The sequence below is a fragment of the Phaeoacremonium minimum genome (genome assembly GCF_000392275.1).
Source record: "Phaeoacremonium minimum UCRPA7 unplaced genomic scaffold PA7_03_scaffold_212, whole genome shotgun sequence".
Lineage (NCBI taxonomy): Eukaryota > Fungi > Ascomycota > Sordariomycetes > Togniniales > Togniniaceae > Phaeoacremonium > Phaeoacremonium minimum.
The window spans coordinates 359,775-421,305 of record NW_006921118.1 but is presented as its reverse complement, the minus strand read 5'-3'; the positions used below and the strand labels follow the sequence as shown (position 1 = coordinate 421,305).

At 51.1% G+C, this 61,531-nt stretch overlaps 9 protein-coding genes across 9 annotated transcripts in view; 5 read left to right on the top strand and 4 right to left on the bottom strand.

Annotated features, from left to right (window-relative positions):
* Positions 1-13,057: 13,057 nt before the first annotated feature.
* On the bottom strand, positions 13,058-14,433 carry UCRPA7_2886 (putative aspartate-semialdehyde dehydrogenase protein; the record flags this gene model as incomplete). The annotated part of the gene is made up of 4 exons (XM_007915401.1): positions 13,058-13,125; positions 13,187-13,955; positions 14,061-14,311; positions 14,409-14,433. 4 exons carry the CDS (start codon positions 14,431-14,433, stop codon positions 13,058-13,060), a joined length of 1,113 nt encoding a protein of 370 aa, XP_007913592.1.
* Positions 14,434-18,544: 4,111 nt separating this feature from the next.
* Positions 18,545-19,520, bottom strand: UCRPA7_2885 (hypothetical protein; the record flags this gene model as incomplete). The annotated part of the gene is made up of 4 exons (XM_007915386.1): positions 18,545-18,561; positions 18,618-18,925; positions 18,983-19,418; positions 19,481-19,520. The coding sequence occupies 4 exons, from the start codon at positions 19,518-19,520 to the stop codon at positions 18,545-18,547; spliced, it is 801 nt and encodes a 266-aa protein (XP_007913577.1).
* A 643-nt stretch (positions 19,521-20,163) lies between these two features.
* Positions 20,164-21,312, top strand: UCRPA7_2884 (putative -dichloro- -cyclohexadiene- -diol dehydrogenase protein; the record flags this gene model as incomplete). The annotated part of the gene is made up of 1 exon (XM_007915438.1): positions 20,164-21,312. One exon carries the CDS (start codon positions 20,164-20,166, stop codon positions 21,310-21,312), a length of 1,149 nt encoding a protein of 382 aa, XP_007913629.1.
* Positions 21,313-23,508: 2,196 nt separating this feature from the next.
* UCRPA7_2883 (putative rho gtpase activator protein) lies at positions 23,509-26,337 on the top strand (the record flags this gene model as incomplete). The annotated part of the gene is made up of 7 exons (XM_007915413.1): positions 23,509-23,727; positions 23,791-23,844; positions 23,932-24,547; positions 24,625-24,810; positions 25,166-25,792; positions 25,851-26,000; positions 26,060-26,337. 7 exons carry the CDS (start codon positions 23,509-23,511, stop codon positions 26,335-26,337), a joined length of 2,130 nt encoding a protein of 709 aa, XP_007913604.1.
* A 7,189-nt stretch (positions 26,338-33,526) lies between these two features.
* Positions 33,527-36,466, top strand: UCRPA7_2882 (putative nonsense-mediated mrna decay protein 1 protein; the record flags this gene model as incomplete). The annotated part of the gene is made up of 1 exon (XM_007915395.1): positions 33,527-36,466. One exon carries the CDS (start codon positions 33,527-33,529, stop codon positions 36,464-36,466), a length of 2,940 nt encoding a protein of 979 aa, XP_007913586.1.
* Positions 36,467-40,012: 3,546 nt separating this feature from the next.
* Positions 40,013-42,261, top strand: UCRPA7_2881 (putative cryptochrome dash protein; the record flags this gene model as incomplete). Its single annotated transcript, XM_007915434.1, has 3 exons — positions 40,013-40,518; positions 40,571-41,627; positions 42,235-42,261. 3 exons carry the CDS (start codon positions 40,013-40,015, stop codon positions 42,259-42,261), a joined length of 1,590 nt encoding a protein of 529 aa, XP_007913625.1.
* Positions 42,262-42,545: 284 nt separating this feature from the next.
* Positions 42,546-43,358, bottom strand: UCRPA7_2880 (putative thioesterase family protein; the record flags this gene model as incomplete). Its single annotated transcript, XM_007915431.1, has 1 exon — positions 42,546-43,358. One exon carries the CDS (start codon positions 43,356-43,358, stop codon positions 42,546-42,548), a length of 813 nt encoding a protein of 270 aa, XP_007913622.1.
* A 7,521-nt stretch (positions 43,359-50,879) lies between these two features.
* Positions 50,880-52,037, bottom strand: UCRPA7_2879 (putative sir2 family protein; the record flags this gene model as incomplete). The annotated part of the gene is made up of 1 exon (XM_007915437.1): positions 50,880-52,037. One exon carries the CDS (start codon positions 52,035-52,037, stop codon positions 50,880-50,882), a length of 1,158 nt encoding a protein of 385 aa, XP_007913628.1.
* Positions 52,038-60,636: 8,599 nt separating this feature from the next.
* The window catches only part of UCRPA7_2878 (putative biotin lipoate a b protein ligase protein), a gene marked incomplete at both ends in the record, with an annotated part of 1,071 nt that continues 176 nt past the window's right edge, over positions 60,637-61,531 (top strand). Inside the window, one exon of the mRNA XM_007915420.1 lies at positions 60,637-61,531. This exon is cut by the window's right edge and continues 176 nt beyond it. Within this exon, the coding sequence (XP_007913611.1) occupies positions 60,637-61,531 (895 nt within the window).

Genomic DNA, 61,531 nt, shown 5'->3' with positions numbered 1-61,531 from the left:
CCCCCCGCTAACGCCTTGGTGGCTTGGTTTGAGAGGCATACGTCAGAAAGAAATGCGTTAACTGTAGCCATCATTGGCCTTCTCTTATCCGTTGTCTCTGGGCTATTGTCATTTATTGTTGGCTTGCTTCAACTTATCTTGGCTTGGGTTGCATACAAGTCCTGCCAGGCTTAGTTTCAAATAGAGAAAGTAAGCACATATGTAAATTAATGGTTGCCTCGAGGGAAAAAACAGGGTGGCAGATGTCAGAGGCTGTTGAGAGGCAAGCCTCGTAGTGTCTTCTTCCAAATAATCTCATACGAGTATTTTCTCTTGTCACATCGTTGTGAGGATAGAGAATATAGTCAACTCTTAATCACCTAAACTTGGCACAATGATGCATAGTTGATCGACGGATAGCAAAATGTTATATTGTACTGTGCCCAGCAAAAAAACTATCGCTAAGCCCAAGTACGCCAGTCCTCGCCGCCCATCTAGTAACGATTACGAGAAGGAAAGTCGTCCCATGTAAGAAAGTATGATAGAAAGCGAGGAAATATAAATGCTTAGATGTCGCACCCAAGGAAAGAATGAGGGACGAAAATAAACAGATCCCGCCATGGATGACCAGATGAATGAACTTATCCTTCACCCTAGAAAAGATTCCTGAGACCCGAATCTTCTTCAAACTCCACGTGTTGGTGGGATAGCGAGGAGGCGTACCTCTGCAAATAGCAACGATGACTTGTGCCGGCCGATGCGAGATCCAATATGAGGGTGCAGACTGCCCCGTATGCTGAATCAAATCAACTAGGGGACCGTCAATATGTGGTCCCCAAAATCCCGTTTTGTTGCAATAGCTCCTTCCCTTTATGTGCCTCCAATCCGGTCTTTTCCCTCCACGCCAAATATGTATCCGTTACATGTGAAGCCAAGCCAAAGCAATACGATTTTCTCTTCCTCTCGCTGTGCGATGTTGGGGGTTTTTTTTTTGGGTCGCTTTTTGATTGCTTTTCTTCTGAGCTTTGTTGCAAGGTGGTAATGCCATACACGAATGGTCTGCCTGATGAGTATTCTTCCCTTTCCAGAGTGTCCCCGTCTGCGGATCAATACCGAAGCATAAACCGTAACTCCGAGGGATCCAAGATGCGTGGCATGCATACTCGTCCTTCGCTATGATGAGTGAATGATCGACGACGCCAATGGCCAATGCCCGACCGACCACCTGCGCGCCCCTGCCTGTCACAATGATTCGTGCCGAGATGATGAAATCAAAAGAGTCCGAGAAGAGAAGAACAATTGCTCCAAATGTGTTTGGAGAGGGAACACCGAAGATGCCTTGCCAATGTTTGGGCGATTACCAGTCTCTGTAAACTCCGTCCTAATCGAATGTTGGGCAAAACGCGAAAGGGGAATCATTCCTCCCAGAAAAAGTAAACCGCTTCATCACTCAACGCTAGATCAACCCACGCCAGTGTTGCAGCACGAAAATGCCAAAATAACCAAATAAAGATACGATGATGATGACGCGAGCACAAGTAAGCCAATATCATCAACCTTGAAAATCCACTAAACGTCATGCTCAAGCTTGTGACAACGACAATCATCCAGAGCCAGAGTCTGAATGATGGCGCTTCTGGCTGTCGTTGAATTGCGGGAAATTCGGCGTCTTTGAAATCACGAACGCCATACCTCAACAAAATGGAGTCGCTATGAATGAAGCCTAGTTCGGCCACATTACCTCCCTGTCATGTACGGCGGGAAGCTTGATGATGCGCTCGTCAGAATGGACGCCGGACCACTAGCCGCCATGCCACTGTGATAGCTATTCCAGGGGCTGTTGGAAGTGCTGGAGAATCCCGATGGCGTATATGGACTACCAGCTCCATTGCCCATTCCAGGGGACGGAGATGCGCCGTATGACACTCGGCCCATACCCAGTCCTGGAGGGGCGGCTAAACCTGGGGGCGGCCCATTGGCTGTTGAGAATCCGTTTGTCGTCCCAGACATGATTCCATTGATCCCTGACATCGCCCCGGTGGCGCCTTGCCCCGGCTGTTGACCCGATCTGACACCCAGAGGGTTCTTGGAGAAACTGAGTCTGATGCCACCTTTGACACTATTATGCAACGGATGCCCGTAGAGCTCATGGAGAGCCTTTGTGGCAAACGAGACATCCTCAAATTCCACGAAGCACATGGGCCCGTTTTGTTTCGTTCGAAAACAGAGCCGTTTATATCCTCGCTGTTTGGAGAACATAGCCTTCAACTCTTCCTCAGACGTATCGATCGGTAGGTTGCCAACGTAAAGCGTGTTGCACGGCGGATTCTGATCTGCGGGATTGACAGGAGGAAAATTGTGTCGCTGAAAGTGCTGATTACCCATCTGGTAGTTCATCGATGGGCCAGAACCGTTCATAACAGTTGGCGACATAGTGCTCGTGTGAGCGGACAGTGAACTCATGCCAGGATGGCCATATGGCGGCATGGAGGAGGGCCCATTCGCAGTGTTTGTATTCAAAGACAAAGACGCCATCCGTGAAATTGGGATCTGAGGCGCTGTTGCGCGACGCTGCGCTGCAAGCGCGCCATTTTCGGCATAGGCGACGGGATCTTTGAGGAGCTCGCCAGTCTCGTCGTCATCAGCGGCGTCGTTTTTGATAAGGGATTTGCCAGAAATGCGCGTTCGCTCCGTCAAGTGATTTCCAATAGGAGACTGGGGCGAGAAGAGACTGGAATAATGGCCATTGGACTCCGCATTACCGATGTCGCTCGTTCCGTACATGCCGCCCATTGGGGGCGAAACTTTCTCGAGGCTCTGGAAACCGCCGTTGAAGCGGGATTGCTGCCTTGAAGAGGCGGAAGATGTGGCTGCTGAAGACGCTGTGCTGGAAGTCGCTGGAATCGATGTCTCACCAGGATACCTCCTGGTTGCCGACACTGGGCTGCCGCCGAGAATCTCGACAATCATGTCGGCGTCGTTGGAGATGTTGGATTTCCCATGCAACATATTCTTCGCCTCGAGGGCACCGGATGGAGACTTGAAGCTGAGGATCGCTGATCGGAAGCCTATATCATCTGACTGATCCATGGGTAACACCTCGACGTCGAGCAATTCCTTGGAGAAGACCACCATCAATCGCAAAGATTCTTCAGACGTATTCAATGGCAGGCGTCGAATGAGGATTGCCGACGTAGCGGCACCGGTGAGTCCGAACGGAGTGCCTACTGGCTTGGGCGCATCGCGATCAAAGGGATGCACAGATGAGAGAGACAGCGGGTAGGACGACTGTGCTGTCACAGAAGGCCGAAATGGCTGGGATTGCGGGAGGAAAGCGGACGTCGCCATCGCATTCTTCGTCGTGATGGTCGTGGGGGGGAAGGGACTGGTGCGACTCGAGGTCAAGGTCGCGAAAGACGACGATGTGGACGGCGCGACTGAGGATGCGCCTGGACTATGCTGGTCCCCGCTCATGGGTCGCGATGCATGCAGGAAGCGGCACTGTGGGTTTGGCGGGCGGCGGGCGACACAGGCGACGATCGCGCAGATCGAATCAGGTCCAGGTCCCAGATGCTGAAATTGTGGAGAGTTGAAGGTTTAGAAGATCGCGAAGAAGCCTCGGGGATTCGCTTATCAGCTGCTGGGCCAAGACGCGCGCCCAAAAATAATCAGAGGACGTGCTGATGCAGAAGGTAGGTGATGACGGTGGGTATTGGTGCCGGCGCGACAAGGCAGCCGGGTGGATGGAATGCAGATTGGGGGTGATATGAGGGCGTGCTGGCGCGTCGCAAATGTGAGGCAGGTACGGCAGGCGGGTGGTAGTAGCGTTAAGTACGCGAGGTGAGGTAAGTTAATTAAGCCGGTCGGTTGGTAGGTAAGTAATGGTCGGTAATTGGCAGGCAGCGCAGCCGTCGGTCGAGTCGAGTCACCACTCAAAATTCGAAGAGTTAAACCTCGAGGAAGGAAAAAAGTTGGGGGGTTGGAGAAGAATTTAGGTGGGATGGGGGGGAAGGAAGGGGGAAAGGGGAAGAAAGTCTAGATGACCGTGGGTGGTGTGTGTGTTGTGTGTGTGTCTGTGTGTGCCTGCGGGTGGGAGTGAGTGAGACTGAGAAAGAGTTGGCTGCTTGGGTGCTGGCTGATTGATCGATTGATTGATTGATGAAATCTGAATGGGCTGCGACGGAGGGAGGAAGGAGCGCTCTTTCCTTTCACACTTACGTCGCAGGTGGGAAGCCGGTTTTGGCTTATTAGGTATGGTACCAATATGGGCATGGGAACCATCAGGTCAGGTAAGGTAAGGAAGGTACGGGGCGGGGGGACTGTGAAGTAGGTATAAGGTAGGTAGGTGTGCTGGTCTAGAGTATGGCGCTGTACGGACGGACAGTCTGGTACGGTACATGTACGGTGTGGTACGGTACGGTACGGGCACGACAAAACTGGAAGAGCGTGGACGGATCGATCGATGGACCAGCAGGAGGAAGAGGGTGGCCTCGGGAGGTAGGTGCGTCCCGGCTGCGTAGGTTCTTTGCGTACGGCAGGTACGTTCGGGAAGAACTAAGAAGGCGGTAGATACCTTAACACTGAAATGAAAGATGGCCCAGATACGTCGTTGCGGTGGGAGAACGATGCAATGCGGTACCCAAGATCAAGGTCAGGCCAAGGTCAAGGTCAAGAAGACGACCCGCACGGTAACTTATGGAGCTGGGGGATGGGGATTGGGACGATGCATAGGGTCAAGCGAGGGTAAGTAAGCTGGCTGGCTGGCTGCCGCAACACACAACTCACACTCACACACACACACCCACGGAAGAAGGCGGGCAACGATACTTTATTAGCGTAGCCAAGGTATCACTCTCTCTTTCACTTCGCCCTCCTCGCTCGCTCGCTCGCTCGTTCGTTCGTTCGCCCGTCCGTCGCGTGTGTGCTCGTCCTGGCTTATCCAAGTATTGTATCGCCGCCGCTATCAAGGGTCACTAACAAGTCGGGTACGGCTAAGATCAAAAGAGGTGCTGTGTGTCTACGCTAGTGGTACCAGTGCCGGGGAATGGTGGGCTGCCCTCCTTGACAGGGAAAACTCGGCGGGCCGGACAAGGCAGGGCAGAAAGACACGGTCCAGTATCAGCAAGGAAAAAGAGGGACACATGCCCCCAAGACGGAGAGAAAGGGGGTTGCGTCCTCACCATGGTAGCGTAGTGGGCAATTCTTTTTTAGTAGTTACCTCTCCTATCTTGTGGACTAAGGTCAGATAAAGTCGACAGACCGGTTGAAGATGTGTTGGATGGTAAAGATTCGGCCATGCGAGGGTGATTTGCTGGGGTCTGGGTGTGCCGCCACCGGTTGATGCTGGATGACAGGTACCAGCAACGCCACGGTCTGCAATGTAATCTACCGTACAGTATGTAGGGTGTGCCCTGTATGCCATGTACATACATACCCTCAAATACGTACATGCAGACACATATGCATGGGTACACACCTGCGCATCCCAGAAGGCACAGCCCTTTCTGATGCATGCACAATACACACAGCGACTTCACTCGAGGAGTCGAATTGGTCCCGACATCTCGATCAGAATAAGTCGCCAGAATATCTTGCCGTACTTGGTCGAAGGACAGATCCATACGTGCGAAAGTTATTAGGTGCATTTCCCATTCTGCTATGAGTGTGGCTATCCATCAGAGCGGTGCAAGGTGTATTCGTCTCTTGGACTTGGCCTGGCGGCGCGGGAATGCGCTGGGATCATGTCATTGCTGCCCGAGGACATTGTGGAAACGGAAGGGATTGAGCCACAGTGGGACACCACTGACCAGGGCCCCAGAAGAAGAAATTGCGGCATCGATTCTGCCTCCGTTGCCTCAGGTCATCACACGATGAATGATAGCTATGCACCTCTCTTGCATCACAGGTCGGCATGTGTGTAATAATGGATAGAGATGAGGGGCCGGGGAGAGGCTTAACATTACAGACGGGCCAGGGCCAGCACGCCACTGCTAAGCTAAAATTGTTGGTGGGATGGCGAGCGATATCTTCGGCGGCGGCAGGTATCTCAGGCCATCAAACTACCTGATACTGCATCACACCCAGAATTGTTGGTACACCTGGGAGAGGAGGATGACGACTTTCAGTGATAGAGGGGCAGCTGTGTGCCCCATAGGTCAGTACAGTAACCCGTTTGGTGCAGAGGAGGAAAGGGGGGAGTGGAGAGTAGACCGCGCCTGATGGAGCAGACGCACAGGAGGAGAGGAACAGCGGCAGGGGTGCCATGGCATACATGGGTCGTCCAGACAGACTTTCTGGCTCAAGTGTTCCATGTGCCTTCAACCCCGGCTCGTCTGCGCTGCTGGCCTGGCGCTACTTATCTTCGTGGTACTGCTATCGTGCCAATGAGAGCCCACCCGGGTATGACACAACGCGTCCCGGTTTGGCGGCGCGGATTTGAACAGAAAAGAAACTTCGGCGCTAGCAAGACCGGTCCGTGCTTGGATCATCCTTTGTTAGGAAAACGGATAGGTCCATCTTGTCTGATAGAGCAAGGTGAGGTAAGGTGAGGTGGGGTGGAGTGAAGTGAAGAGAGTAAGGTGAGGTGCGTTGAGGTGCAAGGGAGTAGGCTCTGCTTCCATTATTCTCCTGCTCTAGGCAATCTAGACCAATTGTCTGTTCCCTGCAAAGTTGCCGCGCTGTCGATCGGACCCAAGCACGCGGGGAGTGCTCTGGGAAACATCCGGAAGTTACGGCGTCTGCAAACGCAGATGCTTAACCCGCCCAGGCGGGAAGAGTGGAAAGCCCAAAATTGATTGAATCAAGTGTCGTGCCTCCCAGGCTCGCCAGGCATTCTATCAAGTTGCAAAAGGGGCCAGATGGCCGGACCTCGAACTGTCATTCGTATTGTTTCATATCGACCAAAATGTCTCTACCGTGGAGGTACAAGAGGGCAAAATGGTTCGATGGATTGTTCTGTCATCCCGTGTGCCAGGACCTGCTGTGTAGGTTTGCATTGCAGCTAGCGCCTTCTCGCGTTTGGACCCCAACCCAGGACGGACCACTTCACAGGCATCCCAGCCCTGCAGTACACTTGTTAGGTGCGGGACCGATACCTCGAAGATTGGCAAAGTGGGGCAGGCACGAGCAACGAGCAGCAACTTGGCTGATCGGGTGTGATGTCCTGCCTCCTCGAGATATTCAGGCCGGGGACAAGTTTGTTAGAGTTCATCGAGATAAGAAGGCCTCGGCTAATGAGGACAGTCATTTCCACAGGAGACCTGCGGCAGTAATCGGCATAAAGCGCCAAAGATGGCCCGGCAAAGGCTGAAGAGGTCGATTGATAAGACTGGGCTGTGCTTCTAGGGGGGTGAAGCCTGTTGGGGCCAAACGGAGAATTTGCCGAGACAAAGCGACTGTTTGGTTAGTGGAGGAAGCATACAGGACCCATTAGAACAAGGAGGACTCGATGAAGACGGATGTGAAGACCGGTGAAAGATGAAGCCAGGGGGCTCCTCACATCGAAACAACGAGCGTCCAACCCTAGCAAAGGCTCTCGGTAAGTGCCATCCCATGACATGCCTTTGTACATTCTTACTTGCTTCTGGGTGGTCAGGCCAACCACTCTCGAAAGACTCGCCGTACTACGCAGCACGCCGACACGTGTAGTAGGGACTTCCCGGGCGCCATGTTCTGGCATCATCCACTCTCGTCTTGTGCATCTCCTCGACGGAGCGTGGGCTCGCAGGTGGGTGTGTCGTCAACGTTGATCGCGATTGAGGACACTGGCTGCCCCTCTTGAAACGGTCTTCTGCATGCATGCTTCTTCCCCGTTGGTGAACCGCAAGTGCATAATTGAAGTTCTTGCTGGATCCGCGAGTAGTGTTCTGGTTCAAGGATGGCCAGCATCGACCGGCTATTCTCATGTGATCATTGTTATGTTGTCAAGTGCATGGAGATCACGGAGGTGCGAGAGTGTATCGAGATGATGGCAGAATCCCCAAGCCATGTACCCACACGCAGTCCCGCTGGCATGGGCATGGAATTGGGCTACCTCGATACGCCTGTGTGCCTACATGTCTGTAGGTACTGCCTTTTGGTGCCGGCAGATAAGAGGATGCCTACCTAAGTAGATAGAACGACGTGTCCTGCTGCTTTCCCTCTCTTGGTGAATATCAAAGTACCGTAGATGGGTTCTTGCCAGAGCCGTGAGGCATCTCAAGGGTAACAAGGTGCAATGACGCTGCTGGGTACCAATTCTCACCATGGAACAAATCAAGAAGGTGCGGCAAGTTACCTGTAGCTTGATGCACCCTCGCACTTTCCTCCATTCCCAACCAAAAATGGATGCCCTTTCAGGAGCATCTCCCGATGACGATGGATGGATGTTTGGATTGTGTCACTTCAGCCTGACTATACCTCACCGGATATGATTCGTATACCTCACTGGATATCAAAGAAGCAGGTAGTCGGCGCCTTTCTGCTATCGCAGTCTGTTAGGGGTGGAGGAGAATGATGGGGAGGTGGCCGTTATTGGACTTTGTCGACTTCGCCTAACTCTCAAACGCTACCTACCTTGACGCCGGCTCCGCCTTGCCTGTTACAACCTCACAGTTCAGCCGTGCTTCAAGTCCGGGACACATTCGCTAACATATCAAACTTACCTTCTTCGCAGCGGCGAAGCATCTTGAGAATGAGATCTATGCTCTGCAAGACCCCCAGCTTCTCGAACCCTGTCACCCACTTAGCGTCAGGCGAATAAGTTATATGGTGGAACATGCTACGAGAGCCCTAGGCTGCGGTGTCTCGGCGCACAACAGGGCTGGACGATCATCCGTTGCGGCTGCTGTCGAGGAGGGTTGTTGTCACTGCATGCATGTGGTTCATGTGCTCCCAGCACCCATTATGACAGAACAATGATGAGAGTCTTCGCTTCAACGAACTGCTTGTACTAGGGCTTGGACTGAGGCTGCTCGCTGCTCCAATCCCCCCTGCTCACCTTGTCAACCCCCCACATCGAGGGGCACCACGGCTTTCACAAATATCTCTTGGCTCTTTTCCATATCGAATACGCGTGGTATAACGGCTAGAATGCATTCTGACACCGTTGCACGAGGTTATAACTAACCCTAGACAGACAAGGGTTTAGGGCATGCAGCTATTTTTACAAAGTGCTTGGGTAAGGGATTCTACTCGTACTACTACGGACCATGAGTTTCGCGAGGTTGAACGAACGCGATAATGGCTCCCGCCTTCCAGCATTAGGGCCTCTTGCGTGGCTTACGCCCCAATCGAAGCCTGGCTCACCCTGTGCAATGGCTGAGCGTTTCCGTTTCATAAACACCGTTTTGCACATTCTTAGCAAAGTACAAAGTCTCCGAGACAGCCCCCAAGTGTGTTGGCACTTCCTAGACTCCATGCGAAAATCTAGGTAGCACAAAAGCCCAAGACAACCGTCGAACTTCCCCGAAGCCTCAAGTACATCTTCCGAAAACCAGTTGACCACGCTACCAATGAGGAATCCGCTAATTTGCGGCTGTGCGACGTATATCTCCTTTTGATATACACATGTTTCTCATCGAAGATAAGATTGCAGGAGAAGGGACGAATTGCCGTGCACATGTTTGATGGACCGTTCCGCTGAAGATGGTGTTATGCACAACCAATATTCTTTTCGAGACGGAGATGGAACACAGATTGGTTTACTTGGTGATCATGATGATTCCCTGTCGGTCTAGGTTGTTCGAAAGCCATTCGATAATTGCAATACACCTCCTCTCGCGAGCACCCTTCTTGAGTCTGAATAGAACCAACATACATCACCTATCTGGTACAGTACCCTCACTAAACACTGGAATCCGACGAGGACAGACCCCCTGAGAGCTTGACAAGTGTCAAAGAAGGATCACAGGCCCCGCTTGAAGAGCGCATTGGTAACTCCAAGCTAAAGCATGTGCACTTGGAGCTATGCGAATGATGCGGGCAGCACCATGCCCTATGCAGCAACCCCATCAAGTGCCATTCCAATCAGACGAGCAGCACTCAACGACAGGATTTTTGTCTAAGTGATCTCTTGACCAGACGATGATGTCTGATTTGTTCGATTGCAAATGTCCAATCTTCCACCACCTCTCCACCAGGAAACCAGTCCAATCCCGACAAGGTCAAGGTTCAAGTCGGCAACGAAAGAACAGATGGAGGGTGCACTGCGGGGATTATTTTATTCGTCGGGACCGCACTTGACCACCTACCACCTGTGTCTGGCGCTACTGCCATGACCCCCCTGTCCAGTCACTTCCGGATGCAGACGCCCTGAAACGGACAAGGGTTTTTTATTGTCTGGGCCTAGACGGTGGTCCGCTAAGACATCCAGCGGGTGGGCGGGCTCGGCGGGGAGGGGCGTGCGTGGTCGTGTGGGTGGCATACCTTACCGTCTCAACCGTCCGCCACTTTACGCGGTACAGTACTGGTCTACGCGCTCCCACTGCAGCCTCTCCTCGCAATTACTTTTTAGATGGCTGTCGCCAACACCTCAATCATAATTTCTCTCTTATCCATCGCGACCTCCGAGAACACACGAGACCGGTCTGGGAAGTTTTCGGCGCTTCGAACCTCATCGCCCCACAGAAATATGTCTTTTCTGGCTTGGGGCCTTACAACTCAATTCGTAGATAGTGATTGTGTGGGGTCCACACAGAAGTACCACTGTCATGGTGATATAGCTGGCCAGAATATATGCGAGGACGCGCTGGAAATTGACACTGTGTCGCTTTGATGAGCGTCACCTCTAGATTCTTACATCTGCAGTTTGGAGAATGTGCCAACAGTGGCTGTGGCTAGTCGCGACTTACTTCCGAACCAATATGGCCAGGGATGGCCCTTGAATGTTGAGCTTGTGAGTGAGCTCTAGATCATTTTCAGGTGAGCGTGTTCTACGGCAAAGCAGCCTGTTGGCTAGAGCGTCTTGAAAGATGGTCAGCATCGTCACATTAACCGATGTCACGAACCATAGCATTGAGCATGACGATGCCGGGCACCCGTGGCAAATGCCGGAGTTCCAGCTTCAAGATATATCATGAAATCTAAAGCGTCGGAAACCGTCTTCTCGCTCGCGCGAGATACATGAGTACGGGCGCAATTTCGATTGTTAAAACCTGGATGGCTCAAAGTGCCCTTAAATCCTGCCGCTGCAACTCTCGCCTCAAGAAATCTCGAAGCAAACGTTAGGAAACATTCATGCCAAGACAAGCCGCCAGTATCGGGCCATATCCAGGTCCTTTTCAGCCTCAATCAAAGCTGAGATCGGTCTCGTCTCTTCAGATCTCATCGATTATACGGTTGGATTTACATGCTCAAACCACAGTCACTCTCGAAGTGTCCCATACGGTCTATTTACACAAGACGCCTTCAAACTTTAGTCCATTGCTTACTGAGCTTGTGGGTCTCCAATCGGAACCTGCATCATCAATCTTGAAGAGCCTCCTTTGGTTGTGGAAGCCGAGGATTCGTTTACCCCTCTTCGACCTCAGCTTTTGGTTCCAAGACCAGACGTGCAAAGTCTCCACCCCGACGGGCGCGTCACAAGACTGCAGATATTGCTTTTTGCCCCTCAGAATCTATAGTGATTGGGGACTAACCATGGTGTCGTATCTGGCCAACTTTCCAGACAATTGACACGGGAAGATGTCGTGGATTCCCTGCAGCTGTCGCCAAAAGGAAATCTATTTATGGGGCTTCGGCAGCATCTCCTTGACGATCTGCGTTTGGTCATCAAACACAAGACCCAACCCTAACATACACTGCGGGCTACCGTGCACTACCGACTCGACTTGGATCGCTCTCCTGACAGCCGCCATGATTGCCGAATGCAGACGGCATTATGAGACTCCAATTGCTTTTCAGGTGCCAAATCTGCTGGTGACTTGTTCCTGTCCTGATGGGCTAGGCCGCGCCTCCAGCTTGGGATTCGCTTCAAAAGCAAAACTGCTAAACCCTTTACTTGGGATTTGTCGGCTTTGCTCCGCCTCCAAGTGTTCCGGAGCAGGATAAGCGTTGGTAGAGAAACTCCACCCAAGCACACAAGCCTTGCATTGTGTGGTGTCCGGGAATTCACTACCTGCATGCCGTCCATCAAATTGTATCACTGGAAACATCCTTGACAAAAGTCTGGAGCAATGCCACACCACCAGAACCACTTTTTGCTGATTTCTCGTCACATATTACATTTTATCTAGGAAGTCCCCAGATGGCAGCACGGACCATGCATTACCAGCCTTACGGGCGACCCAACAGAATCGAGATCACTCACACCTCTACTAAGGTAACCTAAACGGCTTCACCGTCATATGTCGCTGTACACCTCGCCAGCATCTGGCGCCACCGACGATTCCGACTCCCAAGCCCTCTCGTGTGCTCCTGCTATGCAGATGCAGTGAAAGTTTGTGAGTGCATCTGCTCAGGCCCGTAACGCCTGCGCCTTGCAGAGGAGCGGTCAATTGTAATCGCATCGCTCCCCCGCAGAACAAGCTTCTGCAGATCACGGACCTAGCGCACAGTCTGGGTGGTCCCCTTGACGACTCGGACTCGCTGACCGTTGCTTCGCTTGCCCACCTCGGGGCAGACTGCCAATTATGGTGTTTGTTGTTGCGAATCGCTCTTCGTTGGCTGCTTGATGGGTCGATTTGCTGGGTGTTCTACAGTGTGTGTGTGGTTCTGCGCCTTGACTTTGCCCGACCCTGGTGCTTCCCGCTCATCAACCCTGAGATAGCTTGCGTGCATCAGTTCTTGGTCACATGTTTGCGGCTCTGCTGGGGGGGAGTCACAACGTCGACCATGACGCAGTGTCGTAATCAGCTCTACTATCACATCTCAGTCATCGTCTCGATGATCATATTTTGCGTCATGGGACTGTCAATGCCTGGTATGTAACGCAGACATGGTAGACCTGTGGCTTGAAACACTTGCCGGACCTTTGGTGGTGTAAGGAGATAATGGCAAAAACAGCTTTTGTTCACCTTATCTACGATTGCTATGCGGACGTATGTGCAAATAATTCTCATCATCGAAGCCAGTCATGTCTAGACCCTGTAATCCCAATATTTTAGATGAACTTCTGTAGAACGGCCGCTTCGGCGTTCAATATCGAGGAGCCAGCAGCTCCAATCACGGCTGAAACATAGGTTAGCATCCATTTCATTATGATCGGATCAATTGTAGAAATGAGACTTACTGTTATGGCTCAGAGCCACGAACTTGATGTCAAAGATTCCGCTCTCGTCCTCTCTCACCCGGCCCACGCTCACCGTGTATCCCCTCGACAGCTCCCTGTCCAGCCTAGGCTGCGGCCTGTCCGGCTCGTCGAACACTAGGATGCTGGGCTGCGGCGCCGACGGACAGCCCAGCTTTTCCACGTCGCTGACGTAGTTCCTCATCGCCTCCTTGACCTGCTCGGCGCTGGGGGGCGGCCGCTTGGCGAAGCGCAGCGACACGCAGGCCGTGTGGCCGTCGAGGACGGGCACGCGGTTGCAGGCGGCGCTGACGCGCATGCTCTTGAGCTCCTCGAAGGCGGTGGCCTCGGCGTTGATGCCGCCCAGGATCTTCTGCGCCTCCGTCTCGAGCTTGTCCTCCTCGCCGGATATGAAGGGGACGACGTTGTCGATGATGTCCATGCTGCTGACGCCAGAAAAGCCACCGCCGGACACGGCCTGCATAGTGACGACGGAGACGGTGTCGATGGCGCCGAAGACGCGCTGCATCGCGGCGAAGGGGATGACGAGCCCGATGACGGCGCAGTTGCTATTGCAGACGAGGAAACCCTTCTGCAGCTGGTGATGCTTGCGCTGGTGTGGGATCATGGCCAGGTGGTTGAGGTTGACGGTGGGCACGACCAAGGGCACGATCGGGTCGCGACGGTAGTTCTTTGCGTTGGAGAAGACGGCAATATCGGCCTTGAGGAAGTCCATTTCTGCATGACAGATTTGGTCAGCAATAAAGCCTGTCTGGCCGATGATGTGTGCATGTAAATTGGCGGATGGGGGCCACGATAGAGGTGAGGGAATGGGCGATATAGGATGGAGACAGTCCCAATGGCATCACGCACCTACTTCACCAGCTATGCTGGCATCCAGTCCACTGAAGACAATATCGCAATCTTTAAATTCCCCTGATACGCATGTCTTGACCACCAGATCTCCCACCGGCCCCATGGGCTTTGACTGCTTCCACTTGACGGCATCGCGGTACTTCTTGCCAGCCGATTGCGAAGAGGCACCGACAGCGACGAGCTTTAGGAAGGGATGATCTTGTAGTAGCAGGATAAAGCGTTGACCAACGGAGCCCGTCGCACCGAGGACGCCTGTTATCATGAAAGTCAATTATAGATGCTCTTGATATCGAAGCTGATGGTGGGGTGGCGGGGCACATGAGAAGGATGAGGAAGGGTTTTGACGAACCGCACTTGTACTCTCTTGTCGCCATGTTGGAGGTTCAGTAGGAAATCAATTGATAGAGTAGCTCGAGCCCAAGAAAAAAGGAACGAGAAGAGTCGGATTCTCGAGGCGCGAGGTGCAATTGATATGTCTGTGAGTCACTAGCAGCGCCGAGCTTGGAATTGTCGATATGGAAAAAAATTCCCCAATTAAGGTGGCATGTTTGCTGTGTGTAGCCCCCCACCATCCCCCGCCATCGGAGCTGCCGTCACTGTCAGGGATTTTCTATTCATTGGCGCCGTTCTTTGGCGTCCCGAGATCAGACCGCTTAGAGAGCCCGCCGTCGGGAATTGCCATCATCGTCGTCGTAGGGCTGATGAGAGTCGACGGTCTTCGGGGTTCCAAAAGCCGGCGACTGCTTTGACGATTCAGATGCCGGCACCAGTCACACATTTTATTATCTAGCTCTTCACATTGCATCTACGCATGGCGGTCTCTAGCATTTACTAGTAGCCAATGAATTCACACAGGAGTTTCTGATTAATTCACTGGACCCCGAACTTAAATCATGTCCTAGAGTCACCGAGACGTATTCCGTTCAACCATGTTGGACAGCCGTAAACTTTCTTCGGAGGTTCTCCAGCCCTGAGGCTAGTCCTGGGAGTGGTGTTGCTTAGGCCTAACTTTTCTTACTTATACAGTCTATCGAGGAGCTAACATGATGAGCTCTGAGACAGAGATTGTTTGCGTCGTTCTATAAATTTAATCAGGGGTCCAAGCTCGACTTGGATCTAGTGGCTACATGAAAGACACTGTCCATGGATATGACAACTTGGTGTCAGATTGTGAGCGAATTAGTCCCATCTTGAGTACTTCTCCGCCAGGGTAATAATGTTAGCCCAGTAAGTATATCATCAGCTCCTCAACAAGAGGTATCACATCTTTATAGAAACTTATATAGCTATACTTATAATAAGATATTCGAGGCTGTAATGAGCATCATGACATTCATCATTTAGTGCTGTGGCTCTTGAGGAGTTGATGTTTACCCTGGGGAAGGAGTATTTCAACCCACCCTTTCGTCTTGACTCTCGGAAAGGAAAATCCTTGAGGGAGCGTACAGGTGGTGATCAGTTTGTGAGCAGACCTTATAGGTGTTCAAGATAATGCTACCCAAAACGGCCCCACGAGCTTCTCGGTGCGGGAGACCACGCCATGTACTGTGAAAGACCTCTCGCGCAGCTGAGTTATATCGGCCTGAGGATACTTCTCCCTCGCCTCTTCTGCAAGGTTGATTGGCAAGCAGTCGTTCCCTGTATTTGCTAACCACGCCGGAATCTTCTTCCAAAGCTTGGCTACTTCGGTAAGTCCATAGTTTTGGGACGATGTCACCAGCTTTTCCCTCAGAAAACAGATATCCTTTGCACCATTCTCGCGTGGGATCTGCTCATCAGCAATTTCCCATAGATCAAAGAGCTGATCCAGACTCATGTACTGCAAGTTCTTCCATGCATTAAGCAAGGCGAGATGCTCTGGGGAACCCACCGTCGCGGTCATGCGCCGTCGTCCTGCGGGCATTGCATATGAAGATCTGTCCTGACCATCGAAATATATCAATACGGCAATGTTCGTTTCGACCTTGTCTCCGTGACGCAGGGCCTCCGCGAGGATAGCGGCCATGTTCTCCACTGGTCGGACCCAGCCAACGTAACTGGTAGGGTAGAACAGGTCGGAAATTCGAAGGGCGAGTAGTCTTGCTGCAACAACCCATATAGAAACAATATCGCTCACTTGGCGGTGCTTTATGAAGCTCTGGTCCTCACCAGCTTGGTACAGCTTGACCTCAATCTTAGTATTGAGACTGCCCCCTTTAGCAATGATTTTGTAAGCTGCGGTACTTTGACTCTCATAGAAAGCCGTGAGCAGTAAGCTCTTGCTAGGTGTATCGAGCTCCGCGACATGTTTACAAGCATCGACACGGCGAATTACATAGTCGGGGTGCTCTTCGTGACATGCCAGGTGAATAAGAGAGTATCGAGCAGTGAAGTCGCGTTGGCGGTAATGAGTCTCGTTCACACTGCTATGCCCTGCGGTTGGTAATGCAGAGAACTCACCCTGTCCATTGGAATCAAGGAGTTGTTGATAGCATTGTATGACAGGAATCACGCCTTCAAGAGTCTCGTCGCTGACTTGTACTCCTTTTCTAGATATGTGATCAGGGCGATGGCGATTCTGAGCTACTAACCAAGAAAACACCCGGATAATACTGTGAGAAATATGTAAAATGACGGAGTGTTGTTGAAATCCTGGCCTGTGTGCCAGTATAACATGGACGCCGTGCATTTCCACTCGGCCAACATGAGCTTGAAGTAGGTGTCTGGTGTGATGAGCTTTAAGTTGGCCGCATGTGTCTTCTCTGCAAACCAGACTTCAAGTAGAAAGTCTTTGACCGTGCGGTGAAAGGGCTCCACGCAGTACCTGTAGAAAAGATAATTTGCCCTCTTGATATTTGGAGTTCCATGCAAGAATATCTGAGAGCTTATTCTCATTTCAAGAAGTCCAGCAGTTAAGTCACTAAGTTCTCGTCTCACCAGGTCTAGACGAGCTTGTACCTCCTTATCGCTCATGCTTTGCGTCTTCATGGAGCTAGGAAACGTCGCATCATCAATTTCATCTATCCAGGAGTAGACAACTGCATTGAGCGGCTCACTATATGGATTTTGAAGGGCTAGAGCCAGCATCTTATCCCCTCGTTGCCGCTCTGCCTTATCAGCTCGCATTAGCATGCCATCATAAAGGTCATAAAGTCGTCGAGGAGTCTGCTCAAGAAGCCTGGCAAACTGGCCTTTCCTGTAGACACCAACCTTAGTGCCAAGGGATCGAGCGACCAAGATCGCCCAGAGGAAGACACCCTCCGAAAGGTGAACAATTCTCCAAGCCAGGTCCTTGAGCTCATTGCCTGAGATCTGTATGGGACCCGATCTCAATTTTTGTTCATTTTCCAAGAATTGGCGCGTGTGCTCGTAAATATCTCCCTTTGTGTAGTCCTGAATCTGAATTGATTTGCCAGATTGCCTGAAAGTGTCAAGGAACTCGGTGTGAGGTCTCGCACTGCAAAGTATTTTGACATTGGGTTGCTGAGACCACTGTTGCAAGTCTCTTGCGAGATACAGGTGGTCGATAGCGTCGCCTTCGTATTCATCGAGGCCGTCAATAAAGAAACACATACGATACTCAGGCAGGCATTGTGTCGTGACTATGGCTTGCATGGCGCTTTTCAGTTCAGAAAACCTGAAGGGTTGATTTGCCAATGATGATGAAAAAGTACCAGGTGGCCCGATAGGCCAACTTGTCAATCCAAACAGTCGTTCTGTTAGCTCTGGGCATTGACCTAAGATTTGAGAGAGGAGAGCTCGATAAAACCCTTCTAGATTTCGTTGTAGCCGAGAACCAGCACTCCAAAAGTACAGAGAGACAACCACCAGCTTGTGACCTTCAGCCCACTGTTGCAGAGCACCGGTCACGGCCGTGTTGTTTTGAGATCCAAGGAATTCTGTTAGAGATTTAGTCAGAGGATATACTCTGCATATTGAAACTGTTGTAGTGGTTGAGCAAGCCAAATGAACTCACTCATTAACGTTGATTTTCCAGAACCAGCTTTTCCAGTAATAAAGAATGTACCATTGTCCTCTCGTAAAAACTTCAGCAGCTCTTGAGACAGCAGCTTGCGCCGGATGGCCTCCCGGGGAATTTCTCTTTCGGACTGAGGTGACGAGAGTGACTTGGAAACAGAGCCCACAGACACGCCGGTATTAACAGGAGCGAATAGTTTGGGAAGGATGTTATCAACATCATCTTCAGCATTGTTGACCACCTTATGCTCAACCACTGTGGTCTCAGGTTTTGCTCCGGCCGCGGTCTGGGCAAAACTCTCATTTGGGGCTTTTCCTTTCCTTGGTAATGTTTCGGGCATCGTAATACTGGGGGGAAGGTCCATTTCTTTGATCTGTACCGGGCTCCCTGCATTGCTTTGACGCGCGACCCTAGAATTGTACTTGAGATCTTCGTTAGTCCCAGTCTCGCTTTCATTTAACTCCGCTTCGTTACTTCCTGTGTCGCTTCTTCTTGGTCCGTCAGAAACTTTATCCTGGCTAGTCGCATTATTGCTGCTGTTTGTCTTCATGGAGGAATTGTTCCATGTTTGTCTAACGATCCAATGAAAGGTGTGACCACTTGGGTGGACAATTGCGTCTTCGCGAGCGTATAGGTCGGCGAAATACAGTCGCTCAAGTACGCTGTTCTCGGAGACGACCAGCTTTGACATGGTTTTCAGACTCTTCAACTCGTCACGAATCTCTGCCAGCTTATTTGCTTGTTCTGTTTGAGATTGTTCTGTGTCAATGCTTTGAGTTTTTAACTCGGTCAGAACTTCGCCGAGTTTCTTCCTTGTTGCTTCGAGCTTCTTCGAAGTTGCATTCTTGAGTATCTCGCCGTCTTTGGTGATCTTGTCAAGGTGAGCCTTGAGCGGCGAGTTCTGCTCACTGTCTCAAGGTCAGCTCTTCAACTCTAACCTACTTGCAGCGCCCGGATTTGCTCACATCAGAAGCATTTGAAGCCGCAGCATGAGCTCGTCGCGATATTGACTTATTGTCTTTTCCATGTTCTCAATTTTGTCCTTCTTCGTCAGAGTCTTCCATGCTGCCTTGATAGTTTGCCACCGGACATTACCCCGCTGCACTTTGACTGACTTCAACGTCTTCTGTAAGTCTCGAGACAAGACGGCGCACTTGCTCGCGAGCTTAATCAGGTCCTTCTCTTGCTTTGAAGACCCTTTGAAGTCAACCTCTATGGCATCCGTAACATCCTCGAGGTCTTGCATCACCACGCCAATATGCGCATTCTCCTCGGTGACGCCATTTGCTGAGCCTGCCACCTCGTAGATGCCTTTGACCAGCTTCGACGAGAACTCGACGAATGTCAGAATGCTTGACGCGAGTCCAATCGCACTGACGGGATCCATCGCCACCTGCACAGCTACCTTGACATAACTATTGCGCCCCTTCTATCGTCACGAATTTCCTGTGTTGTGAACTCACTTGCTTCGCGGTGAAGCTTTTTGGTTTCCAGATTCTGCATCGTGGATTGGAGCCTAGGGGAGAAATTCACTGTCCAATCTTTTCCCGCAAGCATTCATTGGGCTGTGCCGCCGCATCAGGCACTCGGCTAGGTTCAGCGCACAGCCTCGCTTCAATCAAGTCGCTGTAGAAGACCATCACTTATTGCGTGCCCCCGAGTGTGCAGAACTATCTCCCTTACCTTTCCGCCAGTATGATAAATGTTCTCATGGTACTTATTAATATCTCGAAGACTCTCTTTATTTCTATGGCCTCACCAACTTCTTCAGTAGAGGCAGTAATCCTTCGTTGAAGAGGTGATGCTACCCTTGCTAAACTTACATGTATTGCATGGGCGGAGGAGTATGTACCTGACCCACTGGCGTTACCTACCCTTACAGCGGCTTGAGCGGGTAGGTCCGAGCCAACCCGGTGGCCATGGGCCGCCATTTTCGGCGTGCCAACCACCGACTCGGGACATTTTTGTGGGCTCTTCTCAACAGTTTCATGGTCCGGAGGCAATCAACGGCACGATGCAGCAAGGCTGAAGATATTTGCACCATATTCTCCTTGAAAAAGAAGATTGAAAAGACCTCAGTTCTCTTATCACAAGAATTTGCTCTTTTACAGGTTCCATCCGCTGCTCCGTATAAGGTACCTCAACCATGGCCCCTACAGGGACTGAAGACATCTTCCGTCTGGTTGAGACGATAAGACAGTCCGGCCCGGTTGATGCAACAGCACCGTACGAGGCAGATGGTGTCGCCGGCAAGACAATTGTAATCACGGGAGGCGCCTCGGGATTCGGAGCAGCGTTCGCAAGGCATTGGGCAAAACACGGCGCCTATCTCATATTGGGGGACATCAACGACAAAGGGGGTGAGGAGCTGGTCGCGGAACTCCGCTCAAGCACGGGGTCAGAGAATCACCACTACCATCACTGCGATGTAACAGATTGGAAAAGTCAAGTGGCGTTCTTTCAGGCGGCCGTGAGGCTCAGCGGAACCGGTGGCATCGATGCCGTGGTTGCCAACGCCGGCATCAGGGAGGTGCAGAACGCGGCATCTGGCATGGGCTTCGAGAATCCGACTGAGGACCTTGCCACGGACGCGAGCCCTCCGCCGCCAAACCTGAAGGTCATGGACGTCAACCTCACAGGCGTCCTCTACACAGTGCACCTAGCCCTGTTCTGGCTGCAGAAGAACGGCGCTGGAAAACAGCACGGCGGGCTGGCGACGGAGCCGCCAACGCGCGCCGAGCGGCCCCGGGACCGCCATCTGCTGCTCATCAGCTCCGTGGCTGGCATCGCGGCCTTGCCGGGCCAACCTCTCTACGCGGCGACAAAGCACGCCCTCGTGGGCCTCTTCCGCTCGCTGCGCGGCACCGTCTGGCGGCAGGGCGTGCGCATCAACATGGTCTGTCCGTTCTACGTGGGAACAGACTTCATACCGAACCGGGGCCTGATGATGCTCGCGGGCGGGGGCTCAACGAAGGTGGAGGATGTGGTGGACGCGAGCACGCGGCTGATGGCCGACGAGGGCATCGTGGGCAGATCGCTTGTGGTAGGGCCGAAGCTGGACCTGGTGGATGGCGAGGACGGACAGCCGGAAGTCGTCCCATCCGGGGCCGAGAAGAGGCAGCAGGCCGTTTGGGAAGCCTACGCCCACGACTACGACAGCGTCGACATATTTGTCTACCGGTACACGAAGCTGGTGAACGCAGTCCACAGGATAAGGGGCTGGGTGGGCCTTGTCAAGGACGTCTTGAATATCTACCTCTACCGGAAGGATCCTACGCCCCAAGCGGCTTCATGACTGAGACACACACAATGCAAGACTCGAATTTGAGGCTACGGCAATCATTTGATATGCGATAATTGGCGTGGACGGAGCAAGGAAAAGTGATTTTATGTGGACTTTGGGAGCTTTTGGATGGCCTACTTTGCAACTGGACTCTGCTGATTTCGGATATTCGATGTGAGGTAGAAAGATAATTAGTCTCTCCTTAGTTTTTTTTGGAAGGAGTCGCAAGTGGAATTACGGTGCTTATGTCTCGCGTACGTTGAATTGCAAGAGAGCCTATGACGGCTCATCTGCAAGACTTATAATGGCCCCCACAGGATTCATTTGACGTCAACAGTTATACAGGATTCATGTACGACAACGGCTGAGAGCAATAGCACGATGCACGACGATCCAGCGCAATTAGATTTCCCAAACATCCAGCCGCGTTTGAGTCGTCACGAGTGTATAAATATAGTGTCTGGCCCGCTCGGCTGTGACGATAGCCAGGATCGACCTTCATAAGCTTAAGTGGCCGATGCGATGCGATGCTTCTGTGCAGACGTGAACCAGGGAACCCGACGCGCTGCACAAAAGCTGCGGCAAGGGGCTTTGAGCCTGATACAGGATCACCACGATCCCCGTCAGATCATCCCAAGTCAGCTGCTTCCCTCGGCTGGGGGGCCGAATGTGGAAGAGCCAGGCAACGTTGGCCAGACGCGATGGGATGCAGGGGGGAGAAACAGACGGTGAGAGGCGTTCCGTGATCTCTTCTCAGGGTTCTGAAACGACAAACTTGGAGGTGTGGTAATTATGGGATGGTGATAAGTAAGAGTATGGGCAACAGCTTCCTAGGTGTTGTGAGACTGCTGAAGATAAGCATGGTTTCCGAAACGACATGCTGCGAGAGGAAGAAAAGGAGGCTTTATAATGGTAGGGACTGGAGCATGGCCTTGGGATGCCATGGGACAGCGACATGATGGTGCTTCATGTCTCTGACTTGACACATCTTGGGGTCAGTTAGAGTTGGGAGTTTGGGGGTGGGGCATTGTTGGATTTCCCAGGGACCCTTGAAGACCAGGCCAGCGTAGAATTCTTTGTGTTCGGGTGGCTTTCCAGCAGCCCGGGAGGCAGAGACACTTCACCGTCCAACGGCTGAGACAGCCCAGGGTCTTGTCCATGATCCCTGGTATTTTCTGGACTACAAGACTGAGAGGCGGTATAACGTTAGAGATATCAGCCGTTAATTGAGAAGAGAGCAACTTCAGCTTGAGTTCATTAGTCCAATTGGCTGGCCCTAGTCTAGTTGCTGTTAATCTTGGAATTCTAACTGACCATTGCGTACGGTACACGGTAGGCACTCAGCGACTTTAGCATGTTTATTTCTTTAGTAACAACAGGTGGAGTCTAAGATGGGCTCCATCCTCCTGCGCATTCTCACTCCATTTTTGGGAAAACCCACCCACTACCATGGGTTAATCTGTCAAGTCTTTAGCACTGCAACGGTCGTTGTGGCAGTAAGTCACTCATCAGCGCCAGTGCAAATGCTAGTGCAAGTGCAAATTCCGAGCGGCGCGACGCAATCCATCCATAGTGATACTAGTAATAACGTTACCTAGTAATAGAGAGGGAGAGAGGGAACCTCGTCATCCGCGCCCGAGGATCAACAGCTGAGCCACAATTGCAATTGGGCCCGTCGTCAGCCCTGCCACCACCACCACCACCACCATCATCATCTTCTCCCTCTTCACCTTCGACTTCTTTTTGCGCGCGTGTCCGTTTGCTCAGGTGCATGCGAAAACTTCAGACGGATCGCGAACAACACTGCGCACGCACATACATCGCACATCGCACATCGCGCATCTTGACGGGCGTCTCGGAGTCCTTCCATTTTCTAGACGTGGGTGATCAGACGAAAGACCGGGCATCCTTGGGCCTGCGCGCCGCGCGACACACTTCTACTCTCCGCATAGCATAGCACAGCGCATAATCTTTGCACGTTTCAACCCCTGCCTTGCTCGCTGTCCAGCCCAAGCTTTGCCGGCTTTCGGTGAGGAACACAGACAATTAGACAGACAGACAGCCAGGGCGTCCCGTCCATCCGTCATCCATTGCCCGTGCGACGCGAATTGACGATTCACCGGACGCTGGCGGGCCACCACGAACCGAACGAGCCACGATAGTTAAGCCCACCACCTCCCAGACCCCATCATCATCACCACTACCACCATGACGATGGCCGATTACAACGCATCCTCCGACTACCTGCCTCCAACACACCAGCAGCGCGAGCGCACCGGCAGCATGTCTCTCGGCGGACCACCGCCTACCAGCGAGAATGGAGCTCCTACAAACGGGACCGGCCCCATCGGCAGCCCAACGGCTGGCCCTCCGAACACGCAGCCATCCGATGTCTCTAAGCAAGTGCAGGAGGTGCTATCTTCAGAGGTACAGAGTTTGAGATATACAAAGAATTAGAGATGGGCGCAATGGAAGCTGACGGGTTGTTAGATCGGTGTTGCTACGATGCTCAACAGACTCAAGCAAAGCATAGCTTCGGCCAAGGTACGCACGATAATGCTCGACTCCCCTCTCAAAGGGGCAACCCGCGAGCCACAGTCTCGCTTCGACTTCGACTAACAGCAACAATAGGAGTTTGCATTGTTCTTGAAGAAGAGATCGGTTCTGGAGGACGAGCACGCCAATGGCCTCAAGAAGCTGTCAAAGATGACCACGGACAGCATGCGCCGGCCCGACCACCTGGGCGGCTCCTTTGGTGTAGCTTATGACGACATGATGGCCATCCACGAGAGAATGGCCGAGAATGGCATGCAGTTCGCCATGTCACTACACCAGATGCACGAAGACTTGCTCGAGCTCGCAGCCATCGCAGAGAAGAACAGGAAGGGCTGGAAACAGAACGGCCTGGCAGCCGAGCAGCGCGTAGCAGACTTTGAGAATGCCATGAGGAAGTCACAGTCGAAATACTACTCTCTGGCGGAGGAGTACGATCGAGCCAGGACTGGGGACACCAGCGGACAGAAGGGGAAGGTGTTCGGATTCAAGGGCCCTAAGTCGGCTGCGCAACACGAGGAGGATCTGCTACGCAAAGTCCAGGCTGCCGATCAGGATTACCAGAACAAGGTCCAGACATTGCAGGCAGAACGTGGAGAGCTTGTGGCGAGGACACGACCCGAGGCTATCAAGGCACTGCAAGATATCATCAAGGAGTGCGATTCAGGATTGGTGCTGCAGGTGCAGAAGTTTGGTGAGTTGCATTCCGTTGAGGCTCTGCCTGGTCCCCCCGTAACTGTGGACTGTGGCTGACACGCGTGAACTGTGTAGCGTCATTCAACGAGAAGCTGCTTTTGAGTAATGGCCTGAGCATTTCTCCGCTCAAGGCGCAGAAAGGACAGCAGCAGGGCCAGTCCGATGCACGCAGCCTGCGGGAGATCGTGCTAGCTATCAATAGCGAGAGCGACCTGAACGATTTCCTCAGCGCTAACCACAGCAAGGTGCCGCCACGCTCGGGTGAGCCCCGATACGAGCGTCATCCTGTATGTCTTTCTCCCGGTTTTCTCGCTTTCCTTCAGAATTTTCGGCATCGCTGCATCTTGGCTTGAAGACTAACGTGCAGTACCTTAGGTCTTGAACGCCCCCGGGCCAAGCATGTCAGGGGCACAAATGCATCAGATGCAGCCACAAGGCCAGCCAATGCAGACCGTGGGCCAACCGATGGGCCAGCCGATGGGCCAGCCCGTGGGGCAGCCCCAGATGCGTCCACAATCGTCCCTGCCCACGTCGCCTGTTGGCCACCAGCAATTCGGCCAGCAGCAGCCACCGCCGAGTGGCGGTCAAGGATTCCCTGGCTCCGGGGCTCCTCCAGGCCCCGTCCCAGTAATGCCCGCCGCCCAACGGCCGTCTTCCAGGGGCAGCTTCCAGCATGAACGCAGCTTCAGTCACAGCAGCGCCTTCTACGACCAGCAGCAGCAGCAGCAGGGCTTGCCCGCACCTCAGGCACAACAGCAGCCCGCCCAACAACAGCAACAATTCGCTCCTCGGAATTCGGGTCAGATCGCCGTACCAAATTCCAAGTTCAACAACGGCAACATGGGCGGTTCAATGAGCTCGCAGCAGCAACAGCCGCAGCAGCAACAAGGACCGCCTCAATTGGGGGCGCTGTCGTTCCAAAATGCGCCGCCCCAGCAGCAACCCGCGCACCAGAAGCAGCACTCTCTGGGAGGGGGTCCACTTGCGCAAAATCCGCCGAGCCAGCAGGGGTCGTTTGGCATGGCTCAATCTCGAGGTCAATCGCCTCCGCAGATTGTACCATCACGGCCCGTCTTTGGTGTTTCGCTCCAGAAGCTGTATGAGAGAGATGGACTGGCGGTGCCGATGGTTGTTTATCAGTGCATCCAGGCGGTTGACTTGTTCGGTCTGACCGTGGAGGGAATCTACAGGCTGTCAGGATCTGTGCCTCATGTGAATAGGTTGAAGGCCATGTTCGACACAGGTGAGAGCCGCTGTTCGGAGCAAGAGTATTGAATTGGTGTGCTGATTTTCGTGAACAGATTCCAGCTCGCCCAATCTGGACTTCCGAAACCCTGAAAATTTCTTCCACGACGTAAACAGCGTAGCCGGGCTTCTGAAGCAATTCTTCAGAGACTTACCCGACCCTCTGCTGACAAAAGAGCACTACTCCGGCTTCATTGAAGCAGCTAGTAAGTCTCCTTGGCGTTTTTATCCCGTGTCTTAGGCTCTCTTCTCTAACATGCGATAGGAAATGACGACGATATTGTGCGGCGAGACTCGCTTCATGCCATTATCAATGCCCTACCTGATCCCAACTATGCCACCCTGCGTGCTCTCACATTGCACCTCCACCGCGTGATGGAGAACTCAGCGTCTAGCAGGATGAACAGCCAGAACCTGGCTATCGTGTTTGGCCCGACGCTGCTGGGCACCAGCGCCCAAGCTAACATCGCGGACGCCGGCTGGCAGGTGCGTGTCGTGGACACAATCCTACAGAACACGTACCAGATCTTCGACGACGACTGAGCTGATCGACATGTTTGCTCGAATTGCCTGAGGTCAAGAGCCTGGTAATGTAGGCGCATCGCATGGGACAGCGTGATGAGTCGAGTTCTGAGAGGGAGGAACTGGGGAAAAATTGGACATCTGATAGGCGAACGAATCCCGGGACGTTGCATGAAAGCATGGCTGGAGAAATTTTGACTTTTTTCTCTCTGTTCGTTTCTCTTTTGGCTGGAGTTTAGGGGATGGCAATATCTTTCTTGCCGATGCTGGTTCTTCAAGTTTGTAATAATACCAAGAACTACTAATTCTACACCATATCCAACCACACGTCCTCCATAACCGATACGTAGGGGATACTCTGAAAGGATTAAGATACAGAGGAACCAGGATTCTTGAAGATCATTCTTGACCATCCAGCCAATCCTCCATGTTAGTCACGTCAGGGTATCCAAAAATTTGTCAGAGAGAAGCCAAGTGACGGGAGACCCTGACACCTTGCTCTTTTGCTGCGGCTTGGCTGGAGGCTGTGGGTACCCTGGAGCCGCCTTCTCAGGACGAGGACCTTCGGAGGTCACTGAGGAAGGTGAGTTGAAAGCAGAATATCCGTAAGGTATTTCATCCAGCGGCCTGTCGGAAGAGATCGCCTTTTTTCTTTCCGGGCATACTTTGACATCCTTAATGGGTGAACTATCCAAGGTCTTCTCGCAGACAGTTTTGGTCAGTCGCTTTTTTCTGGTGCGGACCTTGATCTCGTCTTCATCTCGTCCTCTTCCACTGTAGGAACTGGATAGCGCCGACTCAACAGTGAACGTGGTATCACGTTCCCGCGGCCTGATCTGACAAGTCTCACGTTGTCATATATTTCGTTTGTTCGAAACCTCCTGTGGATAGTTTGATCACTGGCCCTGAAATTGGGTTGGCTAGCTGCTTTTCTATAGGCATCTCTCGCATTGTCGGAAGAGCCGATGCTGCGGGCTGCAAGAATGGTACGTTCTCTGACGACGGGCTCGTCTCGCTCACGAACTGGTTCGCAATCTGGGGTTCTCTGTACGAGAACGTCCTCCTCTCTTCTGCTTTGGAAAGCGATCTCTTTCATAAACCCTCCTAGGTGCAACAGGTTCATATTCATCTTCAGGATAGTGCCGATGTGATCTTCTCGTTGGAATTGGTTCTCTGACTCTCACAGTGGCAGGTTTGTCACGTCTGTCATCGTGCTCTGGCAGCCTGTCTGATCTCAGGTGTTGTTCTTCAACCGTAGTAGTTGGAACCGGACGGACTTTCATAACACCAGGCCCCTTTACTGAGTCCTCGACATATTCATCACCAAGCGCCGCACTGCTTGGCCTCACAGATTCGACTGTATCTTCTCGCCATCGTTTGTTTCTCCTGTCAACAAGCCGGTTAAAAGCACCGTTGAGGATTTCTCTCTCTATATTTGCCATCATGCCTTCTGTGAAGGATGGCATAGATTGAGTGTGCATGCCTGTTACGGGGTCGGCTTCCTCAATAATCATCCTTCCACGTTTGTCCTTAGCTACTGTCCGTTCTGCTGCCTTAGGCTGTGGCTCATTCGCTTTTTGCCAGGTGTTGTGACCAGAGGAGCGTCTCTTCTCGCGCCTCTTGTTGCGACACCTGGTGGACGACAAGTCTACTGATTCCCAAACGCCCCTATCCCTATTCCTTTCCGTAACACTCTCCCTGTCATGATTGTTGACATAAGTCCTGTGGTTGGTTTTATCTTCCGACCCTGACGACATTCTAAGGTCGAGCAGCTGTCGATCACGGTTAAGGTTCTCTCTCGTTGCGCTTCGATATCGCCTTTCAAAGATTGGACACGACGTGATCAGTTCATCTTCTGAAGAGTCGACTTTCCCTGCTGAGTCTTGACCGTCACTTGACTCATTCTCACTGACAGCTCCATGCGGCAAATGTATGCCTGGCTGGTAAGCGTGCCGCTCTGGAGTAACCACAAGCTCTCCGTCCTCCTCCTCATCGTCCTCCTCCTCGTCGAGCTTAACAAAGTTCGCGAGGCGTGTCAAATGTGTTTCCCAGGGACTGGAAGCGGTATTGCTAATCCTTGTTGTGCGAATCTCACTGGGCTCCAGGGTGGTCCAATGTAGGAGGAGCCTGTCGACTACAATCCGTTTTGGAGCACGTCTACTTGTCACAAGAAAATCTGCGGCCCCAAAGGCGCCCACGGATTGTCGCTCTAGCCGTTGGTCGCTCATGAAGACGAGCTGGTAGAGCCAGCGAGCGGTATCATTCAGCGAATCATCCCATAACTCGATCTGGTTGTTACTTGTCATGTTAAAGACATTCGAATTGTCACTGGGTGGTCGACCGGCCCCCGGAAAGACAGTTTGGCTACCTTCTGTTTGAGTGCCTACATCTTCTGAAGTCTTCTGTAGTAACAGCCGGTGTAGATCGCGCTCCGCGGCCCGGACTAGAGTTTCGGCCTCCTTTCGCAGGCTTCGTCGTTCGTCTTTTGTGTCTTCGTCCTCGGCTTTATTTCTATAAATTATTTTGTAAGTCCTGTCACGACGATAGGTAAGACCACACAGTGAATACTCACAGTGTATGTTTTCTCTCCTCGACAGCGAGCAACATTGTCGTCGAGAACAGCGAAACTGTGGATTTATGGCTTTCGATTTTGGCGAGCAAGTTTGTTGCCTTGCCTTTCCGGAACACCCACTTGATCCTTGCAAGGCGTCCGCCGGTAGCAGCAAGCAACCCATCTATCTCTTCATGTATATCTTTGATTCTATGGATGGCAGACCGCAGCGATCTGAACAATCCTCTTTTAAAAAGCTCCGTTCCTCGTTTGAGAATACGACGCAGTTCTCTGAGGACTGACGACAACTCACGGACTCCTCGAGCGATGTCAATCATTTCACGAGGAGCATCACGAATGTTGTGAATAATATCATACAAGATCAAAGCAAGCGCTGCGCCCGCGGTCGCCACGCCGGCAATTCCACTAATAATAGACAGCGGATCCGCCATCTGCCGCTCTAGTAGGTAAAGATGAAGCCCTCGAAAGATTGGAGGTTGGAGGAGACTTCGGCAGAGTTCTATCCAAAGGCAGGAGTCACCCTCAACTACTGGGTGTCCAGCCTTACTTCAAAGGCACGAATTCCATGAACCAATACGATTTGCAGATCCATTGGGTGGCTGACAATGTAAATCTGCCTGCATGAGCCCTCTGCTCAACTTTCCACACAAACCCTGTATGCGCACTTTACCGCTCTGTTGTTGGAATGCTTCCAACAGAGGCGATCGTCACTGTTTAGATAGTGAGGTACCAGCGTCCACCTCCGACGCAAATCAAATGACTGACGATAAACAAGAGAGAAAAAAAGGGTTGAGAGCGTCAAGATAAAGAGAATATCTTACAAAAAGTAAAAAGTTCGACGCAGGCCTGATTCGAACAGACGCTCCCAAGGGAATGAGATTTCAAGTCTCACGCGTTAGACCACTCCGCCACTGCGCCTTTAAGCAGAATTTAGGTTGGAATTGTCCCCAATACCCGGCAACGAATGCTGGGGAATTGCATGAAATCTAGGTGAGCATTTGCGCAGTCTTTGCTCCCAACTCTAAACTGGGCACGAAATATAATTGATTAATATTGAATGAATATGCAGAAGGTGAAAAAAACGCGATGAAATTGTGATTACGGTAGAACAACAAACGGCAGCGCTGCCCAGAGATAAATTTTCTATCACGCAACTATTTCCATATCAGATCGTTTCATAGAAGTGAATAACAGTCGGTGCGTGAGTCGCATTCCCATATACATCGCCACCGTACGTCAAGTAACCTGTCACATTTGGATATCCAACTTTCAATATGTCTGCTGAGTCTCCGTGCAGCCAGACAGTTTGCATGCCCTGAATCATGTGCTGTAACGTGTGGCAGTGTACCATCCACACGCCAGGATCCGTCACACGCAATCTCCACGCTCTCCAGCTAGCAACTTGATTCTCCTTTACCGAGTCTGTGTATTTGTACAGAACAGTTGTGTCTCTTCGCACAGGGTGAGTGCCTTGCAGTTTCGATTCGGCCACCGCAGGATCGTACGCACCCTGGCCACTTCCAATATCGTAGATGTGTGTGCCGTGGGCATGCCAGGGGTGCGTGTCGAGTGAGCCAGGAGGAACCAACTCATTATCGGAGCTTGCTCCAATATTCTGAAAGACTATCTCAATGACCTCGCCGATTCGAACTGGGTATGTTTTAGTCCGTGGATCAAGTCCTCCATTTGCAACAGCAGCTTCAAAGTCGGGCAGGTATTCTTCCGTGTTCTCATAAAGGGCTACCAGGTATGGCTTGTGAGGTGTCGTCGTATGATTGACGACATCACCTCTGTCCATCCAGCTGTTGTTATTCACAACCCATCTGAAGTAGCCTGTGATTTCTTGCTTCTGATTGAGGAAGACTCGACGAGTTACTTCGTTGGAACGGGGAAAATCGTTGTCTTCTAGCGGCTCAAGCTGATAATCGAGGTATTCTGGATCGGTGGGCGGCAAAATTAGTGGTGCCGTCGGCGGGTTTGTGTCTGTAGCAACGCGATTGGGACGTGCAATATTGCAGTTGTTGCTATATCGGAGGACAGCGTAGTTGGTCACAACTGGATCTCGTTCTCTGGTCTCAAGTTGTACGTAGAAATCTAGCTTCCCCAATCGCCGCAGCTCATCACAAGACTTAGTTTCAAGGAGTGCATCATAGCGTTGACCACTGCCTATTTGAAATAATTCTACATCAAGGCGCTTGGTGTAAGAGCCATCTGCCTGGACAATTTTGAAGTTGGTGTGGTTTTCGAAGGCAAAAATTGCAACAGACAAAGATGTTGCGGCCACGAAACGGAATCTATAGGTCTTGTGCGGCTCGACATCGATAACAGCCAAGCCTCTAGTTGATAGGTTTACCGCGTTATAGTTAGATATAGATTTTCCGTTGATCAACCAGCCGTTTGGTTGCCCAGGCCAGTTGAGTGGGTTGGCCAAGACCCCTGAAATGATTTCGCCATCTGTTTGATTCCAATATTCCTGGAGAAAGACGAGTCGTTCTTCATCGTATTGATATGGTGGTTGCTCTGGGTCTTTGACTATCATCGCGCCAGTTGCAGAACTCGTCGAGAAGCCAACATGCGAGTGATAATAATATGTACCAGCGCTGCCATTGGAGCAGAACAATTCATAGTCAAAAAAATGCTTCGGTGGTATGGGCCACTGGCTAGCTAGGGGTGTTCCGTCAGAAAATGGGTATGCTGCTACGGCCAAGCCATGCCAGTGCTGTTTCTATCAATGAGTGACCTCCTAGATTTTTGTGAGAGAAAGGCTAACCATGGTGAGATTAGAATCGGTCATGTCATTGTAGACTCGGATCCAAAAGACTTGGTTCTCCGAAAGCTGTATAGGAGGACCAGGAAGTGAATCATTGACTAGTGTTGTATATCTGTACATTCCTCCGATGCTGATATTCTTCCTGGTAACAACAAGCACTTCACTAGGGTGGAATGATTCATCATGGACGTGATGTTTGACAGCAACGCCCAAGAAACCATGGAAAAGCACGGCGAATAGTAGAAAATGAAATGATGACATGATGATTAGAGTCAACAGGCAAATGCTTACGATAAGCTTAAATGCTTGATTGTAAAAAAAATAGTTTCCAGAAAGCTTCTTCTCACTTAAATCCTTTTTTATAATCACGTTCAATTAGTGAAGTGTTGGTTGTTGGTCTCTCGAGTCTTACAAGAGCTCGGTCTCCGAGCAGAACTAGGGTGGGTCGCACAATCAATTCCACTTGAAGTATAGGTCAGCAGCGAGCTTATTAAAGGCTTTCTGTCGTCGGACCTCTGTTCGCATTTCGGAGATATAGCAAGAAATGTATTCTTTTTTATACAATTACGACTACGTGTCAGAATTCTTTGCTCGGGTTGCCTCGTATCTCCCTCGATATTACTGAGCCTAATCGAGACTGCTTTCATTTCACCTTTCCTTTCAAAGTCTAATTAAAGGCTATGACAACTGCTTGATTATATAAGCGATATCTTGTCTCACTGATAGCATAGTCACCAGGGACTCGAAATAAGAAAATTCAGCCAAGACCTTCAATAGTCTATATCTCGCTTCTTAGATCTATTCGTAACCGGCTCTCCCCGTAACCACTCTCTGTAAACATCCACTATCAGGATCATCCTATTCCATGGTATCGAATTGACAATTTTGATTTCACAGCACGAATCAAACATTAAAATTAGTTTTCATTCTGATTCAGAGGACCTTGCCGCAAGAGACAATGAATTAAAGAACAGCATATTTAGCTTTGGACAGCTTGGAGCTAATTTATTATTGCTATTGGTTCGAACAAACAATTCACAGGCACGAAATGTAGATCAAATGCATTCTATTTAATCACCTAAATAGAAAGTTTAAAAGGGATGAGGCATAAAACAGTTCAGTCAGCATGGGCTCTATGTTAGGATCAATTTTAGCAGTGCACTATTGATAATATTCAAGGTATGAGCTTGTTCTTTGCTGAACTACCATGGCTTCTGAGCCACCTGCCTACTGGAGTCACCCTAACGCCAAGAGATCTTCGCAAGCTACCTAAGTAAATCTGGCACTATGGCCTTTGTGAAGCACTCTGAATGGTTATGTGCATAACCAATCCCCGAAAGGCCCAAGCTCTTTGGTTGTTTACGTAGGTGTTTCCTATTTAGGAGTACCTGCCTTGGAATTCATATTCCGAAGCGCCATGAGCCTATCTCGCTCTCTTACATTACAATCAGCAGTCTCTTCCCTCTATAACATACATAGGTAGCCTCCTACATCTTCAGAGCAATCTCATCAGATTCGAATGATCGTCCTAGATACTCAGACGGAGATCGGAGCAGGGCATTCTGTTTGAAGCTGGTCAACATTCTAGCCACTCTCATCTTGCGAGAACACCCGCGTTTCCCTGCTTGAGGCCGTCGGAATCCGGAGTAGGTACTTTTTTTTTGTCCCCCCCATTTGTCGACTCATTCGTTTACCTTTCCCGATTTAGCGACCACAAATCGAATCAAACATCGTCTGTCTGGCAGCTACGACCATCTTGCAGTGAGTGACTTCTATTTTCTACCTATTGGGTTAGCTTATTCAATCTCGAGAACATATATTTTGCACTTACAGGACAATTACTAAAGTTCCTTAGGTATCTGATCGCCATGGCGGGTCGAGGCGTGTCTCCCATTCAACCCATCTACGAGTTCGATGACAACCGAGAATTCGATACCCGCCACCGGGTAGGCACCGAAAAAGAGTTCAGCAATGAGTCCAGTAATATTGAGGTGTTCAACAGCGAAAGATTCCAATTTCGGGCATGGGTAATTGCTAGCCTTGGCCGAAGCATCAAGAAATCCCACTGGTTGTTCCTCGTCGCTCCCGGCGACAAAACCGAGTGGCGATTGCCTCATCAAGGCGAGACTTGTCAGATCAAGCTCCTCAGCAAGACAGGCAGAACGGAGAAGTCAGATTGGTGCGTTGCTGAGCGCATAGAAAATCCTGGCGCAAGTCTCGGCCTTTCTGAGGAAGAATATCAGAGCTATTACGCCTTCAAGGTTTTTGCTCCTCACAATGCTCATATTCGACCAATGCTAGACGAAGAGGAGGGTGAGGACGCTGGACCTGCTCAAAAACCATTGAAGCTTTGGCCCAGTAAGGCCGTCCTGATCAATCTCTTACTCCATCTTTCAACAGCGACAATAAACGCAGAGCTTGGAGCCTTGAATACACTCGTCCACGACCACAAGAGAACCCGCACATTCAAGCAACAGGCGGCCTTCCAATACCTGATGAACTTCAAGAATCCAGCGTTCACTATCGACTTATTCTACCATTTCCCCCATCTGAAGGATTATATCAGCAACCCCCACGATCTGCCCCAGAAGTTGATTTCCTTTCTCCAGGGATTTGATGAGCACCAACGGATTGCATATCAACATCTTCTTGCTAAACTTCCTTGTGGCATCTGCATCATTCCCGGCGGCCCTGGTGCGGGCAAGACTCATTGGAATTTGATTCTTACTTGTGCCATCCAGTACGAAGATTTAGTGGTGCATGGACCTGAGAGCACAAACAAGCACGGCGCAAAAGTGCTGTATCTTCTCGATATCGACAAGCCTTTGTTGGATGACATAGCGAACAAGATGATGCGGCTGTACAAGGAACTTGGGTTAAAGAAGAAGGCGATCCGTTTACACTCCTGGCAGTATGGGAACCAGGGCCTGAACCCTCGTTTCCTGGACAACTTCATGATCATGGCACGCGTGAAGAGTTTTAAGCGCACTGGTCCTGCCACCGAGACCAACTGTATCGCTCCGACTCTTGAAGAAGCTGTTTGGGAATACTATGAACAGAATAAGGCCGGTAGATATTGCGATTTGGCGTATTATCTGGCCACGGCGCTGCGGTACGGAAAGCATACAGTGTATGAAAACTTCAAAACTCTGGTGAACGACCTCTACGTGGATACCTTGAATACGATTGACTTCATAGCCACGACTACTGTATCTGCCGCGACTCGCTTGGGCGGCTTCTTCAAGCCTGATATTGTAATCTTTGATGAGTCTCCGCAAGCAAGAGAGCTATCTACTTTGGTCGCCATCGCGAACTACGAGCCTTTAGCATGGATCCTCAGCGGTGATCACCGGCAAACAGGGCCGTTCGTTATCTCGGATGATCCTAGTGCTAATCCATTTGCGTCACAATTGCTGGTTTCTACCATGGAGCGAGCTCATCGTGCTGGGGCTACCAAATATTCTCTCTTAATCAACCACCGCGCCTTTGCTGGGCTCGAACGACTTGCCTCCAGCCTATTCTACAATAATGCGATGGTGTCTGGTCATAAAGAAGACGAATTGTTTCCCCCGACTGCCCGATATCTTCAGGTGTATCTCGAGCGCTTTATCAGTGGTCATAAGTGCCAGGAGCCACGAATAATCGTCTGGATGGACAATAGTGGAGAGATGCAGGAGGGCACTGGTTGGTACAACCAGGGACACATGACGTGGGTGATGCAGCGAGCGCTCGAGCTGCTGAAAGATTCCATGTTCCAGAGAATCGATAAACCCGAGCGTGGCACCATCTTGATAATCGTGCCGTATGTAGAAGCACTTCACCGTTACCAACAAGCCATCAAGCAGCTACAACTTGGCTTGCAGCAACAACTTAACGTCGACTCGCGGTTGGAGGTTCGGACAATCGATACGGCTCGGGGAAGTGAGGCGGATGTTGTCTTCCTTGACTTCGTTCGCCATCAAGGCACGGAGTCCGAGAATCATCCTCATCGTCTTTGCGTCGCGTTGACTCGAGCGAGACAGGCTGAGATTATCATGATGAATCCTGGAATGTGTACAAAGGGTCGCTCTTCCGTGCCCGCCGTGAATCTTACAAGAATCTGGAATCACAGTGCCAGGCTGGGTCAGATTGCGAGACTCCGCAGGAGAGGCTCCCCACTGATGGATAAGGAATGGAAGCCGCCGATCTTTCCACTTCCCCCTGGAACGCCGGGTATTGCCATTGACATTGACAGCGAGATCGTGGATGGCATGTCTAAAGAAGAGTTCCGCTTAACGAAACCAACGAGTCCTGCAAAGATGTCTCAAGTTCCACAAACACCAGTGGTCGAAGTATCCACACCAACCATAGCTACAGGCGCAATTCGAGAGTCCGATACAGCGGTGAAGCCTCTGCAGGAGGAAGGCCTGAACAAACCTGTCAAGGAGGCAGTATGGGAGGAAGCACTCATCGAGAGAGGATCAACCGAGAGACCGGTCGAGAGAGCACCAGTCGAAGAGGCGTTCATAGAGCAGACACCGAATACTTGTTCTTGGGCCGAGGACGAAGTATGCCGCTTGTTAGATGATCTCACGCGTATCGTTCCGGAGAGATCCCTCCAGGAAGAAGACACCAGTAATCTGCTCGGACACCTGACACGGACGGTTCAGGAGCCACACCTACTTCATGGGGATGCTCTCCGACTGGACAACACAGAACGCCCCATGGCGCCTGTCAATCTCCAAATTCCAGAGGAGCCCGTCACGAAAAATACAAAACGAATCATCGCTGAGAAAGACGCTCTGCCGTCTGGTAGCGATTGGTGGTAGGGCGTGGGTATGCATGGAGTTTTAGGAAAGATCATCCTGATCAATAGCTCAGATGACTATGTAGACTCGTCATATCGGGCTGTGTTGGTACTTGATACTCATGAGACACTGAGGGATATGTAGCTATATTCGAGGTAGTGTGTACCTCTGCGGAGGTGTACGCCGTGGATGTCAATGGACCTCCCTGGTTGTCACGCTGTGGTATTGTACATGAATAATGATCATAATAATCACGACCGCCTTTGACAAATCAATCTGGTCACACTAGCTGCCATGCCTTCCGAGCAGCCGAGGCGCCGCGAGGTGCATCATCATGTCTCTTTCTCTCCGCGATTTGACCAAATCGTGACAAATTCCTGATGTGATTGAGCGCCTAGACCATAACCCATTCTGGATCATCCTACGGAGGCATCATGGTCTGGGTTCGTGGTCAGGAGACATATGGCCAAGTGTATTGTAGATTGTGTCTCATCTCTGAACAGTCCGGCCCTTCGAGATCACTGGCAAGCGATGACATAACTCCTTTAGGAGAATCTGCTTTCTCCGCGGAAGGCGAAATGCTCTTGCAGCTGCGTTCCAATAGTCGACATTAAGATTATAGGAGATCACACTTTTCGATCACGAAGTCAGGCGTGACATAGTTTATGATCGTTATGTATTGGGAGTCTGGCCCGCGCTTAAGTTAGGTTGAGGCTCAGTCCGCTTCGGTCAGCCCGATAACCTTTCGGCGAGTAGTGCATTATGTGAAACAATTAGCGACCTGTGCCAACATAATCAACACACGCGAGAACTGCCTGCAGCGTGATGTGGCTGAGGCTTCGGTGGTGTTACACTTTCGTAGGCAGTATTGATGACATATGCGAAGGTGTAGCCGAAGATGGCTTTCGCGCGAGCCAAATGCAGTCGAGGGCGCGAGTCTGTACGAAAAAGCAACTCTCGAGTGTCGGCTGCGTCTTTAAAGGATTCATGTCTCCTCACCAAGAGAAGCACTCTCAAGTCTCGGAATCGGTGGGGTGTTCTAGCCAGATGAGCACCAGTTCGAATTGCTGGCCAGGCTTTTGCGATTGGGTGACGTCGACCGGAGCGCAGTCCGATGCCGAACCCAGTTGCACTCGAAACGGAGGTGTTCGAGTCAACTGCAGAGATCGACCAGCCTAAGATCTGTCAAGATGCTTGCTTCTCCCGGCTATCTGGGTCTAGATCTCAGCGGTAGCAGGGCTTGATACAAATTGTTTTAAGCGATGGTGGTGTGTGTTACTCTTGGTTTTGACGTCCAGCGGGCCGCTCCGTCCACTGATGACCATCGGAACACCGAATCGACAATCATGTGGAAACGTTCAACTACTAGGAACAATTCATGACTTAGGCAACTGGATGGTAAATTTCATTGATACATCTAGAGATAAGGATCCGGTAAAGGCCGTATCAGTGACTTCAATTTAAGACAAAGTTCTGCCGTGACACGGCAAGATAAGACCTGTCAACCACTTTAGGGGTCCACGGCAGGCAAGACACAGAGCTCATGACAGACGAGGCGAAAAAGGACGAAATGATTGAGCATGGGCAGAGAGGAAGAAAAGGGACCGCCTACGATCCTGAGACGATGGTGCTGATACAATGGCGGTTCCTAGGGATCGGGAGTGTCCCGGCACCCCGGTCGGCATTGAAGCTCATTGTGAACTCGGTTGCACACCTCGCCCTCGATGCGTATCCGTGGCAGCCTCACTGCGCAGATCGGAGCCGGTGAGGAACGGATGACAAGGATGGACTAGAAATTGGAACAGGTCTAAGGAAGAGCCACATGTCGGGAGGAGTCCTCCTGTGGCCTGTCGCAGGGCTTCGCAGACTGCAGGGAGCAGTGGCAAAAAGAGCAGAGGCACCCAATACAGTAACGAACCTGTGGTAGGTGTAGCAATTGGCAGCAACATCTTTAGCCAGTGGCTGCGAGATCGACCATGTCGCTACCATTGTTGGATACTTTTCTAATGACCACAGTTTCTATCATGTGTCCGTTGGCTATCCTTTGGCGTTTCTCATCGTGGCAACCCGGTCAACTTTGCTGACAGTATTCGCAACTGCAGGTAAAGTCTTTCTCATCTCAGGGGCATAATGTGTGGCTGCGGTTTCGTATCTGGCAATCGGGCAATCCAAGCTGTGAATGCCTTCATCCCCGCCGGTGCCCCAGTCGTCCCCTTGCCAAGCGTGCAAAAAAACAGGTTGGCTGAAAAAGTAAGGCGAGAAGGATGTATGCTTCACATGGGCTAAATGCAGTAAGGATGAGCAGCCGTAGAGTACTCTAGTCAGGGCAGATAAGCGACCGTTTTGGGGATCCAGGGTCCGGGCTCCAAGTCAGGAACGGTCAAAAATGGTCCCACGACGGCATCTGGGGTTTCCGGGGTCATGGAATGGAAAAGTGAGGCCCAAGATCGCGAATTTGCAGCAAATGCGTTGGACCGCGAAAAGGCATCTCGATCCATCCTATGCGGGCACTCGTCATCGGTCCCAGTGTTTTCTCACGTCGAATGCGTGCAGAGCGCGGGTTTCCCTTGTAGCTCTCCTGCACAGTCGCTGGTCCTGCAGATGGTCTCCGATGCTTGCATGGATGTCTCATCCCTAAGTAATCGGCGGCTTGACAGGCGCCAGGTTCCGGAAACAAGGGTCCAGTCCGTGCTTGTGCCTCGTCGTTAAGGTCGTGCTTCTCTTGGTGGTGCACCGGCAGCTTGGATCACAGGGTCCAAAGACCCCAGTTAACGAGTTTGTGGCTCTCGTTTGCTCTCACGATCCCCGTCTCTCGCCCTGTCCTATCAAGATGAGCGGCGAGGACCCAGAAATCAGCAGGAGCGAATCGAGGAGGGCGCGACTTCCCCATTCGTCATTTGGTCCCTGATTGAAGCTTGCCATCCACACGGTCGGAAAAGTGGGGCGATCGCTGGGCTTGACAGGGGTCTGAGCAGGGGTCTGTGAATCGTCATAGTAAACTCAACAACTCTCACTGTCATGGACTTTTACAAGCAACATATCGTCCACGATCCTAATTCCAAATCTCCACTTCATGTTCCGCTTCCCTGCGGACGAAGGGCAAGCTACCTGCCTGGCCGTCACAATGATCCAGCCCAGCACTCGCCTTGTCGCGTGTGGCGTTTTGGACCCATACGCGAGCTCTTCATCCCCGGCCAACACAGGACAAGGGAGCATGTATTTGAGAAAGCTCCTCTCTGCTCTCGATGCTTTTTCAGGAACATCAAAGCATCCGGCCTTTATAAACTAATTGTCCGATCCTGCGGACCGAGCCTATAGAGCCGAAAAGTCAAACAAATCTCTTCGAAAGCTTAAATCACCACCAATAAGAAGACTTCAGTCGATCAACTGTACTTTGTTTTCCGGTCTGGGTCTGGGTCTGGTTCTGATTTTGATTCATCCCATTGTCGCTTTCGTTGAGCTTTGTTTCCACACCTGTCCACTTGAGATTGGACCCTTAGTTTGATAAGCCCTTAAGCTTCACGGCTCGTCCCTTCCTTGACACCGTCTCTATCAATATCTGAGACAATGCCGACGGGCAACACGCTCATTTATCTGATACGTAAAGACCTACGTGTGTCTGACAACCCAATCTTCCATCATCTTGCGACCTCGACTGATCACGGCTTCACTCACTTGCTTCCTGTCTTTGTGTTCCCACCTCATCAGATAGAGGTATCGGGATTCATCAAAGATGGCAGCAAAAGCCCCTTTCCGGAGGCGAGAAGCCAGGTCGGAAAGTATTGGAGATGTGGACCGCATCGAGCAAAGTTCATCGGCGAATCGGTGTGGAACCTGAAGACCTCTCTGGAGTATCTTGAGAGCGGTCTTCTTCTACGCGTGGGCCTTCTGGGCAATGTGGTTCAGAATTTGATTGATGGACTACATCAAAAGCAGCTGAAAGTCGGCGCGGTTTGGGCAACAGGGCTTGAAGGTACTGAGGAGAAAGGAGACGAGGAGGCAGTCTCAACAATCTGTGAGAAGGAGGGAGTCGACTTCAAATTATGGGTTGACGAGAAGTATTTCATCGACGAGTAAGTGCTAGTGTATAGTCTGGCAAGAAGCGCAACTAAGTTGGTCAAACAGCCGAGACTTGGCCATCGAAAACTCTGGTGTTCTTCCTGATGTTTTCACGGAGTACCGTAAGAAGAGCGAACCATTGCGTGAAAAACCGCGCGCGACTCTTCCAAAGCCAGAGAAGGCATCTTTGCCGCCCATGATCCCAGAATCTGAGCTCCCTGCGCAAGAGGCGCCATTTGAGATACCCACAACATACGATGCTTTCGAAAAGGCAATCGTTGATCCCGTCAAGAACTTCGTACCTAATCCACCTCCCTTCCCGGAAAACACTGCGTCAGTTCATCCTTTTAAAGGAGGTGAGGATTCCTCCCATGAACGGCTGGCACATTTGCTGAAGTCGGAGGTCATGGTCAACTATAAGGACACTCGCAATGGCCTTTTGGGTAGAGATTTCAGTACGAAACTTTCTGCATTTCTTGCCCAAGGATGCATCACAGCCCGGCAAATCCACGAAGAGATGGCCAAATACGAGGACGGAAAAGACTCGGCTTATGAGAATGTGAAGGGCTACGGCGAAGGCGAGAATGATGGCACCAAAGCCGTGCGCTTTGAGCTATTATGGCGCGATTTTATGCGCTTGTGGACGCAGAAAGTCAAGTCGCGTCTATTCCGTCTCGAAGGTTACCGAAGACAAGAGCACTACAAAGATGGAGAACAGAAGCCGAAGTGGAAAACTGCAGATGAGAAACAAGCCCTTCCCGCACAAGAGCCAGGACCGGCAGAGGTGACTAAAATCCTCGAGAGGTTCAATGCTGGCACAACGGGTATGGGTTTTATCGATGCTTCACAACGGGAACTTATTCACAGTGGTTATACGTCTAACCGAGCACGCCAAAACGTGGCAAGTTTTCTTGCAAAACATCTTGGAATTGACTGGCGCTATGGTGCTGAGTGGTACGAGATGCTGCTAGTGGACTATGACGTCTCTTCGAATTGGGCAAACTGGCAGTATGTTGCTGGGGTTGGAAATGACCCACGCGGTCCGGATCGAATCTTCAATCCGGTAAAACAAGCGTTCGACTATGACAAAGAAGGTCTTTACGTCAAAGCTTGGGTACCGGAGGTTCGTAACCTGGAGAAGTTGGAAAATGTCTTTCAAGCATGGACCACGCCAGAGGAAGAACTCGAAAAAGCTGGGTTGGTTGGGAACGTGATGGTTACAGATCCGATCAAGCGAATCGAATTCTTCGTCGAAGGGAAGCCTAGAAGTTCAAAGCGTCCCTACGGTCGTAGACGGGGTAGTACGAGACGGCCACAGCAAGGCAATTCGCCGGAGGGGCAGTCCACCGGCGGTCAAAGCAGTGCTCCCGCTCAGCAGCCGACTGGGCCCCCTAGTGGCCCGAGTGGTGCGCCTCCTAATAGAGGTGGATATCCGAGGGGCGGTGGATATCGTGGAGGCTACCGTGGCAGAGGAGGTGGCGGTTATCGAGGGCGTGGGTACGGTGGTGGTCGAGGGGCATTCCGCGGTGGCTACATGGGACCCCCTCGACCTTCGTGGGCACCCCCTGCGAATGCGGGAGCTTAGAGCGATTTGTCCTCGTGGCATTTGTCCCGAAGTTCTTTGAACAGCTCAAAGTGGCTATTGAAATTGAAATCGCACGATACCACGCCATAGAACATATTGCTCAGATATTTTCTTATTCGCGGTTTGGATCTTGGGAACTGAATAGGGGTTCGGATACACTGGTTACGGCTGAATGGTTTGGATCTGCTTGCTATCTCGGAAAGCGGTGCCCAGCAGCACAGAGGATGGAGTTGGAATTGTAAAAGAGACCTTGGCATAATTCAAGCTTGCTATTGATGTAAGAATCAAACCACCAAACTCCATACCATGCTACTGCTTCAACATGCATATTTTTGACCACCACAATACCTATGATTTCAATGCCCACATAAATTATCCACCATTGCCAAGCTCTTGTCAAGCTATGTCCTATAGCCCGCTTGAATATTTACCATGTCTGCTGCGCCTTTAAGCCTCTCAGAATCCCTCCTTGATCGATGGCAGCTTATAGCCCTTTGGCGCGACAAAAAGCGCCTTCGCCTCGACGCACACCTTTCCGTTAGTGTTCTCCAGGCATCCCCTCACCCAGATCTTGCGCCCACTCTTACTGCGCTCCGTCTCGTCCGCCAGGTCGCCATCCAGCATCGGCAGCGCCCGCACGACGTAGAAGCCGTTGCTCAGCGTTGGCGCCAGATAGTTGAGCTCGAGGCGCGCCGTCACGCCCGTGCCGCCGGGCAGCCTCTGCGCCGCGCACCGCCCGCAGTTCTCGTCCAGGATCGTCGCAATCGTACCTCCGTGCACCACGCCCGGCCAGCCCGCCGTGCCCGGCCCGAACCACAGCACGGTGACTACCTCGCCAGTCGAGGCGTTGTGAAAGATTTGTTGGTATGCGCCCAAACCGCGCGATCCCGCAAGGGGCCCCGAAGTAAGCCGCTTCGTTAGGTGATCGGCGGGCAGGCCAGTGTAGGCAGGCCAGGACTCCCAAGCCGGGTCGGCGGAGAGGGATTTCACGACCGGCAGCTGTGCCGCTTGCGATCGAATGACTTCTATTGTGTATCCATCTTCCTTTGTGCCCGGTAGAGGCGGTGTCGGCGGGTCTAGGAGGAGGCGCACGGAGGAGCCGGCGGCGGTGCCGACAAGGAGGAAGATGAGGGCGGAGATGATGCGCCTGCGCGATCGGGGCTTCTTCGTTTGTTCAGCGGCTTCTGATACTTGCTGCTTCGCGGCGGCGCTGGGATCGAGGGCGGCGTCTTGAGCTTGCGATTGGTAGCGGCGCTGCTCCTGGATCATCTTGAGCGATGAGCCAAAGCCGTGAAAGCCCCGACTCGGTGGTTGGCTCAGCGCAAGGCGCGTTGCGACTTCATGCCATCGGAGAGCTGATGACTTAGATGCGAGTAGCTGCGATTGTGAGTTGACCGCCTGCAATTGAAACAGCTGCAGAAGCGGCCGATGTCGCACTGGGGGAGGCATGATGCTGTTGTTGTAGATAATTCGAAAATTGCGCGCTCATCGTGATGTGACACGATCCTCGGCAGAGTGGCTCGTTATATTGTCGGCCACGGCAGGCAAAATAACGTTATCCGCTAGCAGGGAGCCGTTGGGGCCGGGTCAATTCGGGGGCGCCCGGGCCATTATCCGGGTCACCTGGTGCCGCTGACTGACTCCAATATCGAGTTTCATGCATGGAGCCCGCTGTCAATTGCTTCGTCGACTGATCAAGGCCGAGACTGAGCGAAAATATCCCGACACAAAGTTTTGAAGTATCTCGTAAGAAACAGCATTCGTAGTAGAAATGCTTTCTGAACATTTGCCATTCGTAGAAGGTGGTCACGGCGTTTCAGCTGTTCCCAGGCGATTCGTTGACCCAAACGTAGCGTCCCTTCCAACCGTCTAAACTAAGTCCAAAAGGGAAATAAAAAGTATCTTGTACTGCCTCACACAGCGGAATGATTCGTGACTCAATAGGCTCCTACGCCGTAGGGTAATCTCGGAAGATAGTCTCGAATTCAAGTTTTGTTGCTTGAAAGGCCTCAGACTGCTAATAAGGACCCCGTGTCTTCTGGTAATCGGCTGTTGACTTTCTCTTTACCTGTCACAACATGACGGCTGAGTCAACTAACACCGACCTCTCCACCTAGACACCTGGTTAAGAGAACATGTTCGGAAGGGCGTCGGTTTCGTTGTCACTGAGTACCTCACGACACATCACCACAATGACTGCCCGGGACAGTCAAACGTTCGTGCTCCCTGACGGCCGTGTCCTGGGCTACGCCGAGTACGGTTTGCCCAATGGCTATCCAGTATTCTATTTCCACGGCTTCCCCACGTCGCGGCTCGAAGCTCGTGGGACCGACGCAATAGCTCGCCGCAAAGGCCTACGAATTATTGCTATTGACCGGCCAGGCTTTGGTCTCTCTACCTTTCAACCCCAGCGGCGGATCATAGATTGGCCTGCCGATGTTCAGGCTTGCGCTCATCATCTAGAACTGTCTAAGTTCGTTGTTTTAGGGGCATCTGGAGGTGGCCCTTACGCGCTGGCATGTGCTCATGCAATACCCCAAGAAACGCTATCGGGCGTTGGCCTCTTCGCCAGTGGGCCGCCGTGGGTGGCGGGCAGGCAGTACATGTCTCGCGCACGACGGATGCTTGCTACAGCAGTGACATATTGGCCGTCCGCAGTCCGGGTTGTCACCAACGTTGTAGTTGGGATGGCGAGATGGGTCGCGAATACCGGGCCAGTAGCCCGACGGGTCGATGCATGGATCGAGAGCCTAGACAAGAAAAAGGACGTCAAGGAAGAGGACGAGGTTGAGGAAGATGAACACCTGACGATAGCCCAGCGGCGAGAACGCCTATACCGAATGGGCTTTGAGGGTTTCGCGCAGGGCGCACGGGGCTTTGTGCACGAGACACAACTGCTTGTCGCTGACGACTGGGGATTCAAGTTCGAAGATGTGACTTATGACAAGGTCCACATATGGCATGGAGCAAAGGATACGTTTGCACCGGCGAGGATGATTAGGTACATGGCAGAGCGCTTACCTCACTGCGAATACAAGGAATATGAGAACGATAGCCACGTAACTCTTGGCGATCACCTCGAAGAGGCCTTGTCAGAGCTTGTGCCAGAAGAGTTGTCAGCAAAGCACGAAACTGTCCGGCACAGAAATACCGCTGTGTCTACCTAGACCAAGCGCGGGATGACGATTTGTAACAACAGAAGCCCACTCTGAACAATGTATAATAAATGAGACTTAGAATAGACAGTCTTATGTTAACGCCTGTCAATCTAGGTATTTCTTATTGAACATCGAGGCATCTTTAGCTGTCCGACATGCCTCCCTCCTTTGCCGGCTCTTTTGCTGCTGCAATCGGCTTGACAAACTTAGCCTTGACTCCCCTGAAGAGCTTGTCGGCCAGAAGCTTTTGAACAATTGGCTGTGAGTTGTGCTCATCAAATGCCTTCCGTCCCTTATACCTCTCAAAGAAATGGAAGATGTTGGGATCATCAGGATCCCTTCCCAAGCAGTAATACACTATTCCAGTCTCAAACTGCGAGAGCCTGGTTGTTTCCGCATAGACGGCTTCTAGAGCGTCAGCGTGCTCTGGGTACGCATAAACCTGAAGGTAGGATTAAAAACTGCGACTGAGACCATTTGACGACACGGAAAAGATCAATATACCGTCCCATATACGCAGAACTCTTCGTCGGGGATTGGTGGGAGCTCGGTCAGAAAGCCTTCGAACTCGTTCGCCATTTTACTTGCAATATAAGTGTTAGGTGCCGGACCTCTGGAAAATAAATCGTTGGTTGAAGATTCAGATCAAGTAAGAGCTAGGAGCTAGAAGCTTGAATCCAACTTTCGAGACACTTCAGATCCTAGATTGGAAGAAGAGCTGAAGACATGTTCTAAGATTTATTCCCAGCGGCGTGCTTAGCCATTTGTGGTAGGTGCTTAGCTATGTGAGACCTGCACACCTAACGGCTTTAGGTAATCTGACATAGAGACTCTGAGATAGATAAGTTATTAAGTAGACAATGCTGTTCACTCTTTCTCTCTTTTTTTACCTTGATCACCGGCTGATTACTTTTTGCGACCCGCGATGCACCGTATTCTGTCCCATTGCGCTTGGCAACCAAAGTCGCATCTAACCTGTAGCATAGAGTGTCTTCGGCAAAAACATTTTCTGTGGTGTCCTTGATATGACAAAGTCGACCACATCGATAAAACATGGTTCAGGCCCTTGATTCAGATATACTCTTTCAGCTCTGACCTCTATGAACGGGAAGGGCACCTTATTCAGTGTCCAGCTGTTAGAAGGATATTCATGAGTCGGCATGGTACGAAGCTTTGGACTGCTCACACTGGAGATGGGATCCCAGCGAGCAAATGTCCAACTTGAATCCTGTCGCCACAGGGAGTCTATCGACACGAGTGAACTTTTCGCAGGCGACAACGCCTCCTTTGAATCGAAAATGCGGGTCGATCTTGTGACACAGCCATGTCTCAGAAGAATTGGGGACGGAGGTGAGTACCTGGGCACCCCTAAAGTGATTGTGAAGGGGAGTATAGTATGTATTGAGGCAGATAATAGGTAAAGATCAACAATTGCTGATGGCGCAAGCTCTTACATCTCGACGACGCTCAGTAGGATAGTGTTTCCAGTTCCGCTGATTGCAGTCAACAGTGGCCAAACCTCGGCTCGCAAATATGATACTGCTTGTCAATATGACTCGAGCTTCCTATGATTGCGCACTCAAAAAATTCCCTCTCTAACAGCTACAGCAGGATGCAGACCAGCAAGAGCAACCATTTCTTCTACACTCATTCTGAAGAGGGAAGCATTGACATTGGTAAATTTCCTAGCGGCAGCAAGCGCTTGATGGTGACATTCACATGGACCTAAGCTCCGAATATATGTGTATCTTGCCCTCCTATTGAATATCCAGACATTTCAAAAAGTGGTCGTCTCAAATCAAGGCATATATATTCTCACTTCACAATGCCAAGCCCTTTGCCCCCCTTGTCCAGCGATAGAGTGACAGCGCTCTCCTTCGCGCCTTATGCTCCTCCCATTCCGTAGGGCTAGAGCCTCGAACACTATACAAAGTCGATCGCAATACTTTCCTGAAGTTTTTCTGGTCAATGCATGTTAGCAGGGTCTCTCTCAATTGCATAAAAGTAGTGGCACACCTGGAACTCGGTGCTGAGAGTCACTACGCAGACCTCGTGCGCCCTGATAATCGTCTCGCACGCCTGCTCAACGGATTGATTCGGACCTAGCTGGGGCATCCTATCCGCGAACAGCAGTAGAATGAAGCTCCCATGTAATAAGTAAATGCCAAATAGGTACGGCATAAACGTAAGCTCGGGGTCAAACTTGAGAATGCTCGACACGGCCTGTGATGCGGCAATAGCGTGCGATGCGCAGTCATTGAACCTTGTCGAGGTGATCCAGTCGTCATCATCATCTAACATGCTGATCGCATCCCATTTGCCGTGGAGAAGAACGTGGAGCACGTGCAAGATATGTGTACTGTAAGCCATCACGAGCTGCAGCCTGGAGCGATCTCGCGGCCGATTTCTCGGCGGTGGCAGCGTAGAGGTCGGAGTCGTCTGCAGAGGCAGACCGGTGACAAGATCTTTGATGCTCGGTCCGTTACTGTAGTCTCCAATATCGGCCTCTCTACGTAAATTCTCTATGCTTGCTTCGCAATTCGCAAGAAGGTCTCCAATAACAACCACGGAGTGTGAGTCATCCAGGCCACCGAGACGCGGATGTTGTCGTCGGTGGTGGACTTCAATAATGTCTCCAAGAATGGCCATAAGCGGCAGAAAGTATTCGAAAAACCCTGTGCCAGTGATAGTGGTAGGTGGTCCTAGTACTCGGGCAGGGAGGTCTTTTGGAGGTATTGTGTCTAGGCTTTCCCAGACGGCTTCGGGTAAAGGGGCTGCCACGACATTAGTCTTACAGCACAACAAGATCCTCCTAGAGTTAGGTCTCACCATAAATTTCACAGTATGAATCGGGTATACAGAGGACAGCGTTGAAAGACAAAGCAAGATGACGATCCAAGCAATAAATTAGCCAAAATACACGCCGCCTCTCCTCTCTAGCCTCGGAGTTGGCGATTGAGGTGCCGTCTTGGTCTCTCCGGCAAGAGCACAGAGGATTAGCGCAAGGAGAGACAGATGCCGAGCAACGCTCATCTTCTCTATTCAGCTTCAAGGACGTTGCGAGCCGAATTGCCTTGCTCCACCACTTGAAGCAGTCGCTCTTGAAGTCACCACCGGATACGGCAATGGACAGAAGAATGAAAGTCAGGACATCATCAATGACACCGGCTGGCTCATTCGTTTCCGTGGTGCTTGGAAGGGCTGAAGCGTAAGCAAAGTGAGGTTGAGGCTGTTCACTCTCAATCCGAAGACCACCTAGCATAAGTTAGTACATACGAGACGCAGGCTGTTACGAAGTTCATACCATGGATCCTTCTCCAACGATCAGGGTCTCTATCTGAGATCAATGTGGTTGCTAGCTCATAAAGCGCGTTACATATCTTAGATCGAGATCCTGGGACGTGCAACAAGACAATGTCTGCTGTTTGCGCTGAGCACCAAAGCATAGTGGCAAGGAGAGCAGGAGTAGTCGGCCGAGGTTGGGTTGGATGCAGTAGAGATTTTCTCCTGAACAATCGGGTGAGAATATAGGGGGATGCACAGCGGAAGAGCGAGCTGCCTGGCTCCGTGAGGTAAACATCGAGAAGGTCGCAAGCTACAGAAGCCGGGATGATATCCCTTATGTATGGCAGCACTGGGTCCAGGCATCTGTACCGACAATCTGCAGATGGTGCTTTGTACAGGGAATTCACTCCCCGGAGCTCAGGTATAGAGCCTTCACGGCCATTTGAAGTGGAGAAAGAAGTACGGTCCGTCGGCCTCACAGCATGGTTGTTGCTGAAAGATTGTCTTTCGTGGGAGTTCGAAGCTTGGTGGCCTAGGATGCCATTGGCGGGAGAAGGATAGCCCACACTATCATCGGACACAAGGGCCTCTTCATTCGCGCGGGATATGGTTGCCATACGTCCTGGGCTATCATGTGGCCTCCGGATGACTTGAGGTTCTCCTACTGGGTCCAATAGGGAGGCAAGTTGTAGGTTCGTGTGATTCCCGTTGAATCCAGGAGAAGGTAGGTAGTTGCCCGAGTTTGACGGCGCACCAGTCGGTTGTGGCCCGATCACGGGCCCTGTAGGGCTATTCTCATCACTAAATCGTGGACGACCGAAAGCAGACGACTCGCTGTCTCTGTGGCGCCCTTGAGGCTGTGAGAAGGAAAGACGAGGAAGCTGTACATCAGGAGACACCAGCGGCGGCGAAGGAGATGCTGGGCCAAGCTGATGGACCTTGTTCCCTTGGTTGGCGGACTGGCTTGCCTCTGATTGGGCGGAAGAGTTGATCATGTTCGTGGGCACGCGGCCCCTTTTCTTAATCTCTCGCTCATAGCGACATGTGTAGCCATAGTCTAGATCTGTGTAAGAGACGTCACACGACAATGGAGCGGATAGTAAGGAGCAGCTCAGGAACGTGAGTACAACACATCATGGAACACCAAAACATGTGCCTTGACATTATATGATGCGTATCTAGAATTTTTGGAGTTGTGGGAGCCAAGGCTTAAAGAGATAAAGCGAGAGAGCCGCTACATACCTTCACACCGACGGCTATTCAGAAGTGACGAGTCTGTTAGCGCGACGCGCCCAAGTTGCGGCGGGAGACTGGAATATCAGATCATAAGAAGACTCACCATGGACATTCGCCATCGCAGCGTGTCCGAGAGATGCTGCACTTATCACAAGCCCTTCTGGTTCTCTTTCTGGGCCGTGCATGCTCCTGCTGCTGGTCATCATCGTCGACCTGTGGAGACAGATCCCTCTCCTCAACCTCCATCCTCTCCACCAAATCGGCGCGGTCCATGTCTATGTACAACTCCGGACCTCGAGAACCTCCACAGAGGCCCTACCACAACATCGGGGAAATCAAGGATCTACAGCCACAATGAGCGAACAGGAAAAGCCAGGTCTCACGTTGTCAGGGGCTGGTTTGTTATGGGGAAAAATCTTCCGTCGGGCAATTGCATCCCTGGGGGCGACCCGGAGTGGTTCTATCTCCCCGCATCGCGCCACTAACGAATTGGTTCCAGACTGCTGGGGATTGGGGAAGCTAGGAGAACTTCAAGTGCGGGGCCGCTAACTCAAAACCGGGATGGCCTGCAACGACGTCTTCCAGTATCTTTACTTGTCTTGCGGATATGCGACGTCCGGGCTTTCCGGATCGAGTTAGGTGGAGGTTCGACAGGCCTTGAGGCTCGTTGAGCCTCATGTTGTACCTTATCTTGTCTTGATACTTAGGAACTATGTGTGAAAACATCAATTTACTTAAGCTATGGTAAGCAGGAGCTACTTTGATGTGCTTCGCTGTGGATATGAGATTTCTGTAAGACATTTGGAAAGTAACCAAGGCCCACCATTGCGATGTTAGAAATCTACATATCAAATTGACTGACACTCTAAGCCTGCTAAGAAGCAACAGCCAAGTCATGCCATGGCTGATTATCTAACTGTGATATCCATACAAAATTCATCATAAATCAACTGACGCCGTATGGTATCCATGGTATGCCTTCCCAACGCGGCCAAATGCCCAAACATGATATGAATCCCGGAAGGAGTAAGAAATGCACCTTCTAAACACAACCTTGATAAACTCCTCGATTTCAATAATGCTCACAACCTGGAAAGATATCTTCCAGTCCTTAGGCGAGCTTGGGCAGAAGCGCGGGATTGAATGCCTCTCCATTTTCGGTCTTCACCTCAGGGGCCAATTCAGAATTCTTCCCAGTAGTGTGGGGTGTCTGTACACCGTTGGTCTCTTGAATGGTGTTCTTTTCATCCTCTGGTTGAGACTTGTAAGTAGCTTCACTCTTGGATAACTCCTTGGCAACAACAGGTGATGCCTTGGTCTCTGACTGTTCACTAATGATTTCAGAGGCTTTCGATGACCCATGAGTCGCAGGACAAAACTCCTTCTCGGTGTGGCTGTCCTCAGGTGTGGTATCGGTATCGCCATTGGCCAGCTTAAGGCCACTCTCCACTTCGTCTGCCAGTCTCGAAACCTCATCTTCAAGCTTCTCCTCGCGCTGCTTAGAGCTTTGCAGTTGCTTGGCGGCCTCCTTCTCTCCGACTGTGACTCGCCACAATTCCTCAAGCTCATCCCTCCAGCCGAGCTCATCTGCGAGTCTGCGTACTCCCGAATCACAGTCACCCAGCACAAGCACGTCATCACTCTTGGTACCGAGGCTGCCGACCCTCTCCATATTGAAGAGAACTCGGGGAACACCATCCCGGACGAGCTCTGGTAGGCTTGCGAAAGGATGAACGGTCAGACTCGTGCCGAGGATAAGTACAAGGTCTGCCATCGCAGGCACTGATCTATTGTTGTAGAAGGATGCGGGAAGCTGCTCTCCGAAGAAGACGATGTCGGGCTTCACCAGACCATCGCACTGTTTATCCAGGCAATGCGGAACTTCGCCCTTGAGAACATACTGCTTCATCTTGTCGTCCGGGAATGTGCGCTTGCACTCGATGCATCGCTGTGTTGCGAAACTGCCGTGTGCCTCCACAATCAGCTCATCGGGGACACCTGCCTCACGCTCGAGACAGTCGATATTTTGCGTGAAGAGCATCGACAATAGACCCTTGTTGGCCAGTAACGTGATGAAGACATGAGAGATTGTAGGGGCATAGTTGCCTGGATACAGCTCCTTGGCGAGCACATAGAAAGGCTCAGGCTTCTGTCGGAAGTATGAAATGTCGAACACTGCTTCTGCATATGGCAGATTCAGACGAGCAAGATTGGCGTATAGGCCGGTCGTTGGGGAACGGAAATCGGGAACTGTGGGTGGCAGCATCATGTTAGCAGCCGCCTTTGCGATTGAAAGTCCGTCAAGTACCACGGGCTGAGCTTCACTTACTTCCAGCTGCCGTGGAGAGCCCGGCGCCGGTCATTACCACTATCCGCCGCGCGCGGCCATTTTTGATGAGGTCCGCGACAGCCGGCAGACTGCGGGCAGAGAGGCTTTGAGGAGGGGTGCTCTCGTCGACGAGAGTAGAGGATTCCTGGCCCATCTTCTTAGGTGACCATCGACTAGGCCGTGATGGTTTCTGTTGGTGGCGGGGTCGGTGTCGTCGACCTATTTTGACGGATTTTGAAGCGATTCTTCAGGGCAATGGTTCTCTAGAGGGAATAGAAGCCTTATATAGGTCTTTGCGAGGGGCTTGAGGCAGAAATTCCGTGATCTGAGGTTTGTGGTGTGCAAGGCAGAAGTAGCTAACAGCGGGGCAGAGGCAGAGAGGCAGCTATCTTCGACGGTACCTAACGGCGACAAAAAAAAGATTGTGGGTTACATCATTTGCCAGCTCGGCACAAGCTAGCGCCAGCCAGCCTCCACCTATATATAGAACTAGCCTCTTGAGACTTCCTCTCACTATTCTGTAGGATTCAGGATAGGATGGTGGTCTGTTATGATAACTAATCAACATCTCAACAGTGCTTTGCCCGTATATATCGATAATTATCTTCTATGGGGGAATTTTTTTTTTCAATAATAGCATTAGTGACTTCGCTACATGTACGAATCAACATCCAATATATATAAAACCCCGAAGGAGTTGAACTTGTGACAATCCATGGTAGCGAAATACGGTCTCACCTGAGATCAAGTTGACATAGCCTAGAATTAAGTCGAGGGATCTGGAGAAGATGTATGCTGTGTCACTTCAGAGGATTCAGTCAAAGGAAGAATATTGCCCAGGTCTCGCTGCTTTAGTAATCATGTAAATGCTTTTGTTGAGGCCTCTGTTTCAGCTGTTGCGTTGGATTCGTGTGAAACGTTGTCAAACTGAAGCTCTATTGAGTCTAATACTGCTAACAATAGCTGTAACTTTGTCCACGCAACCGTTACCCTAGTTATCTGCTTTTGTCACTTAGCGACCCCAATAAGCTTCGTAATTCTCAATCAGAAAATTGATAGCCTCTGCACGATATGTATCATCCTCTATGTAAACCATTTCAGTCTTGTTGGCATCGAAAACAAGATTTTGCGGCTTGTCAAGTATATACTTGGGCCAGGTAATATCGGTCATAACGTTGATATTAGGCGTCAAGTAGTTAACAAAACTGATCCACATAGCCACCATCACGGCTGATGTCTTCACATATGTAGCTGGGGCTTGAGGAACCCCAATTTTATCCAAGTTATTAAACCAGAAGGGAATATCGACAGCATGTGTGACCGCAACTTCAGGGCGCGCGTCAATGGGCACAACATTGAAGTGATAACTATAGAGCGATGCATTTGGAGAATAGCGTGCCCATGACTGTGATGTCAAGCGTCGGCTTGAGTGTAGTTGTTGATCACCGGCATACGCGGCTGAACGCTTCCATTGCGCGCCATAGCCACTGTCAAGTGACGGGCGATCTGACAACGTAGCTGGGATACCCAATGCCGGCACATCTGGCCAAAGAGCGGCTATGATTTGACCAGTAACCTCTGAGATATTGGTGCCGCCTGTTGTTGTTTCACTTAAGCTCGCAATAAAGTCTTCTGTAGTGTTGATATTCTTTGTTGCAAACGCGGTACCTTCATCGAAATTGGTTCCAACCAGGAAGGGTACCTTCAAGAAACGCCCTTCCTTGAGGCTCGTTGTCGTAGAGCTGGTAATCATGTCTCCATCGATGAAAGGTGTGTATGGATTTTCGTTGGGGGCCAGGTCTATGAATGCCGCACAGAGATCTGCTATTGGTACATTCTTCAGACAATCCAGTTTGTTCCCGTCGGACGGACTTCCACAATTGGTGGCATTGGCAACTGCATCGAAGAAAGGCTGCCATTGATCTGCAGTTTCGTAGTACTTATACGTTGCTGGAGTGCCGCTCTGTGCGACTGCACCACGGAAAAGACTATCATTACGGCCACCATAGACAACCAAATGATGGCCTACGCTAACGCCGCCGGCGCTTTCTCCGGAGATTGTGACTATCACGGGTAAGATCAGCTTAAATGCACTACTCGATGGATCAAGCAATGCTTGTACAAACCTTTTCCTGGATCACCTCCAAATGCAGCGATATTCTCCTGAACCCATTGAAAAGCCATTCGCTGGTCCCTGAGTCCAAGATTGGAGGCACCAGCTCGTTTCAGTTCCTCGCTCCAGAGCCAGCCAAAGGCGCCAAGACGGTAATTGATGCTAACGCCAATGATCGGAGTTCCAAGTCGCGTTGACTGATCAATGATCCAAGACATATTGTAGTTTGCCATACTACTAGACCCCTGGGAAAAGCCTCCTCCGTGAATCCAGATTAAAACAGGCAATCTGTCACTTGATCCTACGCCAGTTGGTCGGACAACATTAAGCGTCAAACAGTCTTCAGATACTTCGAGTGTACCTCCTCCTACTGCGTTAGAGCCAACACCAACGCAGCTGGGCGAGAACGCCTTTGCATCGTGACTCCCTGTCCATGATGTATTGAGAGACTGGGGTACAGCGAAACGGAGGTGGCCAATCGGCGGTTGAGCGTATGGAATTCCTCGAAATATATCTTGGCGGAGCTTAGGCCAGTATTCTCCGATATATGAGCCATTCACGGTGTCAGCCTTGGGTGAGTTTGAGCAGCTTGAGGCTACTGCTGCTGTGGGTATTAATGCTGTAGCCAGGATCGCTGTCCCGATGACGCTAAGACTATGTAACATGGTGAAGGAACCTAGGAGACAAATTGCTATCCTTGATGGGTTGATCACTCGGTGTCCTACCATCCGGGGGACAGCTTGTTTCAGCTCATATTTATACGGCCTCGCTGGCCAGAATAACACTGCCTTGTAACTGGTTTTTTCGGCCACGAATAGAGTAAATATAAGATAAGCCGGCGGCGGGTCTTATCTGCCGGAGGTTCCTTCCTAGCTCCACGAAGTCAAAGTCGTGATACCCTCAGTCATGAATAGGTATGTAAGTTAGTATAGTACTTAATTATGAACACCAAGCATGGGGTTCTCATTACCTAAACATATTTAGAGTATACATAAAACCTATTGAACGGTAAGTACTCTGCTAGCGCCCCAACTCCAAGGGAAGAAATCCAGGATGCGGCAGATAAGGGTGCGCGGCCCGGCCCCCTTGTTTTGACGTTTAGCAGTGTGTGGTGCAGCCCGACGCTACCTGGGTAGGTCAGACTTCGATGTGGATCATCAACGTCGATAAGAAAGACTTCTCGACCATGATAAGGGTAGACTGTCTCAATCCGGATGGATTGAAAAGGTTCGAGGTTGCATCTCTCGAAACAAATGTTTTACGACCTACAAAACAATTGTTCTGCTCGATGCTGCAGGAACTGTTAAGGGAAAGTGGTTGATTGTCCGCTATTTTGTGGAGATTGAATATATAATGTAACAAAACCTATCAATCTTCTTGGAACCCCAGGAACAAGTCCTTTGTTCATTTCGGTTGAACTTGGACCAAGACAATGCATTGTCGTGTTGTGCTGTTGCCGGAGATGGACTACTGGGGGAACAGAATTACAAGGTAACAAAGAAAAATATTGATTGAAAAAATATATATGTATCATCGTACGTGCTCATGAGGTCACTACATGATTTGTACCTCAGCGACAGTCTGGTCTTGACCTGTTCTAGCTGCTATTTTCTCTCAACAAGCATTGTTAATTTTTCATTGCTACGCGAAGCGAGAAATTTCAGCCGCCAGGATCAAAAAGACTTGACAAGATGGTGAACTCTTGTGCCAAAAAGTCACGGCATACTAGTGAGGGAAGAGAAGGGGCTAGCCTTCCGGATCCCAGGTACGTCTCACTCCTCTCCGCGTCTTTGAGAGCCGCAAACAGCGGTACAGTTGACCAGACTGACTTTCTTGAATCTGAGGTAGAAGAAGAACAAGTTCAGCAGTTTCGACAGAAGCATCTAACCCGCAGGTACACCAAAACCCCTATCGTGCCCGCACGATGTGACAGACCATTTGTCGGATACATGATGCTTGGCGTTGAAATCAACAGGCCGAGAACACATATGTGGTACGGAGCGTGGAGATGTTGTAATTGCAACACGTCGAACACTGAGATTGATACCATTTGCTGGTATTGCAAGGTTCACAATCGATGCGAAAGGTGTGAGAAGACAGGCGCTTAGACTCTTGTCCACCTGATGCATTGAGTCGATTTCGTTCCATGTCGCTGTAGGTCCAAGGTACATGAATACACTCTAGTTTTCATTTATAAATAGTCTTCGATTGATGATTGATGTATGACAATGTTCCAACCCCGACTTGCTGTCAACTAAATCCCAAAACTCATCGCCTAGATCTGATTCCTTTTGAGTACGGCCAATTTTCCTGTCCGTTTCTTTCTTCTAGTCATTGTGGCTTCCCGCGGAGCTAAAACTTGCAACACTGTCTCGACGTCTTGGAGCCCAGATCTCAACGCGGGACGACTGCCCATCTGTGTAAGGCCTGACCTGTTTGTTTTCACGATGCTGGCTAGCTACCGTGTTGAGATGTTCAATATAGTTCCGAACCGGAATATCCAGGACCAGTTCCCCGGGGTGTTTAGGTTCATTTGCCGAGAACGGTGGCGTGTCCAAACCAGTTTCTGCAGAGTCAGTGGGCTTCTTCCATCGCTTCAGTCCTTGGCTAGTAGCGTATTGAAAAATATCTGTTGCTTTGAGAACATCCTCTCGGAGGAGGGCCCAACGGATCCATGTCTCCTTCTCCAACATACGACGAATAATGTAGGTAGCTGGTACCCATCTCCCCTCCGCCAATCGAGCATGAACAAATAGATAGGCAGTGATATAGGAAAGAAGCGCCGGGTGTGCTTCCAAGACTTGTGGTGGAAAGTCGTCCGAGATGAGTGATTTAGAACTCGCTTGTTGTTCGTTCTCTAGAGGATGATGTCTGTCTACTGACAGCAAGTCAGCAACGTAGTGATTGGTCCTTATCCATCTAAGCACACCAGCGGCCGGGGATAGTTCTAGCGATCCACCTAGCGAACCGTGTCCCGAACTCCCATCCAATATGGATGCCGCATTATGGTTCATGACTTCGATTGATGATCGAGAAGAAGGCGATTGATCTTCGGCTGAAGCGCACTGGCTTGACAACAGCGTATGTTGTGAGTTGTCGTCCCTAATTGCCCAGAGATGTGCTCGTGCCTCAATTAGTGCATCTAATTCAGCAATCCTAATATAGTCCAGGCACGTAGCCATTATCGAGAGATGGCCGTTGCCTACGGGATCAACTTTCATGCTTTGTCCAAGGGCCCAAAAACCGGTGCCATCCAAAAAGAATTGCCGGACGGTCTCGTGTATAACACCAACGATACGGCTTCCGCCGTATTCGAGGTCCAATGACCCAGCCAAAGCGTATATCGACGCCATGTCGTTCTCATCATCTTCTGCAACGGTTCTCCAAATTTTGACTTCCACCAAACCTCTGGACATCCATCTGATCCGTCTTTCAAGCTCATGATCATCCTTAGTGATGTGGCCAGCCACTTCTAAGTCATGCAAAGATGAGGCGGTTGGCATCTCGATGAAGGCCATGATGTGATGCCATTCGTGGAGTCGAAGTGGCTTGATCGCGAGAACAACCCATTGAAAGAAACGAATGGCTTGCTCCCTCATATCCGAGTCAATGTCCTGCAAGGTGTGGGTGAACAAAGCTACGAGGCTTTGTGGCACTCTCCCTAGTTCCGTCAGTAAGTCCGATACGTTTTTGCCCTCATCCCACATAGCTAACAAACGATCCACCATCATGACCACCCAAAGGAAGACACCATCCGATTTCTCAATGATTTTATCCTTTACTTCATTCCACCGTGATTCCTGCTTTGCAATTGTAAGGTGAAACTTCTGCACCACGTATTGGCAGATATCATGATAATTCTGAACATCAACTAAAATTTCTGGGCAGTCGCTAATCGTGATATTTGGGAAATATCGGCTCGATAGACACACTTTCAGATGAACTCCCGCAAGATGAGCTGACTCAGTGAGTTCCCGCCAGAAGTACACTTCTTCTCTGTACCCATTTTGACATGCGTCGAGTTCGTCAATAAAGATGGTTGTCTGGTTCGACGATGGTCGGACAAGCAGCTCACGAATAATAATACGGAGAGTCGCTTCGGACCAGAGGGGCCCTTGGTCCCCCGAAGCCTCGAAGGTTATGCTCAGTTCTCGGAGGAATTCTCGGTTACAAGTCAACAATTGGTACAATAGTGATCGAAGAAGGCCTTCGGATGACCGTTCCAGATTGTCGCCTTTTGGGTTGAAATAAAAGGCTGCAGCATTATGGCTAGACCCAGCTTGCTGTATCAGAGTTTGATGAAAAGCTTCCTTCATCAAAATTGACTTTCCCGCTCCTGGTTTGCCCTTCAGCCAGATGAGACCCTTGCTCCGTTCTCCGTCTTGGCCATGCAACCAGCCGCGATACACCTTGTGATGGAATAACCAGGAACACGTATGCTTTGCTGGAGCCACCAAATTCTGGCGACGGATGTTCATGCTCGGGAACCACAAAGTCTGAAGGAAAGCGTTATCCCTGGGACTCAGCTCGTCACTAAATCTCAATTCAAGCCTTTTCGGTACTGGAATCGTCCGCTGCATTATGCTCAATCGTTGTGTGTCTTTCAATTTGATTTGAGTAATTGATTCGTATATAGATTGAAGCTCCCCAGCAACCTTGCGATAATTCGGATCGTCGTTCCCCGTGAAACGGCAGATATCTCTATGATTAGCTTGCAGAGTTTCGGCACGCTCACGTTGGTCACCAATGATTGACGAAAAGTCCGGAACAGCTTTGTTACCAAGCACACCGAGGTTCACCCCAGTCATTCCAAGACCTTCTTGAAAAGTTTTGACTTTGAAATCGTATTGTTGCCACAGGGCAGAAAAGGCTTCCTGAGACCGTTGTAGGTCTGTCGTTTTCATTCCAAGGGTATCAAGAATCGCAGACGTTGTCTTAATTCCGAGACCACTAACAATCGTGCGAGCAAATTCACCAAATGCTGCAAGGCCTGGGCTACCACGATGGGGCGTCGCAAAGAACACTACTGCTGCGGTGTAGTCGATAATATTTTTGAGAGTAGGGTCAGTCGATGTCGATGATCCAGCCAGCATCTGCCATACAATGTTAGTAAGTTGTAGTGGGCTTTCCATGTTTCCTTAAAGTACGGTTGGCGTACTTCCTTGACAACAATGCCCCCGAGGCTGTGAGCTATAAGCACTAATGGCCGATTGAGCTCTCTCTCCCTGCCTAGTGTGAACAAGAGATCCTTCCCGTGAGAGTAAACGCCATTTTGATTCGGGGCTTCGCTCATATACTTTGTGACTTTAGAATCATATCCGTACAGCATAATACGCGCTCCGGGGCATCGCTCAGGAAGCAGATCAGCTGGCCAGAATGAGTATGACTGCTTGATGATACACGCCTCTTCAGTCTTCGCCAAAGCTGGCCAGGCGTCAGTCTCAACCAAGTCTGGCTTCGAGAAAGTCTTCCGAAACTTCTTCGAGAGGTCGGTAACTTGGCGTGAAAGCCTTTTCCGTCCTGTCTTGACACCTGTGAGCGCACCCGGATCCGAAGCCCATGTCTTGTACGGATGGCCTTGTAAACCATGAACGAAAACAATGCTATAGACAACGGTTAGCTTGGAATGGTAAATTGTAGTTCAGGTCTTTGGGACTTACTCCAGGTCAGGCACGCAGTCACTTGGTTCATAAACGACCGAGATACCGGTATCCAGGATAGGATGCATTGGATAAGCCTCTAGATCTATATCTATGCCCCATGAAAAGGTAACTTTTGTTTACATCAAGTAGACGTCGTACATCTTAGGTAGATGTCATTAGAGCGTGATGACAGTAGCTAGCCTTGTGATTGACAGCACATTGGCAAAACCTCCCATGCATCGCAATTCTGCCCCGCCCCTAATCACCAATCATATTTATCAGGGCTCGCATCTTGCATTTTTATATGTAGAGGCTGCGCAGGTGAGCCTTTTGTCTTTATGATTGTCACTAATCTGGCGATATTCGCTGTGGGGAGAGCGTGAGGAAGAGAGCCGTTCATCTTCGCCAGAGCATTGATGAGTTAGACAGAAACTCAATTAGGGTAAGATCTGAGAATTTGCAGTATATGGCACGCTGAGCAAGTTTGAAAGAGAGGAATTGTGCAACAGCTCGGCCAGGAGTAGAGTTCAAGTTGACTCCGTGGATTTTGTATCAGAGCACACTGCATTACATAAGGCACTTACCTACCTAAGCCTACCCACCTGTACCGAAATATTTAGTGACAGCATTTTCACCACCTTAATTATTATCGAGATGCATAGCTTTCACTGATCAGAGAGTTGGCTATTAAGAAATATTGTCTTTTACCAGTCCACAATGGCATTTTCAGCTTTACAACCACACATTCAAATTTGAGGGTGGCTCGCATTGATCGACCATTATAATGGCTTTCCGCCTCCGGCACATCCACCTTCCCTCCGCCCCGGGGCGCGGCATCTTCCCAACATATGCCTCCGCCTCGGCGCTGCAGGAGCTGCTTCGGCGACAATTCCTCGACGCCAAAGACAATGGCACCATTTCACAACTTCAGCCAGCGGTCATCTCATTCACGCCGCAGCCCACATTCACGCTCGGCAGGCGGCAGGCCGAAGCAGCCCTCAGCAGCGCTGAGCTCGCGCGCCTCAAGGCGCCCCTGCGCATCACCAGCCCAAACGGGCAGCACGTCTTCGAGCCCGCGGTGCTCGCCTCCCCGCGCGGCGGGCTGACCACCTACCACGGGCCCGGGCAGGTCGTCCTGTGGCCGGTGCTGGACCTCAAGTCGCCGCGGCACCGGCAGTTCTCGGTGCGGTGCTACTCGCGGCTGCTGGAGACGACCACGATCGCGGTGCTGGCGCGGCTATGGGGCTTGCGCGCCTTCACCACCGAGGACCCGGGCGTGTGGGTGCGCTCGGTGTTCTCTGGGGCCGAGGCGCAAGAGGAGGAGGAGCAGGAGACGCGCAAGATCGCCGCCCTGGGCGTGCATCTCCGGCGGCACGTCAGCGCTCTCGGCACGGCGATCAACCTCTCCATGCCCACGACGCGGGGTGTCGTCAGTCCTGTCCCCAGCGACGGCAGTGCGACAAGCGCGCCAGTCACCGACGAGGACGGCGGCCATGCTCGCCAAGAGAGCGATGAGGAATCCACGAACCCATGGGCGCGGTTCGTGGCGTGCGGCCTCGCGGGCAAGGGTGTAACGTGCGTTGCGGCCGAGACGCAGGCGGCGCTGAAGGATGGCCGCGGCGCTGGTCGTGGTGCTGGACGTGGTGCGGCTGTTGGGGGCGTTGTTGAAAGCGGAAGCG